Raw genomic sequence first — 72089 nt, 5'->3', positions numbered from 1 at the left:
TCAAGCATTATTGAGCACATCTGCAGCAATAAGTGACTGACTGACCTGACAGGTGACTTGACAGGTGACCTGCCATGATACTATGCCTTTAGAGGTGGGGGTGGAAATGCAGTTGTTGTTCAGTCACTGCATGAATATTAAATATGGGTTATGCATATTCCATTTTTTTTGTCCTCTAGTAAAACAAGTTGTTGTTGAACCAACTACCAATACTTCAATAAAATAGACGACTATTACATATTGGCCTATGTGTTTTCTTGCTGTGTTTCCATCCAGTAAAACTGTTAAGGAGAGAACGTTAGCATACAAAAGCTGTCCTCAATCTTCAGCTGGAAAGATGTCCAGTTCCAGTTATGATATTGGCAAATACTGTTTGTGGTTTCTGAAAGTACAGAATAAAGAGGAATTATTAATTAGAATACAATATAAGGATATAGCAATAAAACAATATTACAAATAACATAAAAATAGTTTATTGCATTGACAAAATCCCAGATTTGAGTTCTAACAGTAAGAAAGTAACTTTTGAGCTCCACAAGGGGGCAAGGCAGGGCAGAACAGAGCCATGCTGAATAGACCACATAAACAAACCATGGTCATATGTTTAATTTTATTTAACAACAAATGATTATTTACCTATGATGGCCTACACCGGCCAAACTCGGACAACGCTGGGCCAATTGTGCGCTGCCCTATGGGACTCCCAATCACAGCCAGTTGTGATACAGCCTGGATTTGAACCAGGGAGTCTGTAGTGACGTCTCTAGCACTGATGTGCAGTGCCTTTGACCGCTGCGCCACTAGGGAGTCATAAGGCCATGTAGCTTCAAAATACAACACAAGATAATACTTCTCTGACGCAATTAGCATTGTTTTACAGAGCTGATAGAAAAATGTAGCTAGCTACCTAAGCACGATTGAATATAACACCATAAAGGTTATAAAATGAGTAACGTTACCTCACGTGTCCGCGGTTATAAAGAATATACACAAATCTATTATGCTACAATAGAAACGACATACAGAAACTATTACAACGTAATTATGCACTTACTTTGATAGAAACGCACACATTTCCAAAGTTATTATTAGTAAGGAAAACAATGAGGGCAACAGATGGAAAATGTCAACACGTGTGCAGATCCTGTTCTGACGGGAGATGAGCAAATGTCTGCAGACTTGAACTGCACAAACAATTGGAAAATGCTTGGGGAATTTTGTCCCGGTCAGAAATGTCCCAAAAATTAAATTGTCCGCAAAAGTAAAAAAAAGACTATTTTTTTATGTGAATGAATGAGGAGGCGGAACACACCTCAATTCAAACTGTTCTTAGAAAATAAAAACTTGTTAAGAAAAACATTTGAAATTGAAGTTTGAAAACAGCCTATAAATAAAAACAGTCTGCGTGCTTTGGTTTGAGGGCAGCGCGGATTAAATGCACTGTTACGTAACAATCACATTCTGGAATGGAGAGAACATTCTAACATCACGAGTATAAAAAACTCACGCTGGGGCGACCGATAGAGATATTAGGAACTCACTAGGGGCCACCGATAGAGATATTAGGAACTCACGCTGGGGCGACCGATAGAGATATTAGGAACTCACTAGGGGCCACCGATAGAGATATTAGGAACTCACGCTGGGGCGACCGATAGAGATATTAGGAACTCACGCTGGGGCGACCGATAGAGATATTAGGAACTCACGCTGGGGCGACCGATAGAGATATTAGGAACTCACGCTGGGGCGACCGATAGAGATATTAGGAACTCACGCTGGGGGCGACCGATAGAGATATTAGGAACTCACGCTGGGGCGACCGATAGAGATATTAGGAACTCACGCTGGGGCAACCGCTGGGGCGACCAATAGAGATATGAGGAACTCACGCTGGGGCGACCGATAGAGATATTAGAAACTCACTGCTGGGGCGACCGATAGAGATATTAGGAACTCACGCTGGGGCGACCGATAGAGATATTAGGAACTCACGCTGGGGCGACCGATAGAGATATTAGGAACTCACGCTGGGGCGACCGATAGAGATATTAGGAACTCACGCTGGGGCGACCAATAGAGATATTAGGAACTCGCGCTGGGGCGACCGATAGAGATATTTGGAACTCGCGCTGGGGCGACCGATAGAGATATTAGGAACTCGCGCTGGGGCGACCGATAGAGATATTTGGAACTCACGCTGGGGCGACCGATAGAGATATTTGGAACTCACGCTGGGGCGACCGATAGAGATATTTGGAACTCACGCTGGGGCGACCGATAGAGATATTAGGAACTCAGGCTGGGGCGACCGATAGAGATATTAGGAACTCACGCTGGGGCGACCGATAGAGATATTTGGAACTCACGCTGGGGCGACCGATAGAGATATTAGGAACTCACGCTGGGGGCGACGGATAGAGATATTAGGAACTCACGCGTGAAAGGGTTAAACAGCCATCCCTAACATTGAGTGGCTGCCAACATACTGACTCAAATCTCTGGCCACTTTAATAATTAAAAATTGGATGTAATAATTGTATCACTTGTCCCTTTAAACAATGCCACTTTACATAATGTTTACATACCCTACATTACTCATCTCATATGTAGATACTGTACTCTATACCATCTACTGCATCTTGCCTATTTTTTGTTCATATAATTTAAAAAGGTGTTACTAGACAGACAGACAGACAGACAGACAGACAGACAGACAGACAGACAGACAGACAGACAGACAGACAGACAGACAGACAGACAGACAGACAGACAGACAGACAGACAGACAGACAGACAGACAGACAGACAGACAGACAGACAGACAGACAGACAGGTTAGGGTTAGGAGGTGTTACTGAACAGTGTTACTTACTCTCCGTCATGTTGAAATAGGGACTCCTGTCTTACTCTCCGTCATGTTGAAATAGGTTCTCCTGTCTTACTCTCCGTCATGTTGAAATAGGTTCTCCTGTCTTACTCTCTGTCATGTTGAGATGGGTTTGTTCTTCTTGAGAGAACTAACCCAAAATTAGTCCAACTAACCCAAAATTAGTCGAAAGGATTCTCTTCCTGAGAAGAAGCTGACAGCCTTCAAACAGAGCAAAAAAAGTGGTCCCAAAAAATATGTCAAAATGAATAAAAAAATGATACAGCTGTCTTTCATAAGATCAAACTGAACTAACTGCTATCTTGAAATGTTGGAAAAGTGTTTTAAAATAGGCATCCTATCATTTGAAAATTAGTTGAAAGGCTAAGTGATTCTCTTCCTGACAAGAAGTTGACAGCCTTCAAACATAGTGCAAAAAAAGTGGGCGTGAACATAGAATATTTTTGGGTCCAAAAAAATAATATACAGCTGTCTTTAATAAGATCAAACTGAACTAACTGCTATCTTGAAATGTTGAAAAAGTGTTTTTGAAATAGCTCAGTCATATCACTCAATATGAGTCAAAATCTGTCACTTCCAGGAGTGCTCATTTTGTCAAAAATGAAAAAAATAACAACTCACAAAGTAGTAGAGGTTTAAAGGACTGGAGGTCCATAGTTCCAGGGTGTAAGCTATACTCTCATGCCCAGAGAGAGGGATTTACCCGGGCAAAGTAGTAGAGGTTTAGAGGCCTGGAGGTCCATAGTTCCAGGGTGTAAGCTATACTCTCATGCCCAGAGAGAGGGATTTACCCGGGCAAAGTAGTAGAGGTTTAGAGGCCTTGAGGTCCATAGTTCCAGGGTGTAAGCTATACTCTCATGCCCAGAGAGAGGGATTTACCCGGGCAAAGTAGTAGAGGTTTAGAGGCCTGGAGGTCCATAGTTCCAGGGTGTAAGCTATACTCTCATGCCCAGAGAGAGGGATTTACCCGGGCAAAGTAGTAGAGGTTTAGAGGCCTGGAAGGCAATCAGTCGGCCCCTGGTAAGTCTTGTAGGGGAATCAGTCGGCCCCTGGTAAGTATTGTAGGGGAATCAGTCGGCCCCTGGTAAGTCTTGTAGGGGAATCAGTCGGCCCCTGGTAAGTATTGTAGGGGAATCAGTCGGCCCCTGGTAAGTATTGTAGGGGAATCAGTCGGCCCCTGGTAAGTATTGTAGGGGAATCAGTCGGCCCCTGGTAAGTATTGTAGGGGAATCAGTCGGCCCCTGGTAAGTATTGTAGGGGAATCAGTCGGCCCCTGGTAAGTATTGTAGGGGAATCAGTCGGCCCCTGGTAAGTATTGTAGGGGAATCAGTCGGCCCCTGGTAAGTATTGTAGGGGAATCAGTCCCACTACAGGCTTTGTGCCTCCAATGTCTGCTGTTTCTTTGCTTGAGGTCTGGGCCCGTATTTATCAATCGTCTCAGTAGGAGTGTTCATAAAGTATCAGGTCTCTCCTGTCCATGTAGTGATATAAAACAACTGATCTGAGTTCACTCCGATCTCTCCACACACCTAATCAGATGTCATCATGTCATTCCAGTCCATTCAGGAAGTAAAGTGAAAATGTCAGTTTTATTTTCTCTATTGAAAATGGAATTGACCCCAGAACCGTACACCTCCCTTCATACCCTCAGATATTATCCTGACAGCGTTTCACAACCTGACACACGGAGATCCTAACTCTGTCCCGCCTGCCGTACTGAGAGACTTCCTTCACAAGTACTTTGAAGAACCAGGGAAGGAGTTTGAGCTGTGGTCCCCACCTGACTGGCATGACAAGTGAGAGAGAGAGAGAGCCAATCATACTGATTGATCCTGGCCAAACTGAGGCGTTGATATAGAATTTTGTTATCAATGTTCATAAACTTCTATTAATCTCCTCAGTCTGCAACCCAGAGTTTGTAAAGTTCTGGTTTAAATAAAACAGACTGAATTCCCAGCTTACAATAGTCAAAATGTTTATTCACGAGGGCACTCTAAAGTCATAAATGAGGACCCAGTCCTTTTATAATACACACACACATTCCTATCTTTAGACTACTACCTGCTCAAACAACCAGTAATTTTCCACTCACCACAAAGAACCATAGATTTGGTCACATCCTTCAAGGCTTTCACCCTTCCTCCCCCGTTGGGGCCCTCATGGTTTGAAAACCTCTAATGATTTTCTATTATCTATTCTACAACTTCACTCTGTTTACATCTCTACCAAAGAATATAATACCCTAGTATTACAATTCTAACAGATCTACACACATCCTGGTTTTATCTTCTCATGATTCTCAAACATTTCACACTATCCTACAATTTCAGAGTGGAACACTTTAGCCATTATTCTAAAACATATAAATTATTCTATCAGGCGTGAAATGTTTTGAGTCCAAAATGGCTCTCTCTTCCCTATAAGTAGTGCACTCTGTAGGGAATAGTGTGCCATTTTGGACTGAAGAAGGTAGTCTGTTCTGTCCAATACAAGTCATGTTCTGTGTGCAGGCCACAGTTCCTGACTGGAATAGCAGACGCAGAACTGCGTAGCCGAGAAGCTGCATCAGCTGTGGAAGTCTCTTGGGAGAAAGGTGATCGCATAGGCTATGGCCTTTGGTTAGATTTACTCACCTCCTGCGTCCTCTGTCATCTCCTGTTGTCCTCTGTCACCTTTTATTCATTTTGACATATTTTTTGGGACCACTTTTTTTGCTCTGTTTGAAGGCTGTCAGCTTCTTCTCAGGAAGAGAATCACTTAGCCTTTCGACTAATTTTCAAATGATTGGATGCCTATTTTAAAACACTTTCTCTACATTTCAAGATAGCAGTTAGTTAATTTTGAGCATATCAAAGACAGTTGCAACATTATTTTATTAATTATCACAAAAACATTTTTTTACCCAAAATTATTCTAAGTCCACAGTCTCTGTCATTGAACTATGTTGAGCCGTGTGCCTGGTGATTGAACAGGTTACCAGGTGTGTTTTTGAATATAGTTCTTAATGGCTTCAGTGGTGTGCTGGGGTCCATTGCTTGCTAAGGGGGAACCTCCCACCCGGGTTCAGCCAACAGGGGGCGCACCCAACCCCTCTAGTAAAACTGAATGTCTCTCTCTCTCTCTCTCAGGCTATGAAAAAAGCCCCACCTCCTCTCGCTCAGCCATTCTAACAGTGGAAGCCAGGATCTGTGAGAAACTATGATAATAAACTGTGAACAATAATGAAGCCATGTTTGTCTGTGTGAGTGAGGATTTATTATTTAATTGTGTGATAACTTTAATTCTGTGATAACTTTATGTAATACATCCTCTGTTTCCTAACTGAATAAACATTTGAAGATAGCAGTTGGTTCAGTCTGATCATCTCATGTACTGTTGGAACTTTATTTTAATCCTTTTTCACTATTTTAATTTTTTTAATGACAAATTCCAGAGCCTCTGTATACATTTTTACACATTTTTTTCCCCACTCTCTACTTTGTACAATGACAGAGAAAGTGGGACTGTCGTTTTTCTGACAAGTTCTCTCATTGATCTCAGGTTCAGCCACCAGGGGTCCCCCACCCTCCATGAAAACTTTCATAGGCTCTCTTTCACTCAGTAATCATGTAACAAGTCGACAGGCTCCCAGAGGCAAGGCAATCAAAGGCTCCAAGTCACTGAAGTGCCCATCAACCCAGCCATTGTTATTATTCATACCAGCCGTTCTACAGTGAAGCGGGTTGATTAGTAGGTTGGAACCCCGTTACAACGGACACTTTACAATGACGCAACAATCAGTATTTGAGCTGGACACACTTTTTTTTTCAGAAACTATTTACACAAAAACACACACAGTCCTTACAAAGTTTATCTCCTGAATGTGAGCAGTTTATTTTTTGATGCAAATGGTTCAGATATTCACAGAAGTGTATATATATATATATATATATAGCACAACACAATCATCCTAACCGGAAAAAATGTAGGCTACATTTGTCGTAGCGCTAACTGAAGAAAGATTGACCCAACACAAGCAGTCATATTTTCTAACTCTCGGCTGACGTAAACTACAATATGAATTAGCTAATTGCAATTACTATGTCTAATTAATCACATCACGGGGTGAGCTCACCATTGATCGAAATAATTAGGTAAAACACTTTCTAGAAATCGACAGTAATCCGACGATTAGTTTCAGCGAGCAGCCATGCATTTTCCCCTCACAGAAACCGAAGATAATAAAAGACAAGATGAGTTCGGTCTGTTTATAGTGTTGAAGGGGTGTGTCATCTACCGTCGTTCACATCTCACCATTCATTTCCGGAAGTCCTCAAAAAATGAGTGAACTCTTTACTCACCTCATTTTGTTATAACATCTTTGGTCAAACGGATGATTACGTGAAACCAGAATGCATTGTATGTCAACAAACATGGCTCCATACACATAGCTGGAATTAGCTTAGCTCATCATAATCAGTATAACCTTCAAATAAGTATTTTACACACATAATATGTGCCCATTACAATCTATGCAAGAATCGGAATGCATGATTTGTCACCCAGAATTGAAAACATGTGAATAAAACAGTAAATACACAAATAATTACCTCACAAAACATTTTCTGATGGTGATTTATTGATACAAGTGACGCATGCCGGCAGTCAATCACGTCCCCTCTCACTCTGAGCCATTCAGTGTTGTTGTTTATGTATGTAGCTAGTGAGCTAAGCTGTAGCATTAGCAATGTCTTTCAAAAGGAGACAACTCACAAATGTGGAAATTCTGGAGATTTTATTACAATTCTGACAATGAGTCTGAAAGTCAGGAATCAGATTCTGACAGTGAGGAGCTGCCCCCCCCCCCCCCCAACCTTGTAGCCATTGAGAACCCTGAATCTGAGGTTCCCTTGTCCACTGACCAAGTACCAGGTCCCTTTGAAGATGCTGGTGGTGATGGAGGGAGACCGACAGTGGATGAAGTACAGGAGTTCTGTGGTAGCTGGAAGGCCGCCAGTCATTTCACCCCTCCTGGCCCTGCTGTTTGTTTTGATGAGTCCCAGTCTGGAGTCCATTTCCATCTGAGGCAGAGTGCTTCAAGTTGTTTCTGACAGAGGAGCTGGTGGGAAACCATAGTACAGGAGACCAATCGCTATGCCTTGGAGCTACAGGAGAAGAGAGAGCCAGGAGTGAGGGGGGAAACTCGCTAAATGGGTGACAACCACAATGAGTGAAATGTATACCTTCCTGGTGACAGTCCTCCTCATGGGGATAGTAAAGAAGAACTCCCTAAGAGAATACTGGAGCACAGATCCTATGTTTGCAACTCCCTTCTTTGCCACCCTCTTTTCCCAAGACCGCTTCCTAATTCTGCTGCGATGCCTGCATTTCGTCAACAATGCTACTGCCATCCTACAAAATAAGAATTGTTCTTATCAGCCTGACTAGGGCTGGGCGATATATCGATATAAAAAATATATCGATATATATTTTAAATGTGATATGAAATTAGACCATTTCGCATATATCGATATAGTTGAAATTTGCGCTTTGATCCTAGCTCCAAGCAAGCTGCAGACCCGGAGCTCTCTGCGCTGCTCCCCGCGCCTCCTCTTTCATGCACAGAGGGCGGAGGGGCAGGAACAGACACTTCAACAAACATGGAGGAAGCAACAGCGTCTGCGGAGCGTTTTGACGAGGAATTGGTTAGTAAAAGAAAAAGCATTGGCTCAGTCATTTGGAGATGGTTCGGATTCAAAGTATCAGATGAGCAACAAAATCACGTTATATGTAGGCAGTGCCATAAAAAAAGTTACAGCCAGGGGTGGAAGCACTACCAATCTTTTTCACCACCTAAAACAGTGGCACAAACTGCAATACGAAGAGTGTGTGAAACTGCGCGCTGCAGAAGCCCCAGCCGCAAGCCGTCGACAACCCGAAAAAGCCCCGAAACAAAGCTCACTGCAAACTTCATTTTCCCGCAGTGTGCCTTTATGAAAAGAAAATTGGCAAGTGGTGTACTATAACTACAGCGGTGTCCTATCACATTGCTAAAGATATGGTCCCTGTTGCAACTGTGGAACAAGTCGGATTCAAAAAAGCTACTGAAAACTATGGACCCGAGATATGAGCTTCCCAACTACTTTACACGAGAAGCACTGCCACAAATGTCCACTGAAGTCAGGCAGAGCCTTGCTGACCGGCTCGCTAACGGGACCCATTTTGGCGTTGACCAGCGATATGTGGGTCGAGCAGGACAATGTGAGCCTTTACATGAAGCGTGACATGTTCACTTCATTCAACGACTGGGGGAGATGAAAACAGCGTCGTGTCTCCAAAACAAGTTATTTCCCCCCAGGATCACACCGGTGAGCATATAGCTGAGGCCTCGCAGGACGCAAGCTGGGAAACTCCAAGAAAAGCATCCGGTTGCTATAACAACCGCCAACGGGAGCGACGTGGTCAGAGCGGTGGAGCTGAACGATGAGGATGCAGTGCTTCGGTCAGACTACACTTGGCTATTGGGGAGTGCAGTGTTTTATTAAGGACTATTCACATATTTTACTTTAAAGAAAAAACATATTAAAATATTAGTTTTTCATTATTTTCCTTTGTGTCTGTCTGCAACTTGTTTTGTTTTATGCTGCTGTCTTGGCCAAAAAATGATTAATAAAACACAAAACATAAAGTGTTAAAAGTAAAATCACTTACAATACAGGATGGTAGATTTCAGAACCATATTTATTAGGTTATTGGATAAGAATTAGTGATGCATTGATGTGTTTACCACTTTAATGTTACAGCTGGTAAAGGTGAGGTAATTATGACTTTAAAATGCTGGTTAGCCTGTTGATATCATCAAGGTAACATATTTAGTTATTATGATAGACTATAGTTTTTTCTCTGGATTGAAGAGCCAACTGCAAAGTAACTAGAAACTAATGTTGACACGTAGGTAGGCCTAAACATTGTGGAGTTTTTAGTGGAGTAGAAATATGAAGTAGCATTAAATACTAAGCATAAATACTAAGAACAACAACAAGAACGAAACATCAGTAAATGTACATACAGTATAGTCATCATTTATAAATTATACACAAATAATAATACATCAAAATCACAGGATTAAAATTCAGAAAATAAATGAATATAATATTTGATATTTATGATTAGGACTGGCGTTGATTTAAAAAAAATAAACTATGAAACAAGAAAATATTAATGTAGAATATTTCTAAAGCTTGATTTTGGAAAGCACTTAGTTGTGTGAGTGTGTTAAAGTGAAAACAGAGTCAAATTTCTCGCATAAGCACATTTGTTTAATAGTTTTTTTTTATGATTCTGACAGGACATGGCATGAATGACAAGCGCGTCACCCGGGCCATTTCTCTGTGCAAGAGAATTGTAAGCTGTTTTTGGTACAGCTGGAAGAAAAGGAGACATCTTGCTGAAGTCCAGATTCAGCTGGGTCTGCCAAGCCACCAACTCATAACCGAGTCTGCCACACGCTGGGGATCAAGGCAGCAGATGATAGAGTCCTGGAGCAGGAAGGAGCACTGGCCAAAGTCCTGTCTAATGACAAAAAGACCAGGCACCTTGTCCCTACCTGGCAGGACTTAGAGGTCCTAGAAGCAGTCCAAAAGGTCCTGAAACCTCTCCAGGACTTTACCGATGCTTTGTCAGGTGAGGAGTACGTCACTCTATCATATGTAAAACCTGTGCTGCACCTTTTTAACGAAAGTCTCCTGGCATGTGAAGAGGGTGATAGCGAGCTTTGCAAATCGATCAAGACCAGCATTGTTGAGTACCTCAACCGCAAGTATTCTGACCCAGCCACTACTGACCTATTGGAGATGGCTTCATTTGTGGATCCACGCTTCAGGGCCACCTATATCCCAAGTGAAAAAGTTGATGCATTGAAGCACAGAGCTGTCTTGGAGGTGGAGACGCTACTGGCTGATCAGAGCAGCTGTCAACCGCCTTACCTACGTGTGCCAACTGTGCCTGAGCCTGCAGATGGAGAAGCAGCAGTGGCACCAAAAGCTAAGACATTGGCAAGCTTCTTCAAGCAGCGCACAGCCACCACCACTGCACCACCAACCAAGAGGGAGGCTATTGAAAATGAACTGTCAAGTTACTTGCAGTCAGCAAGTGTGGAGAGTGACACTGATCCCCTCAAGTGGTGGAAGGATCATGAAGTTGTCTTTCCAGCTCTGAGCCACCTGGCAAAAAAAAGTATCTCTTGGTACCAGCTACCAGTTCACCCTCCGAAAGGGTTTTCAGCTGCAGTGGCAATATCGTGACCTGCCACAGAGCATCTCTGAAGCCGGATGCCGTTGACAGGCTGGTGTTTCTCGCACAAAATCTTTAAACGAAGGAGGACACGCTTGTCTTCTAATGTCTACCTCAAGACAGCATTACTGTTTATCAAAGTAAAAAAAGAGGGGGAAAATGTTTATTGAGTTGATAGTCTGTTTCTTGTGCAACTGGTTGAGGCTGTTCAGATAAGAAATTGAGTTAACAAAAAGCATATGGTAATCTCAGGCTGATGTTTAAAAAACATTTTCTCAAACTGAGCACTTTATTTTGTTCTTTATTTATATATAATTGCTGCCCTTACTAGGGTTTGTCATATTTTATTATTTTGTAATGTTCTTTATTTGCATCTGTGGATTTGTTAGAAAGGAGAAGAAATCTGTAATTTGATTTTAATAAGCCATTTAAAGTTGTCAAACTAAAAAAAAGTTGACTTTTCTCATAAATATATATAATATTTATTTCAGAAAAAGACAGGCCTATTTTATTTTATAGGCTATTTTTGTTTAAGATATTTGTATTTATTTAAATGTGCACCTTATGGAGCTTTGATTTCAAAAAGGTCGTCCTGTTGTTCTACAGTGTTTATGTTTACATGTTGTTGTTATTTGAACAGCTGAGCATTTAATCTGAACCAGGTGAAGAGCCCTGTTTATTATTTATTCATTTGATTTTTCAACTGTTCACTGAAATAGCCGCTTTCAATAAAACTACTTGAGACATGTCATATCTGGCTTTGACTTTGACTTTGAACATTTGCTCTCACTTTGCAGAAAAAATATCAGGATATATATCTTATATCGATATTCAGCCTAAATATATCACACACAGGAATACACACTCTGAGCCTGCACTTGCATGTTTTGCTCACCTCATTCTTTAAAAAAAAACTAGGTTTGAGTTGTGGTATCCACTCAGATCAAAGGTGGGTTCATCTGCTCTGTTCCCCAAGTGTGGTCTCCCTCAGATCCCAAGTTAGAGGGATCCCTCGTGCACCATTTACCCAGGTCACCAGGAGCCAGGTCATTTACCCAGGTCACCAGGAGCCAGGTCATTTACCCAGGTCGTCAGGAGTCAGGTCATTTACCCAGGTCATCAGGTCATTTACCCAGGTCATCAGGAGCCAGGTCATTTACCCAGGTCGTCAGGTCATTTACCCAGGTCATCAGGAGCCAGGTCATTTACCCAGGTCGTCAGGTCATTTACCCAGGTAGTCAGGAGTCAGGTCATTTACCCAGGTCGTCAGGTCATTTACCCAGGTCGTCAGGAGCCAGGTCATTTACCCAGGTTGTCAGGAGCCAGGTCATTTACCCAGGTCATCAGGAGCCAGGTCATTTACCCAGGTCATCAGGAGTCAGGTCATTTACCCAGGTCATCAGGAGCCAGGTCATTTACCCAGGTCATCAGGAGCCAGGTCATTTACCCAGGTCGTCAGGAGCCAGGTCATTTACCCAGGTTGTCAGGAGACAGGTCATTTACCCAGGTCGTCAGGAGCCAGGTCATTTACCCAGGTCGTCAGGAGTCAGGTCATTTACCCAGGTCGTCAGGAGACAGGTCATTTACCCAGGTTGTCAGGTCATTTACCCAGGTCATCAGGAGCCAGGTCATTTACCCAGGTCGTCAGGAGTCAGGTCATTTACCCAGGTCGTCAGGAGTCAGGTCATTTACCCAGGTCGTCAGGAGTCAGGTCATTTACCCAGGTCATCAGGAGCCAGGTCATTTACCCAGGTCATCAGGTCATTTACCCAGGTCATCAGGAGCCAGGTCATTTACCCAGGTCATCAGGAGCCAGGTCATTTACCCAGGTCATCAGGTCATTTACCCAGGTCATCAGGAGTCAGGCCATTTACCCAGGTCGTCAGGTCATTTACCCAGGTCGTCAGGAGTCAGGTCATTTACCCAGGTCGTCAGGAGCCAGGTCATTTACCCAGGTCGTCAGGAGTCAGGTCATTTACCCAGGTCATCAGGAGCCAGGTCATTTACCCAGGTCATCAGGAGCCAGGTCATTTACCCAGGTCATCAGGAGCCAGGTCATTTACCCAGGTCATCAGGAGCCAGGTCATTTACCCAGGTCATCAGGAGCCAGGTCATTTACCCAGGTCGTCAGGAGTCAGGTCATTTACCCAGGTCATCAGGAGCCAGGTCATTTACCCAGGTCATCAGGAGTCAGGTCATTTACCCAGGTCGTCAAGAGCCAGGTCATTTACCCAGGTCATCAGGAGCCAGGTCATTTACCCAGGTCATCAGGAGTCAGGTCATTTACCCAGGTCATCAGGAGCCAGGTCATTTACCCAGGTCATCAGGAGTCAGGTCATTTACCCAGGTCGTCAGTCACCAAGTCAAGATTCACGTTCCCATCGCCAAATGTGGTTGTTAATTTCTTTAATATCAAATGAGACAAACTTATCACACAAGTCAGAGTTATACTTAAACTAAATCTTTATTCACTTAATAATAAGGGAGCAGGTCAATACAACATACAATTATGAAGTGAATCAATTGAGTGCTCTACGATAATGATGGCTGGTCGACGAATCACCCCCAGATGATTCATTGAGAGCCACGAGACAAAAGTACCAAGGTCTTTTATAGCCCTTTTAACCTACATGACCAACAACAGATGTATAGAACGGGTCACAAGGTTAAGATTTGTATGAAAGATACTTATAATTCTCAGCAGAGAGTATCTGCTGTAAAAACAGTAATCTTTGTGTAGAGACCAGGGTCTGGCCCTGAGGTCATCTCTCCCTGGTACCATATAGAACAGAAACATTAACTCATGTTCTGGAATGCGGTCTCTTTAGGTTTTATCACCCAAAAGACATTGTAAATCTCCTGTCAGTGTTTTCTCCCAGAGGCCCATCCTCAGTAGAACACAGACACAATAGTTATATGAACCCTCTAATCTGTTGCATAAAACAACCATTTGATGCAATAAAAGTATTATAACATAATCTTGCAATTTTGCTCTCAGTGTCCACTGAAAGTTGACTAGTAACAACAACTGGGACCTAAAAGACACCCACCATGAGACCCACTAAATCTGCCCAAGAAGAGGCAAACAAAAGAAAATCCCACACCAAACTTAAAGACAGGAAGCAAACCAAAAAGGTGGAGCAACTAAAGGTGTTGACTCTCCACATGTATCAAGACAACTGGAGCACTGGGCCAGACACTCTTAAATAGAACCTGGACCAGCTCAGGTGAAACACCTTCCCACTAACGAGATGGACAAGCCAGCACAGGTGTAACACATACTGACTAACGAGGTGACACCAATCAGTGCTAACGAGCTAGACGTGCTAACGAGCTAGACGTGCTAACGAGCTAGACGTGCTAACGAGCTAGACGTGCTAACGAGCTAGACGTGCTAACGAGCTAGACGTGCTAAAGTCCAACCTCAAAACAAAATGGAAAAACCAAAGACTAACACCTTAATAGAATGCTTACCACCAACAGAAAATAACTTCCATTTCTCAATATAATCAACTACAATGCTTCACCTTCTACAATATAAACATGGTGTCTACTGGCTGTCAACAATTAAAAAGAAGAAAAAAAACACGTATTTCTAAATAATAATATACAATAGTATCTTTTGTCCTTTTTCTTTCCATAGAATCCTTCCTAAAACTCACTAGCTTCTAGAACTCTCGTCTTCCTAAAACTCACTAGCTTCTAGAACTCTCGTCTTCCTAAAACTCACTAGCTTCTAGAACTCTCGTCTTCCTAAAACTCACTAGCTTCTAGAACTCTCGTCTTCCTAAAACTCACTAGCTTCTAGAACTCTCGTCTTCCTAAAACTCACTAGCTTCTAGAACTCTCGTCTTCCTAAAACTCACTAGCTTCTAGAACTCTTGTCTTCCTAAAACTCACTAGCTTCTAGAACTCTCGTCTTCCTAAAACTCACTAGCTTCTAGAACTCTCGTCCCCTTGGAACGAGCCCAAACAAAACTCATCTCCAATACGGAAAAACATGCAGTCATAATAAATTGTGATCCATGGCAATGCACTGGCTAAACACAAAACACTCAACTTTTTAACTGCCCACCCTTGAGACAATCAGCAACCAAGTTGTCCTCACCACTGACATGTCTGATTTCAAGAGGAAACTCCTGCATTATCCATAGTAACTTTCCACCTCACTGCAGAGCTTCTCTCTCTTTTCAGGGTTCACTAGATAGGCATGTTGTTGGATCGGGGCCCAGTCCCCAATGTCATGCTCCAGTACATTTGGGTTGGCACATCTGAGAATGAACCCAGATATTCTAAAAACAGGGCAACAATGTCAATATAATTGTACCAAAAAATGGTCAGCTGGTTGCATAAATAATTATGATTACTAAATGTTACATAAATTGTAAATTTCAAAACCAAATGTACACCCCTTTGTTAATATGTATTGGCAATAATTCCCTTAATGGTGAGGCATGGAATAATAAAACGTGTTTTGACAAGTAGCAATAAATCACTGATATCCATTAGGGGGGAAATCAGGTTGTACGTGCTGTTGAAACTAACACAACTAAAAAAACACATGGAAATGGGAGATATATTTTACCTCATTAGAGGACAACCTGCAGAAGACAGTCAGCTACATTTTGGAGTGATACATTTAAATTTAGGGGTCACTAAACAAAGGAACACAACACTTATTTGTCATAACTCATCGATATCATGCTAAAATCATTTGTGCAAGAGGAGGGAGATGAGGTTGCACATCCTGTTAAAACTAACAGCTCAAAAACCACACGGAATCTGGGAATAATGTGTACATCCCTGGTCAGAGGACAATTTGTAGAAAACAGCTAGCTACATTTTGAAGTGTTGCATTTTGATTCAAGTGGGTCACCAACATGGTAAGTGTAACACAGCTCTTTTTTTGTTAGTCACTTTTTATTAAATCTCATAAATAGTAACTCTTCCATTTCAGAGCCTGGATTTCCCCCTGAGGCTAATATCCATATCATGCTGAAATCAATAGAACAGGGGACAAACGTTTAGGGTTCTACATTGTGACATCATTAAAATACTCCTACTACAATGTTAAAAACATTCTACATTGTGACATTATATCATTGATATCATGAAACAACTCCTTCATGTATTTTCTGATGTTTGATCAGATGTCTTTTACCGGAGAATCTCTTGTCACACTGATCACAGCTATAAGGTTTCTCTCCTGTGTGTGTTCTCTGGTGTCGAGTCAGACAGCCAGATGTAGTAAAACTCTTCCCACATTGACCACAGCTAAAAGGTTTCTCTCCTGTGTGGGTTCTCTGATGAATTTTAATGCCTGACGAAGAGGTGAATCTCTTCCCACAGTCAGAGCAGCAGTGAGATCTCTTCCCTGTGGATCTCTGCAGGTGTTTCTTGAGGTGTTTTGATCTGGAGAGACAGCCAGATGTAGTAAAACTCTTCCCACATTGACCACAGCTATAAGGTTTCTCTCCTGTGTGTCTTCTCTGGTGTCGAGTCAGAGAGCCAGATGTAGTAAAACTCTTCCCACATTGACCACAACTATAAGGTTTCTCTCCTGTGTGTGTTCTTTGGTGTAGAGTAAGATAGCCAGATGTAGTAAAACTCTTCCCACATTGACCACAGCTATAAGGTTTCTCTCCTGTGTGTCTTCTCTGGTGTAATATCAGGCTGTCTGGCCGAGTAAAACTCTTCCCACATTGATTACAGCTATAAGATTTCTCTCCTGTGTGTACTCGCTGGTGTCTAGTCAGATGGCAAGATGAAATATAAGTCTTCCCACATTGATCACAGCTATAAGGTTTCTCTCCTGTGTGTACTCGCTGGTGTCTAGTCAGATGGCAAGATGAAATATAAGTCTTCCCACATTGATCACAGCTATAAGGTTTCTCTCCTGTGTGTATCCTCTGGTGTGATAACAGGTTGCTTGACTGAGTAAAACTCTTCCCACATTCAGTACAGCTGTACGGTTTCTCTCCTGTGTGTATTCTCTGGTGTAGAGTCAGAGAGAAAGATGTAGTAAAACTCCTCTAAAATTGATCACAGCTGTAAGGGTTCTCTCCAGTGTGAATTCTCAGGTGTACTTTTAGTGCTTTTAATCTTAAGTAACTCTTCCCACAATCAAAACAGTGGTGAGATTTCTCTCCTGTGTGTGTTCGCTGGTGTATTTTAAGTTCTGATGAAGATTTGCAATGTTTTCCACAGTCAGAGCAGCAGATAGATTTCTTCCCTGTCGGTCTCTGCTGGTGTTTCTTGAGGTGATAGAATCTGGACAGGCTCTTCTCTGACTCGTTAGCATCATGATGTTGAGGCTCCCCAGAGGATCCATGATAGTCACGTCTCTCTCCTGTGTGAACAAGTCAGACAGATAGTTAAAGGCTCACAACAGCAGAAATCCACTGAAAAAGGTGATGCCAACAGCGTAGCCATGATACTGTACAACAATTGACGTCTGTAATGAATGTTAAAATTACTTGACAATTGTCTTAAGACAGTCAAGTGAGCAACAATAGTCATATTTAGTCTTGTTTTCACATTAGTAGTAACTAGAAATAAGTAAAAGGTGTTGAACTCCTAAGCAGTGTGCCAGGCGACTTTTGTTCTCAAATATAGGCACCTTTCTGTGTTTCCTAATATTGCGACAAGGGCGATGCGCACACAATTTGATTGCAGAAACACCTCCCTGCTAATGCAGAAACTGCTAGTTATGGATGTAGTATATCTGCCTAGAGCAAAAATGGTGAGCAAGTGGCCTAAGCTGTGCCATTAGAGATTCTGGGTTCGAGTCCAAGCTCTGAGGCCCATGGGCTAGGTGGCACCAAATCGTCCCACCTACGTAACAGCCAGTTGAATCCTGTGGCGCGATTTTCAAATACCTTAGAAATGCTATTACTTCAATTTCTCAAACATATGACTATTTTACAGCATTTTAAAGACAAGACTCTCGTTAATCTAACCACACTGTCCGATTTCAAAAAGTCTTTACAACGAAAGCAAAACATTAGATTATGTCAGCAGAGTACCCAGCCAGAAATAATCAGACACCCATTTTTCAAGCTAGCATATAATGTCACAAAAACCCAGAAGACAGCTAAATGCAGCACTAACCTTTGATGATCTTCATCAGATGACACACCTAGGACATTATGTTATACAATACATGCATGTTTTGTTCAATCAAGTTCATATATATATGAAAAAACAGCTTTTTACATTAGCATGTGACGTTCAGAACTAGCATACCCCCCGCAAACTTCCGGGGAATTTACTAACAATTTACTAAATTACTCACGATAAACGTTCACAAAAAGCATAACAATTATTTTAAGAATTATAGATACAGAACTCCTCTATGCACTCGATATGTCCGATTTTAAAATAGCTTTTTGGTGAAAGCACATTTTGCAATATTCTAAGTACATAGCCCAGCCATCACGGGCTAGCTATTTAGACACCCGGCAAGTTTAGCCTTCACCAAAATCAGATTTACTATAAGGAAAATGTTATTACCTTTCCTGTTCTTCATCAGAATGCACTCCCAGGACTTCTACTTCAATAACAAATGTAGGTTTGGTCCCAAATAATCCATCGTTATATCCAAACAGCGGCGTTTTGTTCGTGCGTTCTAGACACTATCCGAAATGGTAAATACGGGTCGTGCGCATGGCGCATTTCGTGACAAAAAAATTCTAAATATTTCATTACCGTACTTCGAAGCATGTCAACCGCTGTTTAAAATCAATTTTTATGCAATTTATCTCGTAAAAAAGCGATAATATTCCGACCGGGAATCTACGTTTCGGTAAATAGAGGGAAAAACAGAAAGACGGGGAGGCCAGTGCACGCGCCTAAGCCCTTTGTCCTCTGATAGACCACTGAGCAAAAGCGCTCGTGTGTTTCAGCCAGGGCTTTGAATTACGTCATTCAGGTTTTTCCCGGGCTCTGAGAGCCCATTGGAGCCGTGGGAAGTGTCACGTTACCGCAGAGATCCTTTGTTTTGGGAAGAGATGTCAAAGAAAGACAATAAATGGTCAGACAGGCCACTTCCTGTAAAGGAATCTCTCAGGTTTTTGCCTGCCATATGAGTTCTGTTATACTCACAGACACCATTCAAACAGTTTTAGAAACTTTAGGGTGTTTTATATCCATATATAATAAGTATATGCATATTCTAGTTACTGGGTAGGATTAGTAACCAGATTAAATCGGGTAAGTTTTTTATCCGGCCGTTTAAATACTGCCCCCTAGCCCTAACAGGTTAAATCCACACCTCGCTGGAAGCCCCGCATTCCACAGGTGATGAGCGTGAGACTTGGATATATTCCTTAAATGATTTAATCCTTAAATGTAATACCTCACTTCACCGACCCAGGAAGTGGAGGAGCCAAACAGGTGTTGTAACTCGTTCATAACTGGCAAGCAGATCGGTAGAAATGGTAAGATAAATTGGCACTTCAAACGGAAATGGAAAAAGTTTGCCTATTTTACCGGAAACTCCAGGAGCATTACGTCAGAATTAACGAAGGCCAGCAGCAGGTGGGGAATTGGTTATTTTCTTCTGGTTATATTGACCTCTGGCTTCCTCAAGTCATTTGTGTGTGTTAATTATTTAATCAAACGCTTGAAGCATCAGTTCAATTCAAGTTCTGCACATACAGTTGATTTTATTAAACACACGGGGTGTGTCTATATGAACAAATACACGTCATAACATTTCAACCAATCAATTGGTAGAAAGAAAATACTATTTTTTTTAAATCTGCCCTAGAACATACAACATACATGCATTCAGACCCCTTCCCTTTTTACATATTTGGTTATTATATATATATTTTTTTCAATTATCAATTTTCAGACAATACCTCATAAAGACATCACAATACCCCATAAAAGTGAGAGAAAAAAGTTTAGAAATGCTTAGATGACCTAGATATATATATCTAGGTCATGCCAGTAGGTTACAGAAGGTTGTATCTCTCTAGGTCATGCCAGTAGGTTACAGTAGGTTGGAACTCTCTAGGTCATGCAGGTAGGTTACAGCAGGTTGTAACTCTAGGTCATGCCAGTAGGCTACAGTAGGTTGTAACTCTCTAGGTCATGCCAGTAGGTTACAGTAGGTTGTATCTCTCTAGGTCATGCCAGTAGGTTACAGTAGGTTGTAACTCTCTAGGTCATGCCAGTAGGCTACAGTAGGTTGTAACTCTCTAGGTCATGCCAGTAGGCTACAGTAGGTTGTAACTCTCTAGGTCATGCCAGTAGGTTACAGTAGGTTGTAACTCTCTAGGTCATGCCAGTAGGTTACAGTAGGTTGTATCTCTCTAGGTCATGCCAGTAGGTTACAGTAGGTTGTATCTCTCTAGGTCATGCCAGTAGGTTACAGTAGGTTGTAACTCTCTAGGTCATGCCAGTAGGTTACAGTAGGTTGTAACTCTCTAGGTCATGCCAGTAGGTTACAGCAGGTTGTAACTCTAGGTCATGCCAGTAGGTTAAAGTAGGTTGTAACTCTCTAGGTCATGCCAGTAGGTTACAGTAGGTTGTAACTCTCTAGGTCATGCCAGTAGGCTACAGTAGGTTGTAACTCTCTAGGTCATGCCAGTAGGTTACAGTAGGTTGTATCTCTCTAGGTCATGCCAGTAGACTACAGTAGGTTGTATCTCTCTAGAGCATCCCAGTAGGCTACAGTAGGTTGTGTCTCTAGGTCATGCCAGTAGGTTACAGTAGGTTGTAACTCTCTAGGTCATGCCAGTAGGTTACAGTAGGTTGTATCTCTCTAGGTCATGCCAGTAGGTTGTATCTCTAGGTCATGCCAGTAGGTTACAGTAGGTTGTATCTCTCTAAGTCATGCCAGTAGGTTACAGTAGGTTGAAACTCTAGGTCATGCCAGTAGGTTACAGTAGGTTGTAACTCTCTAGGTCATGCCAGTAGGTTACAGTAGGTTGTAACTCTCTAGGTCATGCCAGTAGGTTGTATCTCTCTAGGTCATGCCAGTAGGCTACAGTAGGTTGTAACTCTCTAGGTCATGCCAGTAGGTTACAGTAGGTTGTAACTCTCTAGGTCATGCCAGTAGGTTACAGTAGGTTGTATCTCTCTAGGTCATGCCAGTAGGTTACAGTAGGTTGTATCTCTCTAGGTCATGCCAGTAGGTTACAGAAGGTTGTATCTCTCTAGGTCATGCCAGTAGGTTACAGTAGGTTGTATCTCTCTAGGTCATGCCAGTAGGTTACAGTAGGTTGTATCTCTCTAGGTCATGCCAGTAGGTTACAGTAGGTTGTAACTCTCTAGGTCATGCCAGTAGTTTACAGTAGGTTGTAACTCTCTAGGTCATGCCAGTAGGTTACAGTAGGTTGTATCTCTCTAGGTCATGCCAGTAGGCTACAGTAGGTTGTATCTCTCTAGATCATGCCAGTAGGTTGTGTCTCTAGGTCATGCCAGTAGGTTACAGTAGGTTGTAACTCTCTAGGTCATGCCAGTAGGTTACAGTAGGTTGTATCTCTCTAGGTCATGCCAGTAGGTTGTATCTCTAGGTCATGCCAGTAGGTTACAGTAGGTTGTATCTCTCTAGGTCATTACAGTAGGTTGTAACTCTAGGTCATGCCAGTAGATTACAGTAGGTTGTAACTCTCTAGGTCATGCCAGTAGGTTACAGTAGGTTGTAACTCTCTAGGTCATGCCAGTAGACTACAGTAGGTTGTAACTCTCTAGGTCATGCCAGTAGGTTACAGTAGGTTGTAACTCTCTAGGTCATGCCAGTAGGTTACAGTAGGTTGTAACTCTCTAGGTCATGCCAGTAGGTTACAGTAGGTTGTAACTCTCTAGGTCATGCCAGTAGGTTACAGTAGGTTGTAACTCTCTAAGTCATGCCAGTAGGTTACAGTAGGTTGTAACTCTCTAAGTCATGCCAGTAGGTTACAGTAGGTTGTAACTCTAGGTCATGCCAGTAGGCTACAGTAGGTTGTAACTCTCTAGGTCATGCCAGTAGGTTACAGTAGGTTGTATCTCTCTAGGTCATGCCAGTAGGTTACAGTAGGTTGTAACTCTCTAGGTCATGCCAGTAGGTTACAGTAGGTTGTAACTCTCTAGGTCATGCCAGTAGGTTACAGCAGGTTGTAACTCTAGGTCATGCCAGTAGGTTACAGTAGGTTGTAACTCTCTAGGTCATGCCAGTAGGTTACAGCAGGTTGTAACTCTAGGTCATGCCAGTAGGTTACAGTAGGTTGTAACTTTCTAGGTCATGCCAGTAGGTTACAGTAGGTTGTAACTTTCTAGGTCATGCCAGTAGGTTACAGTAGGTTGTAACTCTCTAGGTCATGCCAGTAGGTTACAGTAGGTTGTAACTCTCTAGGTCATGCCAGTAGGTTACAGTAGGTTGTATCTCTCTAGGTCATGCCAGTAGACTACAGTAGGTTGTAACTCTCTAGGTCATGCCAGTAGGTTACAGTAGGTTGTAACTCTCTAGGTCATGCCAGTAGGTTGTATCTCTCTAGGTCATGCCAGTAGGCTACAGTAGGTTGTATCTCTCTAGGTCATGCCAGTAGGCTACAGTAGGTTGTATCTCTGTAGGTCATGCCAGTAGGTTACAGTAGGTTGTATCTCTCTAGGTCATGCCAGTAGACTACAGTAGGTTGTAACTCTCTAGGTCATGCCAGTAGGTTACAGTAGGTTGAATCTCTCTAGGTCATGCCAGTAGGTTACAGTAGGTTGTATCTCTCTAGGTCATGCCAGTAGGTTACAGTAGGTTGTATCTCTCTAGGTCATGGCAGTAGGCTACAGTAGGTTGTATCTCTCTAGGTCATGCCAGTAGACTACAGTAGGTTGTAACTCTCTAGGTCATGCCAGTAGGTTACAGTAGGTTGTATCTCTCTAGGTCATGGCAGTAGGCTACAGTAGGTTGTATCTCTGTAGGTCATGCCAGTAGGTTACAGTAGGTTGTAACACTCTAGGTCATGCCAGTAGGTTACAGTAGGTTGTATCTCTCTAGGTCATGGCAGTAGGCTACAGTAGGTTGTATCTCTGTAGGTCATGCCAGTAGGTTACAGTAGGTTGTAACACTCTAGGTCATGCCAGTAGGTTACAGTAGGTTGTATCTCTCTAGGTCATGCCAGTAGGTTACAGTAGGTTGTATCTCTGTAGGTCATGCCAGTAGGTAACAGTAGGTTGTATCTCTCTAGGTCATGCCAGTAGACTACAGTAGGTTGTAACTCTCTAGGTCATGCCAGTAGGTTACAGTAGGTTGTATCTCTCTAGGTCATGCCAGTAGGTTACAGTAGGTTGTAACTCTCTAGGTCATGCCAGTAGGTTACAGTAGGTTGTATCTCTCTAGGTCATGCCAGTAGGCTACAGTAGGTTGTATCTCTCTAGGTCATGCCAGTAGGCTACAGTTGGTTGTATCCAAGTGGAAACAATTATCAACCCAATGTGGAAAGTGTTGAATTTGGTCAACAACAAAAATGAATGGCTTATTTCCTACATGAGGTTTACTTGATCTAACAGAAGTTTCGTAATGATTAAGTTGTTACGTGGACACGTGACATACCGACAACTTTGATAAAAACATTATAGGAGTTGTCTCCAGATAGCTATGCATATTCATGCTAGTAGCTTAGCATCTCTCTCCATTGAATACAGGCGGTTGACGACAACAACCCTCATAGAATATAAACAATAGATTACAATAATAAGATGTATCCACCAATCCAAAGACAGGATAGGTGGGAGATAGACAACCCACAGTGCAGCTTTGTGGACAACGACTCCCCTTGTTAGGACGGAGAGACATCTTGTCAGTATATCCATAATCTTTGGTGTAGCCAACCCAACTCTCACATGGCTCTATTGGGGGTCACGGTGTGTAGTAAAACATCACTACATTAAAATCACTACATGCCGTGGCCCCCCAGTCTGCGGTCAGCAGATAGACCCTCCTCAAATATATATGTTAAGTCACTTTTTGGAAACGGAACGGAGAAAACAAGGGGTAGCTTGTCTCTACGTCGTCTGATTCTAGACATATCAGTCATCATCCCAGATCCCTCCGTTGAAGAGGTATTGACGAGCCAACTCTGAATATCCAAAGTTAAAAACTAATTGAAGGCGGTACTTACTGGTGTTAATCAGATCTCCCGTCTCCTCCTCTTCATCTTTCAATGTGACAGTAATCTCTCCTTCCTTCTTCACTCCAAAAACAGCATCATCCTCTTCTTCCTCTTGTTTAACAGAAACGTCTTTCTCTTCATCTTTCACTGTAACAGCCTCACCCTCTACTTCTTGTTTTACTGTAACATCCTCATCTTCCTCCTCTTCTTTTACTGTAACATCCTCCTCTTTCACTCTGAACGCGTCTTCCTCTTCTTTCACTGTAACAGCCTCACCCTCTACTTGTTTTTGTATTGAAACAGCCTCCTCTTCCTCCTCCTCTTTGATGAGAGCTTTCTCCGTCCAGCAGACCTCTTCTTTAGCAGGAGGAGAGTAGCTCAGTGACCGCATGGTTGGGAATGTTCGCTAGCTAGGCTAATGCTAACTTAACCAGCCCGCTAGCTGAATAATAACAAAAACACCGTAAATATGAAATTAAAACGGATAACTAACTAGACGACAGAAGTGGGTTTAAAACACAGTGCCTAATATACACTAAAGCATCTAAAGAGCTTTATTGTTCGGCTATTTTGTCTAACAAGCTACCGAGGTGGCTGAGTAACTGTTTGCTGTTGAAAGAAGAGTTCCGTCCACTACATTATACGTCACACCAACAGCATTACCTTAAATTCCCACACCGCCATCTGCTGACTGGAGTGGGTAACGCAGTTGAGTAAAATTATTATTTTATTGTCAGACAAAAAGTTAAAGTGTAGGAAGCATGAGTTTTTACTCACCAGCGTAACAACACAGTGTGGTTAAAGACCTAGTAAGCTAGTTGTAGTCACGATATGGTTACCTATAAGTACAAACAGTTATGTTTTTGCATTATTACAAATGTATTAACTTATTTCGGGAAATCTTCTAAACTACCCACAATGCACTATTTCCCAACGTCATATGTATTATGAACTCTATGCTACCGAGTTTGTATGCCAGTATAACGGTGTAATGAAGTTACATTTAAAAAAATGTATTTAACCTTTATTTAAACAGGCAAACCAGCTAAGGACAAATTCTTATTTACAATGACGGCCAAACCCCTGCCAAACCCTAACCCAGACGATGCTGGGCTACTGTGCGTTGCCCTATGGGACTCCCAATCCGGCCTGTTATGATATAGCCTAGTTTTGAACCAGGGTCTGTAGTGACACCTCTAGCACTGAGATGCAGTACCTAAAATCGCTGTTCGTGTGTTTACATTACAGTCAGTGATAAAGGATGTGATTCTGGGTAACCCAATGTGATTCTGGGTAACCCACAGGAGATTTTTTGAGAAATTGGAAATTGAGTGGTCCTGGGATACAAATGTATAAAGTTGACATTACATCATAAAATCCACCTTTTACATCATAAATTAGCAATTTATGTTTTAGTAACTTCTGTTGTTGGTTTGGCCTCTCTTTATATGTTATTTGCCGAATCTCAGTTTTCCATGTGGGTTTTATGCTAAAGTTCCCTCTATCAAGTTGGTAGCAAACTGGAAAATGCATCTTCTTTAGGAGTGCTATTTATATCCTGATCATTCATCCACACTGCATCTTCTTTAGGAGTGCTATTTATATACTGATCATTCATCCACACTGCATCTTCTATAGGAGTGCTATTTATATACTGATCATTCATCCACACTGCATCTTCTATAGGAGTGCTATTTATATCCTGATCATTCATCCACACTGCATCTTCTTTAGGAGTGCTATTTATATCCTGTCACTACTGATCATTCATCCACACTGCATCTTCTTTAGGAGAGCTATTTATATCCTGATCATTCATCCACACTGCATCTTCTTTAGGAGTGCTATTTATATCCTGTCGACTACTGATCATTCATCCACACTGTGTGTCTCATCAATGCAGGTAATTTATGACATGTATAAAGTATGTGTTTTATAAACTCATGAACACCAGCCAGTTTATCAGCCCGGTTCTGTTAGTTTAGGTGGATTATACTTCTTCACCACCAGAGGGGGACATTGAGTAATATTTCAGGTTAATTTGATACATTTTGATACTAAAATGGATGATAGTTTATTCTGATGTTGTGAATATGAGATTACACATGGAAACAATGTATTTATTTTATTATAGTAAATTAGGAATTATTAGGAATTGTTAAATCCACTATATGATCATAATAACTTTGACAGACATCTTGATAGTTTTTTGTTAGTATATTATAGGGCAGATTTATGGAGAATTGCTGTGGGAGTGCTATTTATATCCCGTCACTACTGATCATTCATCCATACTGTGTGTGTCCCATCATTGCAGCTTTGGAAATAAATGAACTGTCCATCCATTGCTCCTTCCTGTGTTGACTCCCTGACTTGAGGGACCAGGAAGGTCACACTAGGTTGATATCTAGCTCAAGCTTGCAAACGTTAGTCACACCTCATGCTTTTCATGAACTGTGTGGTTGTGTTATCTAGAGGGAACCCGTTAGCACAGTAGCTCTGGTGCCTCTTGCCGTGGGATATCAACCTGCTTGCTCGTTTTTTTGTTTTTTTTGTTGACACAACAGGCTGAAAAGCGTCAATGCTTCAGGAAGCTTTGTTTCCCCATCACTACTTTTCAGCATGTTCTCTGTGAAGTCGACTACGGGAGTTTTGTCACTTTTTCCACCTTGGCTTACTGCTAGCGCACTAGCTGACTGACTTCTGGAATCTATCTATTTTGGATGTTGAGGATTTTCCCAGCCATCATTCTGTATGTCTCTGCTCTTTTGATCTGCAGTTATGTTTTAGTTGGGTTTTGTTAATCGGGTTCTAACTGGTCTCTTGTAGTTGGGCTCCAGCTCGCTGACCATAACTAGTTGGCTAAATAGCTAATGTTAGCTGGCTGGCTAAGATAACTGCATATAGCTAACATTCTTTGATATTTGGTTAGATAGCGTTATGTATTTCCAAAACGTTGGTTTAAACGATTGGTTTAATTTGAAGTTCTTTCTGTTGTTGTTTACATCACAGGGAATAGACCGGTCTTCCATATTACATCACACCTGCCTTTATCATTCTTCTGAATTCTGATTGGTTTTATGTAATAACTCCAAAAATAGAACAGTGAGGTGTAACTTTGCATTGGGACTTAAAACAATTTTTGGGAAAAATATTTTATTTGATCTTTTATAAACTTTACCATAACCTAACCATTTTATTTCTCTCCGTCTCACTCACTTTACATGTGTAGATAATAAAGCATTTGACCTTTCCACTGCGTTAACATTAGAGGATTGGTTGATTTCCAGTTTAAGTATTTAAGATGATTAACGAGAAAAGTATTGTCCAACCGTCGGGTAACTTGTTTCATGCTTATCAAAGGTGAGGGTGAATTTCAGATGTTTACTGCTTGTATTGATGAATGAGTGGAATCGATGAAGTTCCTCTGCTGTCCCCTGGAATAGATGGAACACGTCATCAATGATGCCTTTTTCAGAGCCTGGTGAGGTGCTAGAATGGATTGTTAGGGCTGACAATCACATTCTTCTCTAACAACCCCACATACAGATTGGCATAATTTAGGGTGACCAAATTTTAGTTTTCCAAAAAGAGGACATGTCCGGGAAAAAGAGGACGTATGGTCACCCTACTGTAAATGCAATATATTTGGAAAAAATCCCATTATTTTCCAGTGTTTCTTTGATGTATTGCGCGATCGTATCAGCTGTCTCATTTGGAGTGTTTTTAACTTCGACTAATTTACTTTGCACGCCACCATTCTTCCAATCAAAATACTGAATAAGCAGAGGGAATATTTTCACAGCACCGTGATTGCTCCCATCAGTAGAAACACCACAGTAAGGTATGTCTTCTAGTGCTTTCTGAGCTATGTCGACAGAATGTGGTGCTATCACAGCGTTAACAATTGTTTCGGTCTTAGTACGAGCGCTTGAAAAAGGTCAAAGCAATGCAAAACCCCCAAAACGCACACAATGAATGGCGACTGTAGGAAGCAAAAGCCGAATCCCGGACATTTTGGGCGATTTAGAAATCCCGGCCGGACGCATTTTTTTAGGTCCAAAAAGAGGACATGTCCGGGAAAAAGAGGACGTATGGTCACCCTACATAATTAGATGCTATTTTTAAACTACAATGACCATAATGCACTGCGTGCCTACTTGTCTTGTCTGTGTTTATTTTACACCTGCTATGTAAAAGAGACAGAAGAATGCACGATGGTCAATGCTTTCTGGGATCCTTGGGACATCCCTACCCTAAACCCTAACCTTAACCCCTACCTTAACCATTTTAAAAGTCAACTTCAATGGGCTATGGACGTCCCAAGGATGTATCTCTACCTGAAAATACATGATCTAAGTGATTGATAGTTGGTATTCAGCAGTCATAAAGCCTTATTTACTTTAATGAACTACTAAAATAGTGATTTTGTCAGACAGCAGCTCTACACTTTATTGACTGACTGATCCATTCATCCTTCCATCCCTCCTCAGCCTTCCTCTCCTCTGAAGACCCAGTGAGGGTGGAGCTCAGTCAGAGTGCTGTTGAGGGACTGGTTAGGAAGAACACTTCTACAGCCAGAGAGGTGAGAGGTCACACATGGTTTAGATGGTAAATATTTATGTCCCCTTAGCGGTTCATCACGTCAGCAAAAGGGAATATGTTCCATCATCTATATTTATTTACATTAGTGCAAATTGTCCACTGATATTGGTGTAATTTCTCATCCCCGTTGGCTGTATGAAAGTTAATTTCCCCTCAGACACACACATTTGTTCTTTGATATTATGAAGGTCATTTGTGTCAAATGTACTTTTCCCCACTCATTCACCCCATCTCTTTACATTGCTGATGCATATTCAGTGGCCTGGCTGCATCCAGACGATGTCAAAGGCCCATCCTGGTAGATCTGAACCTAATGCAGTTTAGAGTGATCGGATGACAGATGTCACATTTAGGTGCCAGGTGTAACTGAGGCTGTAGATGCTCCATATCCATTACTTTGAGTGTTTTATATAATATGACTAAATGTGTTTCTGTGTTGCAGGGGCAGTCAGAAATGGAACAGCAAGGCCACAGAACATGACATAAGCAGAGCTGTGGGAGACCACCTCAAGCCCCTGGTAGAGCCGGGGGTGGTGTTTACCACTCCACCACGCCTTCAGCAGGCTGGAAAAGTGATAGTTTTTCATATTAAGACGGACCAAGAAATGTGTTGCTTTTACACATATTTGTTCATTGGTTTGGGAAGAGTCTTGATTGGTCAGTCATCGGGTTCATTTGTTTTACAATATGTTCAAATCAAATCAAGCTTTATTTATACAGCACATTTCAGACATGGATGCAACGCAATGGCTTCACAGGGAAAAAAACAATGAAAATAAACAGAAATATTTAGTACATTTACATTTTAGTCATTTAGCAGACGCTCTTATCCATTAGTGAATGCATACATTTCATTTCATGTATTTAAAAAACTGACTTGCCTAGTTAAATAAAGATTAAAAATGATAGAAAACTCTGCCAGCAATATACACACAATACCCCACAATGACAATCCCAAAACAGGTTTTTTAGAATTTTTTACAAATGTACTTAAGTATTCAGACCCTTTGCTATGAGACTCGAAATTGAGCTCCGATGCATCCTGATTCCATTAATCATCCCTGAGATTGTCAAGGGTGTTGTAATGATTTGACCAAAATGCAGCGGGAACGTGTAAACTCATCTTCTTTAATAGTAAAAAGAAGGAAAAAACAAACAAAACACGTATACAAAACGAACGACACTAAACAGTCCTGTCAGGTGAACAGACACTAAACAGGAGACAACTACCCACAATTCCCATTACAAACACACCCCAGAGGACCTTCAATCAGAGGCAACGAGGAACAGCTGCCTCCAATTGAAGGCCCAATCCCAATAAACTAAACATAGAACTAAACAACCTAGATCTAACATAGAAATACACTAACCTAGAACATAACCCAAAAACCCCGGAACACTCTAAACAAAACACCCCCCCTGCCACGTCCTGACCAAACTACAATAACAAAGAACCCGTTACTGGTCAGGACGTGGCAGAGATGTTTCTACAACTTGATTGGAGTCCACCTGTGGTAAATTCAATTGATTGGACATGATTTAGAAAGGAACACACCTCTCTATATAAGGTCCCACAGTTCACAGTGCATATCAGAGCAAAAACCAAGCCATGAGGTCAAAGGAATTGTCCGTAGAGAGCTGAGACAGGATTGTTTTGAGGCACAGATCTGGGGAAAGGTTCCAAAAATGTCTGCAGCATTGGAGGTCCCCAAGAACACAGTGGCCTCCATCATTCTGAAATGGAAAAAGTTTGGAACCACCAAGACTCTTCCAAAAGCTGGACGCCCGGCCAAACTGAGCAATCGGGGGAGAAGGGCCTTGGTCAGGGAGGTGACCAAGAACCCGATGGTCACTCTGACAGAGCTCCAGAGTTCCTCTGTGGAGATGGGAGAACCTTCCAGAAGGACCATCATCTCTGCAGCACTCCACCAATCAGGCCTTTATGGTAGAGAGGCCAGATGGAAGCCACTCCTCAGTAAAAGGCACATGACAGCCCACTTGGAGTTTGCCAAAAGGCACCTAAAGGACTCTCAGACCATGAGAAACAAGATTCTCTGGTCTGATGAAACCAAGATTGAACTCTTTGGCTTGAATGCCAAGTGTCACGTCTGGAGGAAAATTGGCACCATGAAGCATGGTGGTGGCAGCATCATGCTGTGGGGATGTTTTTCAGCAGCAGTGCAAATTGTCCACTGATATTTGTATAACTTCTCACCCCTTTTGGCTGTATGAAAGTTAATTTCCCCTCAGACACACACATTTGTTCTTTGATATAATGAAGGTAATTTGTGTAGAATGTACTTGTCCCCACCTCTTTATTTTTTTCAAGAGAAAAACTGCTGATGCACATAAAGAAATGACAGTCCATCATTACTTTAACACATGAAGGTCAGTCAATGCGGAAACTTTCAGGAACTTTGAAAGATTCTTCAAGCGCAGTCGCAAAAACCATCCATCACTATGATGAAGCTGGCTCTCATGAGGATTGCCACAGGAAAGGAAGACCCAGAGTTACCTCTGCTGCAGAAGATAAGTTCATTAGAGTTAACTGTGAAGACAACACAACTATGCCTATGAGATGGTTTGAGATGAATCGGACCGCAGAGTGAAAGAAATGCAGCCAACAAGTGCTCAGCATATGTGGGAACTCCTTCAAGACTGTTGGAAAAGCATTCCAGGTGAAGCTGGTTGAGGGACTGCAAAGAGTGTGAAAAGCTGTCATCAAGGTGGCTACTTTGAAGGATTTCAAATATAAAATATATTTGGATTTGTTTAACACTTTTTTGGTTACTACATGATTCCATATGAGTTATTTCATAGTTGTGTTGTCTTCACTATTATTCTACAATGTAGACAATAGTTAAAATAAAGAAAAAAAAGAATTTGTAGGTGTGTCCAAACAATTGACCGGTACTGAATATGCATTGTGGAGGAGAACTGATCCTAGATCTGTACAAAGGCATAACATTTACAGCAGGAACAACTGTCTATGTTAGAGAGCATATACAGTGAGGGAAAAAAGTATTTGATCCCCTGCTGATTTTGTATGTTTGCCCACTGACAAAGAAATGATCAGTCTATAATTTTAACGGTAGGTTTATTTGAACAGTGAGAGACAGAATAATAACAAAAAAATCCAGAAAAACGCATGTCAAAAATGTTATAAATTGATTTGCATTTTAATGAGGGAAATAAGTCTTGAACTAAAGCCTTGCCATTTCAGATCTTTTTTAAAAGATTGGGGAATTTTTTACAATTTTGAAATAATATGTCATGTTTTACTAGTACCTCAGCCAGCATTGTGAATGGTTAGGAAATAATATGTCATGTTTTACTCGTACCTCAGCCAGCATTGTGAATGGTTAGGAAATAATATGTCATGTTTTACTAGTACCTCAGCCAGCATTGTGAATGGTTAGGAAATAATATGTCATGTTTTACTAGTACCTCAGCCAGCATTGTGAATGGTTAGGAAATAATATGTCATGTTTTACTCGTACCTCAGCCAGCATTGTGAATGGTTAGGAAATAATATGTCATGTTTTACTCGTACCTCAGCCAGCATTGTGAATGGTTAGGAAATAATATGTCATGTTTTACTAGTACCTCAGCCAGCATTGTGAATGGTTAGGAAATAATATGTCATGTTTTACTAGTACCTCAGCCAGCATTGTGAATGGTTAGGAAATAATATGTCATGTTTTACTAGTACCTCAGCCAGCATTGTGAATGGTTAGGAAATAATATGTCATGTTTTACTCGTACCTCAGCCAGCATTGTGAATGGTTAGGAAATAATATGTCATGTTTTACTAGTACCTCAGCCAGCATTGTGAATGGTTAGGAAATAATATGTCATGTTTTACTCGTACCTCAGCCAGCATTGTGAATGGTTAGGAAATAATATGTCATGTTTTACTAGTACCTCAGCCAGCATTGTGAATGGTTAGGAAATAATATGTCATGTTTTACTCGTACCTCAGCCAGCATTGTGAATGGTTAGGAAATAATATGTCATGTTTTACTAGTACCTCAGCCAGCATTGTGAATGGTTAGGAAATAATATGTCATGTTTTACTCGTACCTCAGCCAGCATTGTGAATGGTTAGGAAATAATATGTCATGTTTTACTCGTACCTCAGCCAGCATTGTGAATGGTTAGGAAATAATATGTCATGTTTTACTCGTACCTCAGCCAGCATTGTGAATGGTTAGGAAATAATATGTCATGTTTTACTCGTACCTCAGCCAGCATTGTGAATGGTTAGGAAATAATATGTCATGTTTTACTAGTACCTCAGCCAGCATTGTGAATGGTTAGGAAATAATATGTCATGTTTTACTAGTACCTCAGCCAGTATTGTGAATGGTGTCTGAGGCGATGACATACTAGACCATGGCAGTAAATCTAATACTTTGGTGTTTTTAGTCATGCATGAAATGTCTGGGGTGGTTCTGTGGTTATAAGTTACTGACCTTGGAAAACATTTCTGGCCATGCTGGCAGGGTCTGAATCAAACCCAATGTCCACCTGGTACACTAGCAGGGTCTGAATCAAACCCAATGTCCACCTGGTACACTGGCAGGGTCTGAATCAACCCAATGTCCACCTGGTACACTGGCAGGGTCTGAATCAAACCCAATGTCCACCTGGTACACTGGCAGGCTCTGAATCAAACCCAATGTCCACCTGGTACACTGACAGGGTCTGAATTAAACCCAATGTCCACCTGGTACACTGACAGGGTCTGAATCAACCCAATGTCCACCTGGTACACTGACAGGGTCTGAATCAACCCAATGTCCACCTGGTACACTGACACGGTCTGAATATACCCAATGTCCACCTGGTACACTGACAGGGTCTGAATCAACCCAATGTCCACCTGGTACACTGACAGGGTCTGAATCAACCCAATGTCCACCTGGTACACTGACAGGGTCTGAATCAAACCCAATGTCCACCTGGTACACTGACAGGGTCTGAATTAAACCCAATGTCCACCTGGAACACTGACATGGTCTGAATCAACCCAATGTCCACCTGGTACACTGACAGGGTCTGAATCAACCCAATGTCCACCTGGTACACTGGCAGGGTCTGAATCAACCCAATGTCCACCTGGTACACTGGCAGGGTCTGAATCAACCCAATGTCCACCTGGTACACTGGCAGGGTCTGAATCAACCCAATGTCCACCTGGTACACTGACAGGGTCTGAATCAAACCAATGTCCACCTGGTACACTGGCAGGGTCTGAATCAACCCAATGTCCACCTGGTACACTGACAGGGTCTGAATCAACCCAATGTCCACCTGGTACACTGGCAGGGTCTGAATCAACCCAATGTCCACCTGGTACACTGACAGGGTCTGAATCAACCCAATGTCCACCTGGTACACTGACAGGGTCTGAATCAAACCAATGTTAAGGGGAGGGAAGATTGGTCAAGAGGGTGATGATTATTGTTGTTCTACTGCCTGATTGTTATGCAACAACACTGTTTACAAAAGCTTTGTTAAATCAGCACAACAGTTTTCAGCTGTGCTAACATAATTCCAAAAGGGTTTTCTAATGATCAATTAGCCTTTTAAAATGATAAACTTGGATTAGCTAACACAACGTGCCATAGGAACACAGGAGTGATGGTTGCTGATAATGGGCCTCTGTAAGCCTATGTAGATATTCCATTAAAGATCAGCCGTTTCCAGCTACAATAGTCATTTACAACATTAACAATGTCGACACTGTTTCTGATCAATTTGATGTTAATTTAATGGACAAAAAATGTGATTTGCTTTCAAAAACAAGGACATTTCTAAGTGACCCCAAACTTTTGTTACACCATGTAGGAGCAGTATAGACCTAGTCTGTTCATTATATACATCTACATGATGTATTGTTACACCATGTAGCAGCAGTATAGACCTAGTCTGTTCATTATATACATCTACATGATGTATTGTTACACCATGTAGGAGCAGTATAGACCTAGTCTGTTCATTATATACATCTACATGATGTATTGTTACACCATGTAGGAGCAGTATAGACCTAGTCTGTTCATTATATACATCTACATGATGTATTGTTACACCATGTAGGAGCAGTATAGACCTAGTCTGTTCATTATATACATCTACATTATGTATTGTTACTCCATGTAGGAGCAGAATAGACCTAGTCTGTTCATTATATACATCTACATGATGTATTGTTACACCATGTAGGAGCAGTATAGACCTAGTCTGTTCATTATATACATCTACATGATGTATTGTTACACCAACAAAAAAAAGGGAGATTATATTATTTTATAGTAATACAATTGCTCAGAGAAAGAGATTTAGTTTAACATGTAAATCTCAAAAGGTAGGCGTCTGAATTATTGCCACCCATGTTTTCAATTCTCCGGCACTCTCCCTTTGGGAGGATAACGACACTGAAATGTTTTATGAGATTATAGAACACATTGGGTGGGATCTTAGACCCTTCCTCCAAACAGAATCTCTCCAGAACCTTGATTGACTTTGTCTGCGCTTGTGGACTGCCCTGTTCAATTCAAACCACAGGTTTTCAATGGAGTTCAAGTCCGAAGACTGAGATGGCCATAGAAAATTGTTGAGTTTGTGCCCAATTTCTTCGTGGATGTTGATGTGTCTTGCTGGAAGATCCTCTTATGGCCAAGTTTCAGCCTCCTAGCAGAGAGGTAACCAGGTTTTGGGCTAAAATATCCTGGTAGTGGGTAAAGTTTATTTATTCATTTTATACAGTAATTTTTGCTCATCTTTATCAAGGGTATAAATAACTAGGTGCTTATTTTGATATCTAGTTATTTGACTGAATCAGAAATACAGATGTGGATGTCACGACAGTGACGGATGGTGGCGCCCCTCCTCGGCCGGGCGGAGCTCGGCGGTCGTCGTCGCCGGCCTACTAGCTGCCATCGATCCCTTTTTGTTTCACTTTCTGTTGGTTAGGTCTAGGTAGGCACGCACCTGTTTTGGGTTAGTCATTAGTAGGGGGGGGTTATTTAGTAGGATGTCTGTGTTTGTGCGTGATTGTGTTTCTTGTCCGGTTTTCGTGCAATAGGAACGCGCACTGGTTTTTTCCTCTGCCTGTGGTTTGTTTTATTGTGTACACCACCGCAGAATAATTTAAGGGCTGCGTCCCTATATTTTTGGCGACCACATCCAGTTTTCTTAAATAAAGAAGTGTGGTCAAGAACTCTCTGTCTCCTGCGCCTGACTCTCGTCTCTCTTGCGTCTGACCTCTCCTGTTGTTTTTTCGAGCCAGCCCGTGACAGTGGAGTAGATGTAGAGTTTGTTTTAAATTCTCATAAAAAAATCTGAACTAATCAAACAACACTTGTTGCTCTTTGTACGTGTTGATATTTAATGGAGAGAAAAAAACGTTTCCCTAAACTGCTTTATAATATTATAATTCAATGAAGAATAAAAATAGTTTTCCCTCCTCAACTGCGTTTCCTCCCTCCAGACAGCAGATGGCGATATGTGTCTTTCAGGCGATGTTTCTAGTGTGACGTGTAATCTAGTGGACGGAACTCTTCAACAACTGCAGCCACCTCGGTAGCTCGCTAGCCAACAAAGTCTGAACATTCAAGTTCTTTAGACACTTTCCAGGTTTAATTGCAACTGTGATTTAAACATACTTATGTGTAAACAACTAGCTAACCCATTTAATTTAATATTTACGTTGCAACTATCTGGCTGGTTAAGTTAGCACTAGCCTAGCTAGCTAACATCCCCGACCATGCGCTCACTAAGCTACTCTCCTCCTGCTAAAGAAGAGGTCTGTTGGACGGAGAAAGAAGCTCTGGGGCTGAACGTTGTCGTGAAAGAGGAGAAGGAGGAGGAGGATGTCACAGTAAAACAAGAAGTAGAGGGTGAGGCTGTTACCGTGAAAGAAGAAGAGAAAGACGTTTCAGTGAAAGAAGAGGAAGACGCGTTCAGAGTGAAAGAGGAGGAGGATGTTACTGTGAAAGAAGAGGAGGAAGTGAAAGAAAATGAAGACGTTTTTGGAATGAAGGATGAAGAGGGGGAGATTACTGTCACATTAGAGGAGGACGAAGAAGAGAAGACTGGAGAACTGATTAACACCAGTAAATACAGTGAGTACTATCTAATAAAACAGGGACATTGATCTGATTAACACCAGTAAATACAGTGAGTACTATCTAATAAAACAGGGACATTGATCTGATTAACACCAGTAAATACAGTGAGTACTATCTAATAAAACAGGGACATTGATCTGATTAACACCAGTAAATACAGTGAGTACTATCTAATAAAACAGGGACATTGATCTGATTAACACCAGTAAATACAGTGAGTACTATCTAATAAAACAGGGACATTGATCTGATTAACACCAGTAAATACAGTGAGTACTATCTAATAAAACAGGGACATTGATCTGATTAACACCAGTAAATACAGTGAGTACTATCTAATAAAACAGGGACATTGATCTGATTAACACCAGTAAATACAGTGAGTACTATCTAATAAAACAGGGACATTGATCTGATTAACACCAGTAAATACAGTGAGTACTATCTTATAAAACAGGGACATTGATCTGATTAACACCAGTAAATACAGTGAGTACTATCTAATAAAACAGGGACATTGATCTGATTAACACCAGTAAATACAGTGAGTACTATCTAATAAAACAGGGACATTGATCTGATTAACACCAGTAAATACAGTGAGTACTATCTAATAAAACAGGGACATTGATCTGATTAACACCAGTAAATACAGTGAGTACTATCTAATAAAACAGGGACATTGATCTGATTAACACCAGTAAATACAGTGAGTACTATCTAATAAAACAGGGACATTGATCTGATTAACACCAGTAAATACAGTGAGTACTATCTAATAAAACAGGGACATTGATCTGATTAACACCAGTAAATACAGTGAGTACTATCTAATAAAACAGGGACATTGATCTGATTAACACCAGTAAATACAGTGAGTACTATCTTATAAAACAGGGACATTGATCTGATTAACACCCGTGAATACAGTGAGTACTATCTAATAAAACAGGGACATTGATCTGATTAACACCAGTAAATACAGTGAGTACTATCTAATAAAACAGGGACACAAACTCTGCAGTTGTTGAACTAATGTGTGATTTTTAAAAGGGCATTCTACACTCAAATATGTTTTTGTACTGTATGAATTGTTCATGACGTCCTCCAGGGATTTTTAAACTTTTCCTGTTGAAAAGTGATATAAATGCAGTAAATTATAAACACACTAAAGGGAAACAAATAAATGTTTTGAGCAAAATAGTGTTTTTTTAACAACTGCAAACTAGAAGGAGTGAATGATGTCATAGTAAGGCCTTCAAGGAGTTGGCTTGATGGGAAGTCGTGATGTCATCCAATAGGAGACTGATCTTCATGTGAATATTCATTATTCTTTTTAAAATCCTTCCTGTTCTGTCAAGTTGGTTGTTGATCATTGCTAGAAAGCCATTTTCAAGTCTTGCTATAGACTTTCAAGATGATTTAAGTCCAAACTGTAACTAGGCCACTCAGGAACATTCAATGTCATCTTGGTAAGCTCCTCCAGTGTAGATTTGGCCTTGTGGTTTAGGTTATTGTCCTGTTAGGACAGTTTTTTGTATTCAGATCTCTGAAATGCTCTCTACCTACGTAACACTTAGTGTCTCCTTATATGACGCTGGGAAAATAGTTTTCATGGGCACAGAAATCCTAAATCATTTCAGAGTTTGCTAAATCCAATGGTTCTAACCGAGAGTCACCTTAACTTTATTGACAACACCCAAATGGTTACTGTCATTAACGCGGTTCTTCAATAATTGCACATAATACTGTAGCTGTTTAGTTACAGTCACATGTTCAACTATCATCAGCTGATCCAGGAAATCATTTTCTGAATGACAGTCACATGACAAACATCACGACATGCAACAACAACCAAAGTGCTTCTTCATTCATTACTCTGGTAAAGACAGTTATGCCGTGCTCCATGTTGGATCCAACATCCCTAACAAATTGATGTTTATAATGTGTTATTGTCTACTTGATTTACTGTAGGGTCTCGTTAGTCCGTTTGGAAACAGAGATACTTAGCTCATCATGTGTAGAGAACTGTTCCTTGATGGATAGGCTATTGTACAACACACAGAGATATTTTCCTATATTTGTTGTTATGGGTCCTACAGTAGGTCTATGTTGTTGTTAGGTGAAGTTATGGGTCTTACAGTAGGTCTATGTTATTGTTAGGTGAAGTTATGGGTCCTACAGTAGGTCTATGTTATTATTAGGTGAAGTTATGGGTCCTACAGTAGGTCTATGTTATTGTTAGGTGACGTTATGGGTCCTACAGTAGGTCTATGTTGTTGTTAGGTGACGTTATGGGTCCTACAGTAGGTCTATGTTGTTATTAGGTGAAGTTATGGGTCCTACAGTAGGTCTGTTATTGTTAGGTGAAGTTATGGGTCCTACAGTAGGTCTATGTTATTGTTAGGTGAAGTTATGGGTCCTACAGTAGGTCTATGTTGTTGTTAGGTGAAGTTATGGGTCCTACAGTAGGTCTATGTTGTTGTTAGGTGAAGTTATGGGTCCTACAGTAGGTCTATGTTATTGTTAGGTGAAGTTATGGGTCCTACAGTAGGTCTATGTTGTTGTTATGGGTCCTACAGTAGGTCTATGTTATTGTTATGGGTCCTAGAGGACACTATGTATGTCATGCAACAACAACCAAAGTGCTTCGTTCATTACATAGGTATGTTTGTTGTTAGGTGAAGTTATGGGCAAATTTGGCAAACAGTGTACAAACCCTCATTGTCAGGCTGATGGAAAAGCCAAAGAGCATTTTACTGGTTGAAGTGTTTTTTAAGTACAAAGTGGTTGATTTGCGATGACAACACAAACATTATATTAAATAGAACATTAAAACGAGCCTTACAATTATAATCCAAAGTAGTGTGAAATGAACTCATAAGCAACCTGGTAATGGAGGTTACTCCCCTGAGTTTTCCCCCATTCAGAATAAATCGTGAAAAACTAAAATCTTTTCTCACCATTTTTGCTCCAGGCAGATATACTACATCCATAACTAGTGGTTTCCTCATTACCAGATATACTACATCCATAACTAGTGGTTTCCTCATTACCAGATATACTACATCCATAACTAGTGGTTTCCTCATTACCAGATATACTACATCCATAACTAGTGGTTTCCTCATTACCAGATATACTACATCCATAACTAGTGGTTTCCTCATTAGCAGATATACTACATCCATAACTAGTGGTTTCCTCATTACCAGATATACTACATCCATAACTAGTGGTTTCCTCATTAGCAGATATACTACATCCATAACTAGTGGTTTCCTCATTACCAGATATTCTACATCCATAACTAGTGGTTTCCTCATTAGCAGATATACTACATCCATAACTAGTGGTTTCCTCATTAGCAGGGAGGAGTTTCTGCAACCAAATTGTGTCGCCCTTATATTAACACAGAAAGGGGCCTATATTGGAGACCAAAAGTCGTCTGGCACACTGCTTAGAGTTTCAACAACATGAATAACTTATTTCTAGCCTACAATCATCGATGTCACTACTAATGTGAAAAGAAGACAAAATATGACTATTCCTACTCATTTTAAGACAATTGTCAAATCATTTTAACATTCATTACAGACGTCAATTGTTGTACAACATCATGGCTCCACTGTTGGCATCACCTTTTACAGTGGATTTCCGCTGTTGTGGGCCTTTAATCATCTGTCTGACTTTGTTGTTCACACAGGAGAGAGACGTGACTATCGTGGATCCTCTGGGGAGCCTCAACAACCTCGTGATGCTGAAGAGGCAGAGAAGAGTCTCTCCAGATCAGAACACCTCAATAAACACCTGCAAAGACCCAGAGGGAAGAGAACTCACTGCTGCTCTGACTGTGGGAAGAGATTCACCTCATCAGGCATTAAAATTCATCAGAGAACACACACAGGAGAGAAACCTTACAGCTGTGATCAATGTGGGAAGAGTTTTACTTCATCTGGCTCTCTGAATCTACACCAGAGAACACACACAGGAGAGAAACCTTATAGCTGTGATCAATGTGGGAAGAGTTTTGGTCAATCTTGCCATCTGACTCAACACCAGAGAATACACACAGGAGAGAAACCTTATAGCTGTGATCAATGTGGGAAGAGTTTTGGCCAATCTTGCCATCTGACTCAACACCAGAGAATACACACAGGAGAGAAACCTTATAGCTGTGATCAATGTGGGAAGAGTTTTGGTCAATCTAGAGAGCTGACAGTGCACCAGAGAATACACACAGGAGAGAAACCTTATAGCTGTGGTCAATGTGGGAAGAGTTTTGGTCATTCTGGACAGCTGACAGTGCACCAGAGAACACACACAGGAGAGAAACCTTACAGCTGTGATCAATGTGGGATGAGTTATACTACATCTGGCTCTCTGAATCTACACCAGAGAACACACACAGGAGAGAAATCTTATATCTGTGATCAATGTGGGAAGAGTTTTGGTCGATCTTGCCATCTGACTCAACACCAGAGAATACACACAGGAGAGAAACCTTACAGCTGTGATCAGTGTGGGAATAGTTTTACTACATCTGGCTCTCTGACTTTACACCGGAGAATACACACAGGAGAGAAACCTTATAGCTGTAATCAATGTGGGAAGAGTTTTACTACATCTAGCCAGCTGACTTTACACCAGAGAATACACACAGGAGAGAAACCTTATAGCTGTGGTCAATGTGGGAAGAGTTTTGGTCAATCTAGCCAGCTGACATTACACCAGAGAACACACACAGGAGAGAAACCTTACAGTTGTGGTCAATGTGGGAAGAGTTTTTGTCAATCTGGCAATCTGACAGTGCACCAGAGAACACACACAGGGGAGTAATCTTATAGCTGTGATCAATGTGGGAAGAGTTTTGGTCAATCTAGCCAGCTGACATTACACCAGAGAACACACTGTATTGTATATATACAATAAATGTATTGGAGATGAGTTTTGTTTGGGCTCGTTCCAAGGGGACGAGAGTTCTAGAAGCTCGTGAGTTTTAGGATTCTATAGAAAGAGAAAGGATAAAAAAGTATAATTGTATATCATTATTTAGAAATACGTGTAGCCAGTAGACACCATGTTTATATTGTAGAAGGTGAAGCTTTGTAGATGATTACGTGAAATGGAAGTTGTAGAGATACTCTGAATGATCGGCTATGAAAAGCCAACTGACATTTACTCCTGAGGTGCTGACCTGTTGCACCCTCGACAACCACTGTGATTATTATTATTTGACCCTGCTGGTCATCTATGAACATTTGAACATCTTGGCCATGTTCAGTTATAATCTCCATCCGGCACAGCCAGAAGAGGACTGGCCACCCCTCATAGCCTGGTTTCTTCCTTGGTTTTGGCCTTTCTAGGGAGTTTTTCCTAGCCACCGTGCTTCTACGCCTGCATTGCTTGCTGTTTGGGGTTTTAGGCTGGGTTTCTGTACAGCACATTGAGATATCAGCTGATGTAAGAAGGGCTTTATAAATACATTTGATTGATTGATTGTACAACTGAATACATTCAACTGAAATGTGTCTTGGGTGCACTGATTGGTGTCACCTCGTTAGTCAGTATGTGTTACACCTGTGCTGGCTTGTCCATCTCGTTAGTGGGAAGGTGTTTCACCTGAGCTGGTCCAGGTTCTATTTAAGAGTGTCTGGCCCAGTGCTCCAGTTGTCTTGATACATGTGGAGAGTCAACACCTTTAGTTGCTCCACCTTTTTGGTTTACTTCCTGTCTTTAAGTTTGGTGTGGGTTTTTCTTTTGTTTTCCTCTTCTTGGGCAGATTTAGTGGGTCTCATGGTGGGTGTCTTTTAGGTCCCAGTTGTTGTTACTAGTCAACTTCCAGTGGACACCCCCATAGTGTCTTTCAGAGCCCCTCCTAAAAAACAAGTTATATTTTGGGTTGGATATTGCATCATATTGTTGATATTTTAATCAATGGCATTTCCTTACAATGCTCATTAGTCTTTCAGTTGTTATTATTGTTTTTTATCCTCATATTTGTGTACTAAATATTTCTGATTATTTTCATAGTTTTTTCCTGTGAAGCCATTGTGTTGCATCCATGTCTGACATGTGCTGTATAAATAAAGCTTGATTTGATTTGAACATATTGTAAAACAAATTAACCCAATGACTGACCAATCAACAGACTCTTGGTCCACCTTAGTATCCCCCTTGTCCCTTTCCCAATGTCATGAACTAGACCAGGTACTGTTACAGCTGCTCTCTCCTCCTCAATGTCATGACCTAGACCAGGTACTGTGTTACAGCTGCTCTCTCCTCCTCAATGTCATGAACTAGACCAGGTACTGTGTTACAGCTGCTCTCTCCTCCTCAATGCCATGAACTAGACCAGGTACTGTGTTACAGCTGCTCTCTCCTCCTCAATGTCATGAACTAGACCAGGTACTGTTACAGCTGCTCTCTCCTCCTCAATGTCATGAACTAGACCAGGTACTGTGTTACAGCTGCTCTCTCTCCTCAATGTCATGAACTAGACCAGGTACTGTGTTACAGCTGCTCTCTCCTCCTCAATGTCATGAACTAGACCAGGTACTGTGTTACAGCTGCTCTCTCCTCAATGCCATGAACTAGACCAGGTACTGTGTTACAGCTGCTCTCTCCTCCTCAATGTCATGAACTAGACCAGGTACTGTGTTACAGCTGCTCTCTACTCCTCAATGTCATGAACTAGACCAGGTACTGTGTTACAGCTGCTCTCTCCTCCTCAATGCCATGAACTAGACCAGGTACTGTGTTACAGCTGCTCTCTCCTCCTCAATGTCATGAACTAGACCAGGTACTGTGTTACAGCTGCTCTCTACTCCTCAATGTCATGAACTAGACCAGGTACTGTGTTACAGCTGCTCTCTCCTCCTCAATGTCATGAACTAGACCAGGTACTGTGTTACAGCTGCTCTCTCCTCAATGCCATGAACTAGACCAGGTACTGTGTTACAGCTGCTCTCTCCTCCTCAATGCCATGAACTAGACCAGGTACTGTGTTACAGCTGCTCTCTCCTCCTCAATGCCATGAACTAGACCAGGTACTGTGTTACAGCTGCTCTCTCCTCCTCAATGTCATGAACTAGACCAGGTACTGTTACAGCTGCTCTCTCCTCCTCAATGTCATGAACTAGACCAGGTACTGTGTTACAGCTGCTCTCTCCTCCTCAATGCCATGAACTAGACCAGGTACTGTTACAGCTGCTCTCTCTCCTCAATGTCATGAACTAGACCAGGTACTGTGTTACAGCTGCTCTCTCCTCCTCATTGTCATGAACTAGACCAGGTACTGTGTTACAGCTGCTCTCTCCTCATCAATGTCATGAACTAGACCAGGTACTGTGTTACAGCTGCTCTCTCTCCTCAATGCCATGAACTAGACCAGGTACTGTTACAGCTGGTCTCTCCTCCTCAATGCCATGAACTAGACCAGGTACTGTGTTACAGCTGCTCTCTCCTCCTCAATGTCATGAACTAGACCAGGTACTGTGTTACAGCTGCTCTCTCCTCCTCAATGCCATGAACTAGACCAGGTACTGTGTTACAGCTGCTCTCTCTCCTCAATGTCATGAACTAGACCAGGTACTGTTACAGCTGCTCTCTCCTCCTCAATGTCATGAACTAGACCAGGTACTGTGTTACAGCTGCTCTCTCCTCCTCAATGTCATGAACTAGACCAGGTACTGTGTTACAGCTGCTCTCTCTCCTCAATGTCATGAACTAGACCAGGTACTGTGTTACAGCTGCTCTCTCCTCCTCAATGTCATGAACTAGACCCGGTACTGTGTTACAGCTGCTCTATCCTCCTCAATGCCATGAACTAGACCAGGTACTGTGTTACAGCTGCTCTCTCCTCAATGCCATGAACTAGACCAGGTACTGTGTTACAGCTGCTCTCTCCTCCTCAATGCCATGAACTAGACCAGGTACTGTGTTACAGCTCCTCTCTCCTCCTCAATGTCATGAACTAGACCAGGTACTGTGTTACAGCTGCTCTCTACTCCTCAATGTCATGAACTAGACCAGGTACTGTGTTACAGCTGCTCTCTCCTCCTCAATGTCATGAACTAGACCAGGTACTGTGTTACAGCTGCTCTCTCCTCAATGCCATGAACTAGACCAGGTACTGTGTTACAGCTGCTCTCTCCTCCTCAATGCCATGAACTAGACCAGGTACTGTGTTACAGCTGCTCTCTCCTCCTCAATGCCATGAACTAGACCAGGTACTGTTACAGCTGCTCTCCTCCTCAATGTCATGAACTAGACCAGGTACTGTGTTACAGCTGCTCTCTCCTCAATGTCATGAACTAGACCAGGTACTGTTACAGCTGCTCTCTCCTCCTCAATGCCATGAACTAGACCAGGTACTGTTACAGCTGCTCTCTCCTCCTCAATGTCATGAACTAGACCAGGTACTGTGTTACAGCTGCTCTCTCCTCCTCAATGCCATGAACTAGACCAGGTACTGTTACAGCTGCTCTCTCCTCAATGCCATGAACTATACCAGGTACTGTGTTACAGCTGCTCTCTCCTCCTCAATGCCATGAACTAGACCAGGTACTGTTACAGCTGCTCTCTACTCCTCAATGCCATGAACTAGACCTGGTACTGTGTTACAGCTGCTCTCTCCTCCAAAGTGAAGGGGTCTGAATACTTCACGAATGCATTGTAAACCGCTGGCAGAGTTTTCTACCATTGGCAGTTTTGTACACAGTCATGTGATACGTGGTATAGAAAGGTCCAATCTTAGGAGAGTACATGGGAGGCACTATACTGTGTGTCTGCAGGTGTCTATCTGGTCAAAACCACTGATACAGGTGCCCCTCCACCATCTGGTGGGATGGATCATGTCTATAGAGAAACTTAGATTCAAATACTTAGATATGTGTGTATTGGGTATATGTTGTGAAATTGTTAGATATTACTTGTTAGATATTACTGCACTGTCGGAGCTACAAACACAAGCATTTCGCTACACCCGCAATAATATCTGCTAAACACGTGTATGTGACCAATAAAATGTGATTTTGATTTGAAATAAACGTCCTATTTATCAAAGGTGCTTTTGTCTGGGGTCAAAATGACTCCAAAGGATTTGAATTTGTTAAAAGTCCATATTGATACAGAAACACTAAAGCATGATTTAGATGTATTAACAACCAGTTGATTGACAAAGTCATGAAAAATTGGAACAATTGAATAAACCACATTTTGTCTATGATAAAAGATATGCCTCTGGGGTGAAAATGATCCATGTCAGAAGTATGGTTCAATGCAAATATGTAGTGGGTGTAAAGTTTGTATTAAATTCTCACTCATTAAAAACGAATCAATCAACACATGCTTCTCATTGAACGACTTAATATAATATTAAACTTTTCTGAAATAAATGAAAAATAAACGTTTGGTTCCTCAACTGCGTTGCCCACTCCAGTCAGCAGATGGCGATGTGCGTCTTTTAGGTTCAGGCGATGCTGCCAGTGTGACGTCTAATCTAGTGGACGGGACGCTCCTTCAACAACAACAGCTAGTCAGACACCTCGGTAGCTTTCTAGCAAACATAGCTACAACATTCACGCTCTTTACACTGTTTTGGTGTATATTAGTCGCTGTGTATTAAACACACTTATGTCGTATGTACTTGTTGGCCCGTTTAATTATATATTTACGTTGTTTATCAGCTAGCTGGTTTGCTAAGTTAGCTTAGAACTAGGCTAGTCGCTAATGCTAGCTAGTGAACATCCCCGACCATGAGTTCACTAAGCTACTCTCCTCCTGTTAAAGAAGAAGAGGTCTGCTGGACGGAGAAAGAGGGTCTGTGGCTGAACGTTGTCGTGAAAGAGGAGGAAGAGAAAGATGTTACAATACAAAAACAAGTAGAGGGTGAGGCTGTTACCGTGAAAGAAGAAGAGAAAGACGTTACAGTGAAAGAAGAGGAAGACGTGTTCAGAGTGAAAGAGGAGGAGGATGTTACAGTAAAAGAAGAGGAGGATGCAGTTTTTGGAGTGAAAGAGGAGGAGGGGGAGATGACTGTCACATCGAAGAAGGAAGAAGAGGAAGAATCTGGATATCTGGGCCCGGTTTCCCAAAGGCATGTTAAGGCATCCAATGGTTCTAACGATGAACGGGCCCTGATTAACACTAGTAAGTACTGTCTTAAATACAGAGGCACAAACTCTGCAGTTGTTGAACTGATGGTTGGTGTTAAAGGGGAAATCTGCAATTGTTACATCCATATTTGGACTTTTAAATTATTTATAGCCATTATAGCCATTGATTCTTGAAGAATATAACACATGCCTCATGAGCTTAGTTCAACTGTTGTTCCCCATCAGAACCCCAAATAATCTTTTTTTTACTCCAATGTTTAGAAACAATTTAAATGATATACAAACACTGTAAACACTCAAAACATGGTTACAACTATGTTGATATCATGGATGGTCAGTCCTTGCATCCGTAGGTCTGTCTATGAATTTGAGAGTAGTTACATTTCTCCAGACCCATCATCTTATTACCAAATCAGTGGTGGAATTACAGCTTTGTTATTGTTTGGACTGCAGATTGGTTGGTTGATTGTTTTGTGGCTTTTTAAAGGGGCAACCTAGGATTTAAACAGCAACAAAATGGCTGCCCAGAGGCTTGGTTTGGTAAACAGTTGATGGATGGGGGAAGGAGAAGTGTAACCACTCTCAAATTCATAGAGAAAGCTATTGTAGCAACCGTAACCCAACACCTAGCGACCTCGTCAAGAAGTTCAGACATCTTGGCGTAACAGTTATAAGGTGTTGGCTTGACAGTCGCTGGACCCAGGTTTGAGTTCAGCTCAGGGCTACCCACTGAATTGACTACACTATGAATACAAGGACTGGCCATCCATGATGTCATAATGATAGTTTAACCAGGTTTCTAGGCTATATAGTATATTCTAGAATTCATCCAGGATGTCATAATGATAGTTTAACCAGGTTTCTAGGCTATATAGTATATTCTAGAATTCATCCAGGATGTCATAATGATAGTTTAACCAGGTTTCTAGGCTATATAGTATATTCTAGAATTCATCCATGATGTCATAATGATAGTTTAACCAGGTTTCTAGGCTATATAGTATATTCTAGAATTCATCCATGATGTCATAATGATAGTTTAACCAGGTTTCTAGGCTATATAGTATATTCTAGAATTCATCCATGAGGTCAAAATTATTGTTTTAACCAGATTTCAAGGCTATATAGTGCTTGTTTACAAACAGTGGCATTATACGAGCTTATGTTTTGGCTTCTGGTGGGGTAATACAGTTGAAACATTTGAGGCATTTATAAGTTATATTCTTCATGAATCAATGGTTATATAGTAAATGGGTCTTTCTATAACTGCCAGTGTAGATTTCCTGTGGAGGTCAAATTGTTAGAGTTGTTGATAAGTCATTAGCTGTGTTAGAATACTCATACTAACCGTACTATTTGTGATGTTAATTGAGTATATAGTGTGCTTATTGGTCATAGTATGATATGGTTAGTATGCTAAAGTTCCCGGATGTCGTACTAAATTTACCATAATATGACGTAAACACGCAGTACGTTAGGGCCCATAATGCAATTCTTCAGGAAATGGGCGTGGCTTCACATTGTTTTCAGATTTGTAGAAAATGGCGGAAAATATTCAGCTGAAGTCCAACGAGAGCCGATACAAATTCATTGTTTTAACTAATTATGACAAATGTTAAGAAAATGTTGAGCAATGTAATAAAGTAATGTATATTCAAATAATTTACCTTACACGTTATTTTGGCTGACTATTTGCTAGCATGTTATTACAGCAGTATGTATCGGTATGTTATCTAGCTCCCTGACGTTAGTTGGCTTCTTATACATCAAACTTGCCAGTATATGAACTATATTCTATCTAACTAACTACCCAACGTTTATTGACTTGATTATTCCTGTCATTCTTAGCTCAATGGTATAGTCGTAGTGCTTTCTCAATGGACATTCGGATGCTTTCATAAATTCACTCTGACTATCTACTCTGATTTCAGAGCACTCTCGTCTGAGTACCAGAGAGCAGAATAATGAATTTACTAGCGCTCAACACCCGTTGAATATGTCCAGGTGTCAGTAAACGTAGGCAACAAAAACCGTAATTTAAATGTTTTCCAGCAGCACAGTTACAGTCACTCTGGATAACATGAAAACTGCCTAACCAGCTCTGCTAGGGCGAGTAAAATGGTCAGAGTTTCATTTGTGTCTGGAAGTAGCTTGCAAGCTAAGGTCAGAACGGTCAAATCAACCCAACTCCTCGGCCGGAGCGGCCAGTGGCTCCGAGAGCGAAACGGTCTGAATTTACAAACGGACAATCTGACAACGCTCTGAATTTATGAAGTACTCTGGTATTCAAGTTGAATTTAAAAACACACCCGAAGTCGTAAAATGTCTAACTTGTAATGTGTTATGCTAACTAGCTAGCAAGAGGTTGCATAGCAACAGCATAAACATCCGGTAGACAGGAGAAGAGCACTCAACTGAAAGGAAACGGTTCGGTTACAGTTTACTACAATTAACTAATAGTATGTAGTATATACTCATTAAGTATGTAGTTACAGTATACTACAATTAACTAATAGTATGTAGTATATACTCATTAAGTATGTAGTTACAGTATACTACAATTAACTAATAGTATGTAGTATATACTCATTAAGTATGTAGTATACAGTATACTACAATTAACTAATAGTATGTAGTATATACTCATTAAGTATGTAGTTACAGTTTACTACAATTAACTAATAGTATGTAGTATATACTCATTAAGTATGTAGTATACAGTTTACTACAATTAACTAATAGTATATAGTATATACTCATTAAGTATGTAGTTACTATTAGTTAATTGTAGTATACTGTAACTACATACTTAATGAGTATATACTACATACTATTAGTTAATTGTAGTATACTGTATGTAGTATATACTCATTAAGTATGTAGTATACAGTTTACTACAATTAACTAATAGTATGTAGTATATACTCATTAAGTACGTAGTTACAGTATACTACAATTAACTAATAGTATGTAGTATACACTCATTAAGTATGTAGTATACAGTATACTACAATTAACTAATAGTATGTAGTATATACTCATTAAGTATGTAGTTACAGTTTACTACAATGAACTAATAGTATGTAGTATATACTCATTAAGTATGTAGTTACAGTATACTACAATTAACTAATAGTATGTAGTATATACTCATTAAGTATGTAGTTACAGTTAAATTAATTAAACTCTCTTGGGCAGGTAGGACACTACCGTCCCACTCACCAACAGCCAGTGAAATAGCAGGGTGCCAAGTTCAAAACAAAAAAAATCTCATAATTCAAACTTACAACTATTTTACACCATTTTAAAGATAAACTTCTCGTTAATCGAACCACATTGTCCGATTTCAAAAAAGGCTTTACGGCGAAAGCATAGCATTAGATTGTTAGGACAGCACCTAGACAAGAAAAACCACACAGCCATCTTCCAAGCAAGGAGAGGCGTCACAAAAACCAGAAATACAGCTAAAATGAATCACTAACCTTTGATGATCTTCATCAGATGGCACTCATAGGACTTTATGTTACACAATACATGTGTGTTTTGCTCGATAAAGTTCATATTTATATCCAAAAACCCCATTTTACATTGGCGTGTAATGTTCAGAAATGTTTTGCCTCCCAAAACTTCCGGTGAATGAGCACATCAATTTACAGAAATACTCATCATAAACGTTGACAAAATATACAACTGTTATTCAAAGAATTATAGATACACTTCTCCTTAACCTCAAACACTTAACTTACATCTAGACGTTCCGCTAGCTAACCTGCTCCAATATCCAATGATGGCGCCAAATACAAACTCCTCTAAAATCCGAAAACTTCCTTTTTTCAAACATATGACTATTTTACAGCATTTTAAAGACAAGACTCTCGTTAATCTAACCACACTGTCCGATTTCAAAAAGGCTTTACAGCGAAAGCAAAACATTAGATTATGTCAGCAGACTACCCAGCCAGAAATAATCAGACTACCCATTTTTCAAGCTAGCATATAATGTCACAAAAACCCAGAAGACAGCTAAATGCAGCACTAAGCTTTGATGATCTTCATCAGATGACAACCCTAGGACATTATGTTATACAATGCATGCATGTTTTGTTCAATCAAGTTCATATTTATATAAAAAAACAGCTTTTTACATTAGCATGTGACGTTCAGAACTAGCATACCCCCCGCAAACTTCCGGGGAATTTACTAACAATTTACTAAATTACTCACGATAAACGTTCACAAAAAGCATTACGATTATTTTAAGAATTATAGATACAGAACTCCTCTATGCACTCGATATGTCCGATTTGAAAATAGCTTTTCGGATGAAGCACATTTTGCAATATTCTAAGTACATAGCCCGGCATCACAGGGCTAGCTATTTAGACACCCAGCAAGTTTAGCATTCACCATAATCACATTTACTATAAGAAAAATGGTCTTACCTTTCCTGTTCTTCGTCAGAATGCACTCCCAGGACTTCTACTTCAATAACAAATGTTGGTTTGGTCCCAAATAATCCATCGTTATATCCGAATAGCGTCGTTTTGTCCGTGCGTTCCAGAAACTATCCGAAATGGTAAATAACGGTCGTGCGCATGGCGCATTTCGTGACAAAGAAATTCTAAATATTCCTTTACCGTACTTCGAAGCATGTCAACCGCTGTTTAAAATCAATTTTTATGCCATTTTTCTCGTAGAAAAGCGATAATATTCCGACCGGGAATCTCCTTTTCGGCAAACAGAGGAAAAAATCACAAAGACGGGGGCGGCCAGGTCACGCGCCTAAGCCCACAGTCCCTTGATCGGCCACTTGAGAAAGGCGATAAAGTGTTTCAGCCTGGGGCTGGGATGACGACATTCTGTTTTTTCCCGGGCTCTGAGCGCCCATGGAAGACGTAGGAAGTGTCACGTTAGAGCAGAGATCCTTTGTAAAAGATAGAGATGGCAAAGAAGTTCCAGAAATGGTCAGACAGGCCACTTCCTGTAAAGGAATCTCTCAGGTTTTGACCTGCCATTTGAGTTCTGTTATACTCACAGACACCATTCAAACCATTTTAGAAACTTTAGGGTGTTTTCTATCCATATATAATAAGTATATGCATATTCTAGTTACTGGGTAGGATTAGTAACCAGATTAAATCGGGTACGTTTTTTTATCCAGCCGTGAAAATACTGCCCCCTAGCCATAAGAGGTTAGATGAAGTAGCCCAAGCCATGCCACTATGTTTGCAGTCTGTGGTGGCAGCAGCTCAGGCAGTTGAGGACTCGGCATCTGTTGTGCTCTATCATGATTTGACTTTAACCTCTTACATCTAGACGTTCCGCTAGCGGAACACCTGCTCCAATATCCAATGATAGGCGTGACGTTGATAAAATTTTAAACTGTTATTCAAAGAATTATAGATACACTTCTCCTTAATGCAACCGCTGTGTCAGATTTCAAAAAAACTTTACAAGAAAACACACTTTGCAATAATCTGAGTACGGCGCTCAGTCAGGAAACCAAACCCGCCCTTTTGTGGAGTCAATAAAACTCAGAAATAATATTATAAATATTCACTTACCTTTGATGTTCTTCATCGGAATGCACTCCCAGGAATCCCAGTTCCACAATAAATGTTCATCTGTTTCGATAAAGTCCATATATATGTCCAACCTCCTTTTTGTTTGCGCGTTCGGTCGAGTAATCCAAATGCACTGTGCTCGCGCAGTAAGTTCAGACGAAAAGTCAAAAAAGTTATATTACAGTTCGTAGAAACATGTCAAACGATGTATAGAATCAATCTTTCGGATGTTTTTATCATAAATCTTCCATAATATTCCAACCGGACAAGTCCTGTCTTCATAAAGGAAAGAGAACTGAGCTCGTGCTCATGGCTGCGCACGTAACTAAAATAATGGCCAACGGCCAGACACCTCACTCAATCAGCTCTTATTCTCTCCCCATTCACAGTAGAAGCCTGAAACAACATTCTAAAGACTGTTGACATCTAGTGGAAGCCTTAGGAAGTGCAAAATGACCCCAAAGATACTGTAATTCTCACGGGTACAGAGCTAAGTCTCATGGGTGCGCACACCACTGAGCTCATGTCATTTTTTCAGTCATCTTATTCCAAGATCTCTTATTCTCTCCCCATTCACAGTAGAAGCACGAAACAACGTTCTAAAGACTGTTGACATCTAGTGGAAGCCTTAGGAAGTGCAAAATGACCCCAAAGACACTGTATACTGGATAGGCAATCACTTGAAAAACTACAAACCTCAGATTTCCACACTTCCTGGTTGGATTTTTCTCAGGTTTTTGCCTGCCATATGAGTTCTGTTATACTCACAGACATCATTCAAACAGTTCTGGAAACTTCAGAGTGTTTTCTATCCAAATCTACTAATAATATGCATATCCTACATTCTGGGCCTGAGTAGCAGGCAGTTTACTACGGGCACGCTTTTCATCCAGACGTCAAAAAACTGCCCCCTATCCCAAAGAAGTTAACTCTCCTCCAAACAAGCTTCAATGCCATACAACACTCCACCCGTGGCCTCCAACTGCTCTTTAAACGCTAGTAGAACTAAATGTATGCTCTTCAACCGATCGCTGCCCGCACCCGCCCGTCCAGCATAACTACTCTGGACGGTTCTGACTTAGAATATGTGGACAACTATAAATACCTAGGTGTCTGGCTAGACTGTAAACTCTCCTTCCAGGCTAATATTAAGCATTTCCAATCCAAAATTTAATCTATAATCGGCTTCCTATTTCACAACAAAGCCTCCTTCACTCACGCTGCCAAACATACCCTCGTAAAGCTGACTATCCTACCGATCCTTGACTTCGGCGATGTCATTTTCAAAATAGCCTCCAACACTCTACTCAGCAAACTGGATGCAGTCTATCACATTGCCATCCGTTTTGTCACCAAAGCCCCATATACCACCCACCACTGCGACCTGTATGCTCTCGTCGGCTGGCCCTCGCTACATATTCGTCACCAAATCCACTGGCTCCAGGTCATCTATAAGTCTTTGCTAGGTAAAGCTCCGCCTTAACTCAGCTCACTGGTCACCATAGCAACAGCCACCCATAGCACGCACTCCAGCAGGTATATCTCACTGGTCATCCCCAAAGCCAACACCTACTTTGGCCGCATTTCCTTCCAGTTCTCACTGGAACGAATTGCAAAAATTTCTGAAGTTGGAGACTTATATCTATCTACCTCATTACCTTTAAGCATCAGCTATCTGAGCAGCTTACCGATTGCTGCAGCTGTACACAGCCCATCTGTAAATTGCCCATCTGTAAATAGCCCATCCAACTGCCTACCTCATCCCCATGTTTTTATATACTTTTTTTGCTCTTTTGTACCCCAGTATCTCTACTTGCACATCATCATCTGCACATCTATCACTCCAGTGTTAATTTGCTAAATTGTAATTACTTTGCTACTATGGCCTATTTATTTCCTTACCTCCTTACTCCATTTGCACACACTGTATATAGATTTTTCTGTTGTGTTATTGACTGTACGTTTGTTTATCCCACTTGTAACTCTGTGTTGTTTGTGTCACACTGCTTTGCTTTATCTTGGCCAGGTCGCAGTTGTAAATGAGAACTTGTTCTCAACTGGCCTACCTGCTTAAATAAAGGTGAAAAACAAAATGTAATTAAAAATACATTTAAAAAATCATAACTTTATTGACAACACCCAAATGGATACTGTCATTAACGCAGTTCTTCAATAATTACACATAATTCTTAATGCTTTAGCAAACATTTTATTAAACAGGACATTCAAAAATATCCTTACAATTATAATCCAAGGTAGTGTGAAATGAACTCATCATCAACCTGGAAATGGAGGTTACTCCCCTGAATTTCCCCCATTCACATTCAGAATACATTGTGAAAAACTAAAATCTTTGCTCACCATTTTTGCTCCAGGCAGATATAGTACATCCATAACTAGTGGTTTCCTCATTAGCAGGGAGGAGTTTCTGCAATCAAATTGCCCTCGTGCCGCAATTTTAGCAAATACAGAAAGGGGCCTATATTGGAGACCAAAAGTTGTCTGGCACACTGCTTAGAGTTTCAACAACATGAATAACTTATTTCTAGCCTACAATCATTGATGTTACTACTAATGTGAAAACAAGACAAAATATGACTATTCTTGCTCATTTTAAGGCAAATATCAAATAATTGTAACATTCATTACAGAAGTCAATTGTTGTCCAACATCATGGCTACGCTGTTGGCATCACCTTTTACAGTGGATTACCGCTGTTGTGGGCCTTTAATCATCTGTCTGACTTTGTTGTTCACACAGGAGAGATATGGGACTATTGTGGATCCTCTGGGGAGCCTCAACACCCTCGTGATGCTGACGAGGCAGAGAAGAGTCTCTCCACATTAGAACACCTCAAGAAACACCTGCAGAGATCCACAGGGAAGAGAACTCACTGCTGCTCTGACTGTGGGAAGAGATTCACCTCATCAGGCATTAAAATTCATCAGAGAATCCACACAGGAGAGAAACCTTATAGCTGTACTCAATGTGGGAAGAGTTTTGGTCTATCTGGAAGTCTGACTGCACACCAGAGAACACACACAGGAGAGAAACCTTATAGCTGTGGTCAATGTGGGAAGAGTTTTGCTGCATCTAGCACTCTGACTCTACACCAGAGAACACACACAGGAGATAAATATTATAGCTGTGGTCAATGTGGGAAGAGTTTTGCTGCATCTAGCACTCTGACTCAACACCAGAGAATTCACACAGGAGAGAAACCTTATAGGTGTGATCAATGTGGGAAGTGTTTTGGTCAATCTGGCCATCTGGTATCACACCAGAGAGTACACACAGGAGAGAAATCTTATAGCTGTGACCAATGTGGGAAGAGTTTTGGTGGATCTGGAGAGCTGACAGTGCACCAGAGAACACACACAGGAGAGAAACCGTATAGCTGTGATCAATGTGGGAAGAGTTTTGGTCGATCTGGAAATCTGACTGCACACCAGAGAACACACACAGGAGAGAAATCTTATAGCTGTGATCAATGTGGGAAGAGTTTTACTACATTTGCCACTGTGACTCGACACCAGAGAATACACACAGGAGAGAAATCTTATAGCTGTGATCAATGTGGGAAGAGTTTTGGTGGATCTGGATGGCTGACAGTGCACCAGAGAACACACACAGGAGAGAAACCTTATATCTGTGGTCAATGTGGGAAGAGTTTTGGTGGGTCTGGAAATCTGACTGCACACCAGAGAACACACCAGAGAACACACACAGGAGAGAAATCTTATAGCTGTGGTCAATGTGGGAAGAGTTTTACTACATTTGGCACTGTGACTCGACACCAGAGAATACACACAGGAGAGAAATCTTATAGCTGTGGTCAATGTGGGAAGAGTTTTACTACATTTGGCTCTCTGACTCAACACCAGAGAACACACACAGGAGAGAAACCTTATAGGTGTGATCAATGTGGGAAGTGTTTTGGTCAATCTGGCCATCTGGTATCACACCAGAGAATACACACAGGAGAGAAATCTTATAGCTGTGACCAATGTGGGAAGAGTTTTGGTGGATCTGGAGAGCTGACAGTGCACCAGAGAACACACACAGGAGAGAAACCTTATAGCTGTGATATATGTGGGAAGAGATACTCTGATAAAAGATCTCTGATCAAACATCAGAAAATGCATACATGAAGGAATTGTTTCATGATATCAATGAAATGAAATCTCACAATGTAGAATGTTTTAACATTGTAAAAGGAGTATTTTAATGTCACAATTTAGAACCCTAAACGTTTGTCCCCTGTTCTATTGATATCAACATGATATGGATATTAGCCTCAGGGGGAAAATCCAGGCTCTGAATTGAAAGAGTTACTATTTATGAGATTTAACAAAAAGTGACTAACAAAAGAAAGAGTTGTGTTACACTTACCATGTTGGTGACCCACTTGAATCAAAATGCAACACTTCAAAATGTAGCTAGCTGTTTTCTACAAATTGTCTTCTAACCAGGGATGTACACATTATTCCCAGATTCCATGTGGATTTTGAGCTGTTCGTTTTAACAGGACGTGTAAACTCATCTTCCTCCTTTCGCACAATTGATTGCCAGCAGCATACCACCCTGCATCCCACTGCTTGCTTGCTTCTGAAGCTAAGCAGGGTTGGTCCTGGTCAGTCCCTAGATGGGAGACCATATGCTGCTGGAGGGCCAGTCGGAGGAACTCTTTCCTCTGGTCTAAACAATATCCCAATGCCCCAGGGCAGTGACTGCCCAGTGTAGGGTGCCGTCTTTCGGATGGGACGTTAAACGGGTGTCCTGACTCTCTGAGCTCATTAAAGATCCCATTGCACTTATCGTAAGAGTAGGAGTGTTAACCCCGGTGTCCTGGCTAAATTCCCAATCTGGCCCTCATACCATCACGGCCACCTAATCATCCCCAGCTTACAATTGGCTCATTCATCCCCCTCCTCTCCCCTGTAACTATTCCCCAGGTTGTTGCTGTAAATGAGAATGTGTTCTCAGTCAACTTAACTGGTAAAACAACGGTAGAAAAAAAATCCACATGATATCGATGAGTTATGACAAATAAGTGTTGTGTTCCTTTGTTTAGTGACCCCTACATTTAAATGCATCACTCCAAAATGTAGCTGACTGTCTTCTGCAGGTTGTCCTCTAATCAGTGAGGTAAAATATATCTCCCATTTCCATGTGTTTTTTTAGTTGTGTTAGTTTCAACAGCACGTACAACCTGATTTCCCCCCTAATCGATATCAGTGATTTATTGCTACTTGTCAAAACAACAGCGTTTTTGGTGCTTGTACAGTTTATAAGGAGATTGTTTTAAATAATATGATTATTGTGACAGATGTTTGTGTTACATTTTATGTTTAGGTTTTCAATTTATCACAAACTGTTTCTGCATTTGGACTATTGATTTGGACACGTTTAAACTGTGACATTGGGGGATATCTCACCTAGCAAAATGTCGTTGAAAATAAGACTTTGCCCGACATTCAATATAAGTTTGGTTTTAGTTGAAAGTGAAAGTTGAAAAGAAAACAATTTAATTTCAACATACTTACAGCCTAAACACATAGTCACAGTACAATAATCAATTATATGAACAATCCTACATCACTCCAGTATTTATTTACAACATTCATGTGCTAAATGTCTTTATTCCACTACTGAAGTAGCAGGTCTCAAATCACCTCATATTTCAAACATCCAGCCTGACAAAATATACATTTTATGCCTCACCATTTAGTGAATTTTTGCTAATACATATTAACAAAGGGGTGTACATTTGGTTTTTATATTTCATGTTTAATATTCATGTAAGATTTAGTAATCATAATTATTTATGCAACCAACTGACAATCTTTGGGTACAATTATATTGACATTGTTACGCTGCTTTTAGAATATCAGGGTTCATTCTCAGATGTGCCAAACCAAATGTACTAGAGCATGACATTGGGGACTGGGCCCCGATCCAACAACATGCCTATCTAGTGAACCCTGAAAAGAGAGAGAAGCTCCGCAGTGAGGTGGAAAGTTACTACGGATATTAAGGAGCTAGTTCTAGAAGCTAGTGAGTTTTAGGAAGACGAGAGTTCTAGAAGCTAGTGAGTTTTAGGAAGACGAGAGTTCTAGAAGCTAGTGAGTTTTAGGAAGACGAGAGTTCTAGAAGCTAGTGAGTTTTAGGAAGACGAGAGTTCTAGAAGCTAGTGAGTTTTAGGAAGACGAGAGTTCTAGAAGCTAGTGAGTTTTAGGAAGACGAGAGTTCTAGAAGCTAGTGAGTTTTAGGAAGACGAGAGTTCTAGAAGCTAGTGAGTTTTAGGAAGACGAGAGTTCTAGAAGCTAGTGAGTTTTAGGATTCTATAGTAAGAAGAGAAAAAGGAGAAAAAAATATTTCAATTGTATATTATTATTTAGAAATAAGTGTTTTTTTTTTTTTTTTAATAAGTTTTTCTTGTTTTTAATTGTTGACAGCCAGTAGACACCATGTTTATATTGGTGAAGGTGAAGCATTGTAGTTGATTATCATGTGAAATGGAAGTTGTTTTCTGTTGGTGGTGAGCAAACTTGTCCAACATAAATATAGGATATATTTGTTGTCTTAAGGTGTTATAGGCTTTGGTTTTTCCATTTATGTTTTGAGGTTGGACTTTAGCACGTCTAGCTCGTTAGCACGTCTAGCTCGTTAGCCCGTCTAGCTCGTCGTTAGCACGTCTAGCTCGTTAGCACGTCTAGCTCGTTAGCACGTCTAGCTCGTCGTTAGCACGTCTAGCTCGTCGTTAGCACGTCTAGCTCGTTAGCACGTCTAGCTCGTTAGTCAGAATGTGTTACACCTGTGCTGGCTTGTTCATCTTGTTATGGTTGAATATAACATCCAATTGTTAAAATTTTAATCAATGAATTTTCCTTAGAATGCTCAGTAGTCTTTCAGTTATTATTCTGTTTGGTATCATCTTATGTTTGCTGAGTAGTAAATATTTCTGTTTATTTTCATTGTTTTTTTATTTGTTTTTTCCTGTGAAGCCATTGCGTTGCATCCATGTCTGAAATGTGCTGTATAAATAAAGCTTGATTTGATTTGAACATATTGTAAAACTAATGAACCCAATGACTGACAATCAACAGACTTTTGCAAAACTAATGAACAAATATGTGCAAAAGCAACACGTATCTTGGTCCATCTTAGTATGAAAAACAGTATAAATTCAGTATATCTTCCACTATGTCAAAATAGTGCTGGTATGTAAGTTTAGTATCACTTTTCAACCAACCCAGTTCATTTGTTGAAAATGAAAAATGTTGAAATCAACAATATGTTACAGGATTCAACTACTGGAAACTGAAACAAACAATTGGATCAAACAGATCAATCCCACTGGACATTGGGTTTGATTCAGACCCTGCCAGCATGGCCAGAGATGTAACTTATATCCACTGAACCACCCCAGACCTTTCATGCCTAAAAACACCTAAGTATTAGATTTACTGCCATGGTCTAGTATGTCACTGCATCAGACACCATTCACAATGCTGGCTGAGGTACTAGTAAAACATGACATATTATTTCCTAACCATTCACAATGCTGGCTGAGGTACTAGTAAAACATGACATATTATTTCCTAACCATTCACAATGCTGGCTGAGGTACGAGTAAAACATGACATATTATTTCCTAACCATTCACAATGCTGGCTGAGGTACGAGTAAAACATGACATATTATTTCCTAACCATTCACAATGCTGGCTGAGGTACGAGTAAAACATAACATATTATTTCCTAACCATTCACAATGCTGGCTGAGGTACTAGTAAAACATGACATTATTTCCTAACCATTCACAATCCTGGCTGAGGTACGAATACTTCAGTAAATAAATTTGCAAAAATGTATGTTTTTGGTTTGTCATTATGGGGTATTGTGTGTAGATTGATGAGGGGAAAAATTATGACATTTTAGAATACGGCTGTAACGTAACAAAATGTGGAAAAAGTGAAGGGGTCTGAATACTTAACGAATGCACTGTATATCACTGGCAGAATTTTCTACCACTGCAGAGTTTTCTATCATTGGCAGTTTTGTACACAGTCATGTGATACGTGGTATAGAAAAGTCCAATCTTAGGAGAGTACATGGGAGGCACTATACTGTGTGTCTGCAGTTGTCTATCTGGTCAAAAACACTGATACAGGTGCCCCTCCACCCTCTGGTGGGATGGATCATGTCTACAGAGAAACTTAGATTCAAATACTTAGATATGTGTGTATTGGGTCTATGTTGTGAAATTGTTAGATATTACTTGTTAGATATTACTGCACTGTCGGAGCTAGAAACACAAGCATTTCGCTACACCCGCAATAATATCTGCTAAACACGTGTATGTGACCAATAAAATGTGATTTGATTTGAAATAAACGTCCTATTTATCAAAGGTGTTTTTGGCTGGAGTCAAAATGACTCCAAAGGATTTTAATTTGTTAAAAGTCCATATTGATACAGAAACACTAAACCATGATATAGATTTATTAAGAACAAGTTGATTGACAAAGTCATGAAAATTTGGAAGAATTGAATAAAATACATTTTGGCTATGATAAAAGATATGCCTCTGGGGTCAAAATGATCCATGTCAGAAGTATGGTTCAATGCAAATATGTAGTGGGTGTAAAGTTTGTTTTACATTCTCACTCATTAAAAACGAATCAATCAACACATGCTTCTCTTTGAACGACTTAATATAATATTAAACTTTTATGAAATAAATGAAAAATAAACGTTTGGTTCCTCAGCTGCGTTGCCCAGTCCAGTCAGCAGATGGCGATGTGTGTCTTTTAGGTTCAGGCGATGCTGCCAGTGTGACGTCTAATCTAGTGGACGGGACGCTCCTTCAACAACAACAGCTAGTCAGACACCTCGGTAGCTTTCTAGCAAACATAGCTACAACATTCACGCTCTTTACACTGTTTTGGTGTATATTAGTCTCTGTGTATTAAACACACTTCTGTCGTATGTACTTGTTGGCCCATTTAATTATATATTTACGTTGTTTGTCAGCTAGCTGGTTTGCTAAGTTAGCTTAGAACTAGGCTAGTCGCTAATGCTAGCTAGCTAACATCTCCGACCATGAGTTCACTAAGCTACTCTCCTCCTGCTAAAGAAGAGGAGGTCTGCTGGACGGAGAAAGAAGCTCTTGTGAAAGAGGAGGAGGAAGAGAAGGATGTTACAATACAAAAACAAGTAGAGGGTGAGGCTGTTACCGTGAAAGAAGAAGAAGAGAAAGACGTTTCAGTGAAAGAAGAGGAAGACGCGTTCAGAGTGAAAGAGGAGGAGGATGTTACAGTAAAAGAAGAAGAGGAGGAAGAGAAAGAGGAGGCAGTTTATGGAGTGAAAGAGGAAGAGGGGGAGATGACTGTCACATTGGAGGAAGAAGAGGAAGTTGGAGATCTGTTTAACACCAGTAAGTACCGTCTCTGCAGTCGTTGAACCAATATGCAGTAAAGGGGTTCTACACTTTAATGTTGTTCTGTAGGAATGGCTGAAGCTACACTGTAACGTGTAGAACATCAAGAGTGGACCATCAACAAAACGTTAACAATTGATCAAATGCATCCAATGACAATGCCTGAAATACTGTAGTCCTCAATATCTCCTATTAGATTAGCCCAATATGTTCTCTTAAAGGGGCAATCAGCAGTTGTTACATCCATTTAGGGACTTATACATTAATGATATGTACCCATCTGTTTCTTTAAGAATTCACTTATAAATGCCTCATGAGCTTAGTTCAACTGTTGTACTCCATCAGAACCCAAAATATAAGCTTTTTATTACTCCAATGTTTGTCAGTAAATATAAACAAACACTGTATATCCTCAAAACATGGTTAAAACTAGAATGTTGATATCATGGATGGTTGCATTTTTCCCATCCCTCAAGTTGTAGATACATCTCAAGGATGATTAATGGAAACAAGATGCACCTGAAAGCAATTGCGAGTCTCATAGCAAATGGTCTGAATAGTTAAGTAAATAAGGTATTTCTGTATTTTTTAACCTGTTTTCCCTTTGTCATTATGGGCTATTGATGACACCCCTCTGAAACAAGATAGCCTAACCATGAGAAAAAAAACTCTACTTAGCCTACTCCTCCTGCTGCTGCTGGCCTTCATAAATTCAGTCGTTATGCTCCTATAGTTTCTGGTAATAGGCTACACCAGCAGTCGTTATGCTCCTATAGTTTCTGGTAATAGGCTACACCAGCAGTCGTTATGCTCCTATAGTTTCTGGTAATAGGCTACACCAGCAGTCGTTATGCTCCTATAGTTTCTGGTAATAGGCTACACCAGCAGTCGTTATGCTCCTATAGTTTCTGGTAATAGGCTACACCAGCAGTCGTTATGCTCCTATAGTTTCTGGTAATAGACTACACCAGCAGTCGTTATGCTCCTATAGTTTCTGGTAATAGGCTACACCAGCAGTCGTTATGCACCTATAGTTTCTGGTAATAGACTACACCAGCAGTCGTTATGCTCCTATAGTTTCTGGTAATAGACTACACCAGCAGTCATTATGCTCCTATAGTTTCTGGTAATAGACTACACCAGCAGTCGTTATGCTCCTATAGTTTCTGGTAATAGACTACACCAGCAGTCGTTGTGCTCCTATAGTTTCTGGTAATAGGCTACACCAGCAGTCGTTATGCTCCTATAGTTTCTGGTAATAGGCTACACCAGCAGTCGTTATGCTCCTATAGTTTCTGGTAATAGACTACACCAGCAGTCGTTATGCTCCTATAGTTTCTGGTAATAGGCTACACCAGCAGTCGTTATGCTCCTATAGTTTCTGGTAATAGACTACACCAGCAGTCGTTATGCTCCTATAGTTTCTGGTAATAGACTACAGTCGTTATGCTCCTATAGTTTCTGGTAATAGACTACACCAGCAGTCGTTGTGCTCCTATAGTTTCTGGTAATAGGCTACACCAGCAGTCGTTATGCTCCTATAGTTTCTGGTAATAGGCTACACCAGCAGTCGTTATGCTCCTATAGTTTCTAGTAATAGACTACACCAGCAGTCGTTATGCTCCTATAGTTTCTGGTAATAGGCTACACCAGCAGTAGTTATGATCCTATAGTTTCTGGTAATAGGCTACACCAGCAGTCGTTATGCTCCTATAGTTTCTGGTAATAGGCTACACCAGCAGTCGTTATGCTCCTATAGTTTCTGGTAATAGGCTACACCAGCAGTCGTTATGCTCCTATAGTTTCTGGTAATAGGCTACAGTCGTTATGCTCCTATAGTTTCTGGTAATAGGCTACACCAGCAGTCGTTATGCTCCTATAGTTTCTGGTAATAGACTACAGTCGTTATGCTCCTATAGTTTCTGGTAATAGACTACAGTCATTATGCTCCTATAGTTTCTGGTAATAGACTACACCAGCAGTCGTTATGCTCCTATAGTTTCTGGTAATAGGCTAGACCAGCAGTCGTTATGCTCCTATAGTTTCTGGTAATAGGCTACACCAGCAGTCGTTATGCTCCTATAGTTTCTGGTAATAGGCTACACCAGCAGTCGTTATGCTCCTATAGTTTCTGGTAATAGGCTACACCAGCAGTCGTTATGCTCCTATAGTTTCTGGTAATAGGCTACACCAGCAGTCGTTATGCTCCTAAAGTTTCTGGTAATAGGCTACACCAGCAGTCGTTATGCTCCTATAGTTTCTGGTAATAGGCTACACCAGCAGTCGTTATGCTCCTATAGTTTCTGGTAATAGGCTACACCAGCAGTCATTATGCTCCTATAGTTTCTGGTAATAGACTACACCAGCAGTCGTTATGCTCCTATAGTTTCTGGTAATAGACTACACCAGCAGTCGTTATGCTCCTATAGTTTCTGGTAATAGGCTACACCAGCAGTCGTTATGCTCCTATAGTTTCTGGTAATAGACTACACCAGCAGTCGTTGTCCTCCTATAGTTTCTGGTAATAGGCTACACCAGCAGTCGTTATGCTCCTATAGGTTCTGGTAATAGGCTACACCAGCAGTCGTTGTGCTCCTATAGTTTCTGGTAATAGGCTACACCAGCAGTCGTTATGCTCCTATAGTTTCTGGTAATATGCTACACCAGCAGTCGTTATGCTCATATAGTTTCTGGTAATAGGCTACACCAGCAGTCGTTATGCTCCTATAGTTTCTGGTAATAGGCTACACCAGCAGTCGTTATGCTCCTATAGTTTCTGGTAATAGGCTACACCAGCAGTCGTTATGCTCCTATAGTTTCTGGTAATAGGCTACACCAGCAGTCGTTATGCTCCTAAAGTTTCTGGTAATAGGCTACACCAGCAGTTGTTATGCTCCTATAGTTTCTGGTAATAGGCTACACCAGCAGTCGTTATGCTCCTATAGTTTCTGGTAATAGGCTACACCAGCAGTCATTATGCTCTTATAGTTTCTGGTAATAGACTACACCAGCAGTCGTTATGCTCCTATAGTTTCTGGTAATAGACTACACCAGCAGTCGTTATGCTCCTATAGTTTCTGGTAATAGGCTACACCAGCAGTCGTTATGCTCCTATAGTTTCTGGTAATAGACTACACCAGCAGTCGTTATGCTCCTATAGTTTCTGGTAATAGACTACACCTGCAGTCGTTATGCTCCTATAGTTTCTGGTAATAGACTACAGTCGTTATGCTCCTATAGTTTCTGGTAATAGGCTACACCAGCAGTCGTTATGCTCCTATAGTTTCTGGTAATAGGCTACACCAGCAGTCGTTATGCTCCTATATAATTTATAATAGTATTAATAATTATAATTGTCTTTATCTCAACATCATTCTCTGTGGTTAATCTACATTCTATTTAAATGAAAATTATAAATATACATTTTTATTTCCATTGCTAAGTTTAAAATGACCTACATAAAGCCCAAAAATTTAAACACGCCAACTCATTAGTGGTGGTGTGTTAAGACAATCAGAAATACTATCAGACATCCCCAAATGTAACTTTGACTATAATTACTGTTCCCTGAAGGAGGGAAACGAGGTACAACACCTGTTTGGCCCCACCCCTTCCTGGGTCGGTGAAGAGCGGTATTAAATTTAAGGAAGAAATCCGAGCCTCGCGCTCATCACCTGTAGAAGGCGGGGCTTCCAGCGAGGCGTGGATTTAATAGTATGTTGTACCTAGTTTCCCTCCTTCAGGGAACAGTAGTTATAGTCATAATGTGTGGATTTAATAGTATGTTGTACCTAGTTTCCCTCCTTCAGGGAACAGTAGTTATAATCATAACGTTACGCTTGTCAAATGATGAACTTTAAGTTAAATACTGGATCTTGCTGTCGGACAGTTTTTTTGTATTCAGATCTCTGAAATGCTCTCTAATTACGTAACATTTAGTGTCTCCTTATGGTACGCTGGGAAAATAGTTTTCATGGGCACAGAAATCCTAAATCATTTCAGAGTTTGCTAAATCCAATGGTTCTAACCAAGAGTCATCTTTACTTTATTGACAACACCCAAATGGATACTGTCATTAACGCAGTTCTTCAATAATTACACATAATTCTTAATACTGTAGCTGTTTAGTTAGTCACATGTTCAACTATCATCAGCTGATCCAGGAAATCATTTTCTGAATGACAGTCACATGACAAACATCACGACATGCAACAACAACCAAAGTGCTTCTTCATTCATTACTCTCGTAAAGACAGTTATGCCGTGCTCCACGTTGGATCCAACATCCCTAAGAAATTGATGTTTATAATGTGTTATTGTCTGCCTGATTTACAGTAGCGTCTCGTTAGTCTGTTTGCACACAGAGATACTTAGCTCATAATGTGTAGAGAACTGTTCCTTGATGGATAGGCTATTGTACAACACACAGAGCTATTTTCCTTTATTCAGGACATTTAGAATGGCAACACATTACAGAATAGCCTAGTGGGATTATTCACAAAATTATCTGGTGATCAGGTTATGAAATGTCATGAAAGACATTTTAGTTTCCATGTTTCACCTGAAGTATGAAATTATTTATAGTCCTAGGTCTATGTTGTTAGGTGAAGTTATGGGTCCTGCAGTATGTCTATGTTATTGTTTGTTGAAGTTATGGGCCAATTTGTTAACTTCTTCGGGCTAGGGGGCAGTGTTCGGAAGTTCGGAGAGTCTGGCATGCCCAAAGGAAACTGCCTGTTACTCAGACCCAGAAGCTAGGATATGCATATAATTGGTTGTATTTGATAGAAAACACTTTGCTTGATTTACAGTTTTATTGTTTATTTACATATTAGGGTAGCTGAGGATTGATTAGAAACGTTGTTTGACTTGTTTGGATGAAGTTTATTGGTAACTTTTTGGATTATTTTGTCTGCATGTTGAACGGGTGGATTACTGAACAAAACGCGCCAACCAAACTGAGTTTTTGGGATATAAAGAGGGACTTTATCAAACAAAACAACCATTTATTGTGTAGCTGGGACCCTTGGGATTGCAAACAGAGGAAGATCTTCAAAGGTAAGTGATTTATTTTATCGCTATTTTGGATTTTTGTGACGGCTGTGCTGGTTTGAGAAATATTTCTATGCAGCAAGTATGCGGGGCGCTATCAAATCAAATCAAATGTATTTATATAGCCCTTCGTACATCAGCTGAAATCTTAAAGTGCTGTACAGAAACCCAGCCTAAAACCCCAAACAGCAAGCAATGCATGTGAAAGAAGCACGGTGGCTAGGAAAAACTCCCTAGAAAGGCCAAAAACCTAGGAAGAAACCTAGAGAGGAACCAGGCTATGAGGGGTGGCCAGTCCTCTTCTGGCTGTGCCGGGTGGATATTATAACAGAACATGGTCAAGATGTTAAAATGTTCATAAATGACCAGCATGGTCAAATAATAATAATCATAGTAGTTGTCGAGGGTGCAACAAGCACGTCCGGTGAACAGGTCAGGGTTCCGTAGCCGCAGGCAGAACAGTTGAAACTGGAGCAGCAGCATGGCCAGGTGGACTGGGGACAGCAAGGAGTCATCATGCCAGGTAGTCCTGAGGCATGGTCCTAGGGCACAGGTCCTCCGAGAGAAAGAAAGAAAGAGAGAATTAGAGAGAGCATATTTAAATTCACACAGGACACCGGATAAGACAAGAGAAATACTCCAGATGTAACAGACTGACCCTAGCCTCCCGACACATAAACTACTGCAGCATAAATACTGGAGGCTGAGACAGGAGGGATCAGAAGACACTGTGGCCCCATCCGATGATACCCCCGGACAGGGCCAAACAGGCAGGATATAACCCCACCCACTTTGCCAAAGCACAGCCCCCACACCACTAGAGGGATGTCTCCAACCACCAACTTACCGTCCTAAGACAAGGCCGAGTATAGCCCACAAAGATCTCCGCCATGGCACAACCCAAGGGGGGGTGCCAACCCAGACAGGAAGACCACGTCAGTGACTCAACCCACTCAAGTGACGCACCCCTCCCATGGACGGCATGGAAGAACACCAGTAAGCCAGTGACTCAGCCCCTGTAATAGGGTTAGAGGCAGAGAATCCCAGTGGATAGAGGGGAACCGGCAAGGCAGAGACAGCAAGGGCGGTTCGTTGCTCCAGCCTTTCCGTTCACCTTCACACTCCTGGGCCAGACTATACTTAATCATAGGACCTACTGAAGAGATAAGTCTTCAGTAAAGACTTAAAGGTTGAGACTGAGTCTGCGTCTCTCACATGGGTAGGCAGACCATTCCATAAAAATGGAGCTCTATAGGAGAAAGCCCTACCTCCAGCCGTTTGCTTAGAAATTCTAGGGACAATTAGGAGGCCTGCGTCTTGTGACCGTAGTGTACGTGTAGGTATGTACGGCAGGACCAAATCGGAAAGATAGGTAGGAGCAAGCCCATGTAATGCTTTGTAGGTTAGCAGTAAAACCTTGAAATCAGCCCTTGCCTTAACAGGAAGCCAGTGTAGGGAGGCTAGCACTGGAGTAATATGATCAAATCTTTTGGTTCTAGTCAGGATTCTAGCAGCCGTATTTAGCACTAACTGAAGTTTGTTTAGTGCTTTATACGGGTAGCCTGAAAGTAGAGCATTGCAGTAGTCCAGCCTAGAAGTAACAAAAGCATGGATTAATTTTTCTGCATAATTTTTGGACAGAAAGTTTCTGATTTTTCAATGTTAAGTAGATGGAAAAAAGCTGTCCTTGAAACAGTCTTGATATGTTCTTCAAAAGAGAGATCAGGGTCCAGAGTAACGCCGAGGTCCTTCACAGTTTTATTTGAGACGACTGTACAACCATCCAGATTAATTGTCAGATTCAACAGAAGATCTCTTTGTTTCTTGGGAACTAGAACAAGCATCTCTGTTTTGTCCGAGTTTAGAAGTAGAAAGTTTGCAGCCATCCACTTCTTTATGTCTGAAACACAGGCTTCTAGCGAGGGCAATTTTGGGGCTTCACCATGTTTCATTGAAATGTACAGCTGTGTGTCGTCCACATAGCAGTGAAATTTAACATTATGTTTTCGAATGACATCCCCAAGAGGTAAAATATATAGTGAAAACAATAGTGGTCCTAAAACGGAACCTTGAGGAACACCGAAATATGGCTCCCACAATCAGACAGCTCAGACTGACCAGTATCCCTGTAAAGCCCCACCCCCTCCTGGAGAATATATCACTGGCTAGAGGCCAACCCACACTTTCACTTCTATGAACGCACACAGTGAGGATCGGGCGGTTTAGGGAATCTTCGTTAGAGAGGTAACCTCCGAACCTTATTGGTATTCGGTTCTTCTCCTAACTCTGCGATTGTTCGACAGTGTCAGTGTGTCTTACCCTCCCGCAATGTGTGATATGAACCCAGGTAGCTCTTTCAGCTATTCTAACCGTGAAGGCTATTACCAGGAACACTTGGTATGGGCCCTCCCACCGTGGCTGCTTCCAGTTCTTTTCTCCTGAGGGACTGGATCCACACCCAGTCTCCTGGTTGGATTGAGTGAATCATCTTCTCCTGTAATTCACCTGTTGGACACAAAGTCTCAGACATACGGGTTTCGTTAACCATGTGTTCTGTTAGTAAATCTTCAACTTCTATGTCTACCTGTTCTGGCCTCCCTAACTCTGGCATTCTATATGGTTTACCTGATCAGCTAAAATGTAATCCATTATTTAAAGAGATAGATACTAGTAAACCAACGACCCTAATCGTGTCCACCCAGTAAGTTGGGACCGCTTCTTCCCATTTAATATACTTATCTATTATAAAACATGTTTTTTTAAGTAGTTCGTTATCCAATAGGCCACAAAGTGTTTCCGAACCTGCTCTACTATCACCCCTGTTGACACATGGCTCTGCCCATGTGTCAATCTTGCCGCATCTCTAAACAATGACTTAGGTAGTATTGGTGACTTATCATGATACCAAATACCGTCCTTATATAAATTGCTCCTGACTTCTCCCATTTCGAAATCACTTTCACTGGTGCTCTAGACTGACAATTTTAATATAGCTTTGTCTATGTTTACTTCCTCTTTTAACCTCTATGTGACCGGCGGGACGAATTCGTCCCACCTACGTAACATCCACTGCCAGCCTGTGGCGCGATTTTCAAAATCTTCAAAATCCTATTACTTCAATTTCTCAAACATATGACTATTTTACAGCCATTTAAAGATAAGACTCTCGTTAATCTAACCACACTGTCCGATTTCAAAAAGGCTTTACAACGAAAGCAAAACATTAGATTATGTCAGCAGAGTACCAAGCCAGAAATAATCAGACACCCATTTTTCAAGCCAGCATATAATGTCACCAAAACCCAGAAGACAGCTAAATGCAGCACTCACCTTTGATGATCTTCATCAGATGACAACCCTAGGACATTATGTTATACAATACATGCATGTTTTGTTCAATCAAGTTCATATTTATATCAAAAACCAGCTTTTTACATTAGCATGTGACGTTCAGAACTAGCATACCCCCCGCAAACTTACGGGGAATTCGCTAACATTTTACTAAATTACTCACGATAAACGTTCACAAAAAGCATAACAATTATTTTAAGAATTATAGATACAGACCTCCTCTATGCACTCGATATGTCCGATTTTAAAATAGCTTTTTGGTGAAAGCACATTTTGCAATATTCTAAGTATATAGCCCAGGCATCACGGGCTCGCTATTTAGACACCCGGCAAGTTTAGCACTCACCATAATCATATTTACTATTATAAAAATGTCATTACCTTTTGTTGTCTTCGTCAGAATGCACACCCAGGACGTCTACTTCAATAACAAATGTTGGTTTGGTCCAAAATAATCCATCGTTATATCCGAATAGCGGCGTTTTGTTCGTGCGTTCCAGACACTATCCGAAATAGTAAAGAAGTGTCGCGCGCTTGGCGCAATTCCTGACAATAAAATTCAAAGTATTCAATTGCCGTACGTCGAAGCATGTCAACCGCTGTTTAAAATCAATTTTTACGTCATTTTTCTCGTAGAAAAGCGGTAAAATTCCGACAGGGAATCTCCTTTTCGGCAAACAGAGGAAAAAATCCCAAAGGCGGGGGCGGTCGGGGTCACGCGCATAAGCTAGTGTCTCTTGATGGGCCACTTGAGAAAGGCGATAATGTGTTTCAGCCTGGGGCTGGAATGACGACATTCTCTTTTTTCCCGGGCTATGAGAGCCTATGGACGACGTGGGAAGTGTCACGTTAGAGCAGAGATCCTTAGTAAATGATAGAGATGGCAAAGAAGTTCCAGAAATGGTCAGACAGGCCACTTCCTGTAAAGGAATCTCTCAGGTTTTGACCTGCCATTTGAGTTCTGTTATACTCACAGACACCATTCAAACAGTTTTAGAAAATTTAGGGTGTTTTCTATCCATATGTAATAAGTATATGCATATTCTAGTTACTGAGTAGGAGTGGTAACCAGATTAAATCGGGTATGTTTTTTATCCAGCCGTGTCAATGCTGCCCCCTAGCCCTAACAGGTTAAGAACTGCTGTGTCGACGGCTGCAGTTTAACCTGTTTAGGATAGGGTGCAGTATTTTCACGGCCAGATAAAAAACGTACCCGATTTAATCTGGTTATTATTCCTGCCCAGAAACTAGAATATGCATATAATTGTTTGATTTGGATAGGAAACACCCTAAAGTTTCTAAAACTGTTTGAATGGTGTCTGTGAGTATAACAGAACTCACATGGCAGGCCAAAACCTGAGAAGATTGCATACAGGAAGTGCCCTCTCTGACCATTTCTTGGCCTTTTTATGGAAAATAGAGGATCTCTGCTGTAACGTGACATTTTCTAAGGCTCCCATAGGCTCTCAGAAGGCGCAAAAACGGGGAATGATGACACTGCAGTCCCTGGCTGAAAAACAGTAGAGCATTTGGATAGTGGTCGATCTGAGAACAGTGAAACGG

At 41.0% G+C, this 72089-nt stretch overlaps 1 protein-coding gene across 1 annotated transcript; it reads left to right on the top strand.

Moving 5' to 3' along the window:
- The first annotated feature begins 27719 nt into the window (after positions 1 to 27719).
- On the top strand, positions 27720 to 43120 carry LOC145875669 (uncharacterized). The gene is made up of 2 exons (XM_082971507.1): positions 27720 to 27738; positions 40704 to 43120. Exons 1-2 carry the CDS (start codon positions 27720 to 27722, stop codon positions 41834 to 41836), a joined length of 1152 nt encoding a protein of 383 aa, XP_082827633.1. The 3' UTR covers positions 41837 to 43120.
- Positions 43121 to 72089: the final 28969 nt, after the last annotated feature.

Source organism: Salmo salar, unplaced genomic scaffold (assembly GCF_965601325.2).
Source record: "Salmo salar unplaced genomic scaffold, fSalSal1 ptg000306l, whole genome shotgun sequence".
In the NCBI taxonomy this organism is placed as follows: domain Eukaryota; kingdom Metazoa; phylum Chordata; class Actinopteri; order Salmoniformes; family Salmonidae; genus Salmo; species Salmo salar.
This window is presented reverse-complemented; position numbering and strand designations above follow the sequence as displayed.